Source organism: Cupressus sempervirens, chromosome 9 (assembly GCF_028749045.1).
Source record: "Cupressus sempervirens isolate cs-2001-9-10 chromosome 9, ASM2874904v1, whole genome shotgun sequence".
Taxonomy (NCBI): Eukaryota; Viridiplantae; Streptophyta; class Pinopsida; order Cupressales; family Cupressaceae; genus Cupressus; species Cupressus sempervirens.
This window is the reverse complement of record NC_143126.1, coordinates 582,575,326-582,647,414: the sequence shown is the minus strand read 5'-3', so window position 1 is coordinate 582,647,414 and position 72,089 is coordinate 582,575,326. Positions and strand designations below refer to the sequence as shown.

Below are 72,089 nucleotides of genomic sequence, written 5' to 3'. Positions count from 1 at the left end.
CATATTATTGTTGTCACTTTTTTTTGCAAAACCAATTTTCACCAAGTATGCATGTAATTTCTCATACCACACTCTAGTAGCTTGTTCCAAACCATACAAAAATTCCATATTTTTCTTGCTAAGCTCAAAAAAACCTTTAGGTTGCTCAATATAGACTTCCTCTTTAAGTATACCATTTAGAAATGAAGACTTCACATCCATTTGATAAACTTTGAAACCTTTGTAAGCAACATATGCAAGAAAAAATCTTACACCTTCCAACCTTGCAATTGGAGAAAAAGTTTCTCCATAATCAATTTCTTCTTCTTATGCATATCCTTTACAAACTAATCTTGCCTTGTTCCTTGTGACTTCACCTTTCTCATTTAGCTTGTTTATGTTAGTGTAGTTTTTAAATTTCCTAGTGGGTTATTTATTTTTCCCTATATTGCTAGGTTTTTCCTACACTTTTAATAATCTTTCTTAGGTTAATAAAGCATGTCTTATTTAGAAAGTGGTTGCGAGGTGTCACCTTCCTACATGTGAGCATCCATTAGCTATCTTAGGAAGATACTTTGCTACCTTTAGTCTGATAGATGGTTGCTCCTCATTGGTCAGTGTTCCCACCTCCTCCCTCTTCGTAGTCTATATAAGCATGCTACCTGGCTTGTATTTGTGGTTGATTTCTTTTGCATCCTCTTAATGCTATTTTTCTTCTAGCATTTGCATTACTCTCTTGCATACTAACTCTATGTTGCTATTTTGATTTTGTATCATTTGCATTCATAGTTTAGATATCTATTCTTTTCACTAGTTTTTTGGGTTATCAATCTTTTCAGATTCTAATAGTTTATGAATACCCACTTTGTTCCAATTAAATTCTTGTCCTTCAATCTGGGTACTAGAGTCCATGTCTTGTTCTTTTAAATTTTTTTAATCTATTCATTCATGGCTGCAATCCTATCATCATTCTCAAGTGCATCCTTGAATGATCTTAGCTTATACTCAAATAGTAAGCATGTATCACTCCTTAGTTTTTTTCTTGTCATAACTCCTAAATATTTTTCTCCAATGATTTGGTTTGATGCATGATTTCTTCTCACATACTTTTCTAGGATATATTATTTTCTTCTTTGTTCTTGTTGATGTTCACTAGGTTCACCTAGTTCAACATGTTCAATCACTTTAGGTTCCTTTGGCTATATTTTTGTCTATATCATAGGCTCATCATTCTGATGATCAACATTCATTACATGTTGCTTAGTTTCTATGGTCTAATGCTTGGTAGGTTGTTGCTTCTTAGTAGGGCCTTTCTATTGTGACTCAGTAGTGCTCACATTTTGTATTTCTTCAACTAATTTCTCAGGTTCAGGAATGTGTTAGGTTATCCTTCATAAATATACACAAATTTTTTTAGCCTTTAGGTTCTTTCTTGCATTCCACCTCATTCTTCTCTATAAATTCATCAACTCTAACATTTTCACTTTCCACAACCTTTTTAGTGTTAAAATTCAAACATTTGTATGCCTTACTCTTTGTGGAATAACCTAGGAATATACCTTCATCACTTTTACCATCAAGCTTTCCATTCTTCAAATCTTTTAGAATATAACATTTGCTTCCAAAGACTTTGAAATAATTTACATTAGGTGCATGACCTATTAGAAATATATGATAGACTAGGTTACTGAGAGGGGAGAGGTGAATCAGGAACCAATAAAACTTCAACTTATTTCACCAATTAATCCTTCGTAAATATTCTGATCTAATTGCATGAAAGACTGAAAGTAATAAAACATTCATAACATATTGACACAAGATATGGTGACCCATAAACCTTCCAAATAGAAAGTAAAACTAGGGTGGGGATGATACCCACAAGCTTTAGTACTGCAATATAAAGTTGGTTGGTTGAGGCTTACAATTGATCACTTCTAATGATTTTCCCTATTAAGAGCAATAAGGATTGATAGGTCCACCTTGTGAAAGGATTTACACGACATAAAATGAAGTATGCACTCGGTAAAGAGATTTGTAAAAGATTATTAAGTCTACCCTACCAAAGGATTTAACTATTCCAACTGTTAAGATGAATCAGTGACTGATCTCTAATTTACAACTTTGATTTGTTGGTTGAGATTACTTTGAAATGCAAAGATCACCTTGTTGTGATAGATAAATCTTTTTTTCTCCTTATACTACTTGTAGCCTTTTTACTTCACACTTATGCTCCTTATATTGACATCATACATCTTATATTTCTATTTTGGATGTGATACAATACATTGCATATATATCAATCCAAAACACAATTCATCAAAGTTGGCTACAACATAGATTACCGATAAGAATCACAAAGTCAGCCAAACTGTTGGTACTCAAGTTCTGAAGACAGGCTCGGTGAAGTTCTAATACTCAACAACCATTGTCAACACTCAGCATCATCATGCTCTCGGTAGACATAGAAGCTTGGTTCATACTAATCACTTCAAAGTATTCTAAACTCAATTAGCACTAGTGACTCAGTGAACACTGTGAAACTTAACATATAAATTGAATCACTTGGTTGACACTTGGTAGCTCGATCAACACTAACACTATGAGCTTGGTATAAGTTGAATCACTTGGTTAATGCTTTGGTAACTTGGTCCACACTAGATTCACATCATTGACACTGTGAACTCGATAGGTATTAGAGAACATGGTTGACACTGTGCAACTTGATTAACATTGTGAGGCTCAGTTTGCACTACCACTAATCAACTCGGTAGATACTGCTCGACATGAACTAAATATTAATTTTGGAACTCAGGAGCAATTGTAGAGTTTGGTAGAACCTAGATTACTCGGTAGTAACTGTATGGTTGGTTAACACAATGAACGGCAAGATAAACTCGATAGTTGCTTAACCAATTGACTAAGTGTGAGTCACTAATAAAAAAACTTGACCTTTATGTCAACAATCTCCCACTTTGGCATTAGTGAAAAAAACACTTATCAATCCAAAATTGAATTCTCAAAATTTCAAGTCCAAAACATTCTTTTTTCTCCATCCTATGTCTTCAACTCGGTAACATACTCTATTTTTTAGATTTTTCAAAATTGCTTTTGTAAAAGATATTTTCTATTATTTGTACATGTATTTGTATAATAATATGTTGCTCCCCCATACATATATATTATACTTCTCCTCAATATATACTTCTCCCCTATTCATATTATACTTTACTTCTCCCCATTTTTGACATAAATGCCAAAGGTGTATACTACATGTTAATGCCAAAATGTGACAAGATTTTAGAATGTACCTTCAAAATTAATGCCAATAACTTGTCCCAATTTTCCTGTAACACCTTACTTGCATGACATGCAATCTGCACTTCTATTGATAACTCCATCATGTGATCAGCTATGGAGAAGTTATTTTCATGGATGAGAATTTTGGCATGTGCAATGTGTTTCGACAATGCATCCATGTTCAGAAGAATCATGCCTTGGATGTCTACAAGTGTGGCCCTAATCTTGGCTTCTTCTCTTAGTAGTTTTACATGCAAATTTGTTAGATATCTGATCTTTGAATAGTGAGCAGAACTGTAACTCGGGTCAAGTGACATTTGATGTGCACTTGCTTTCAAGTCTTCATCTATCTTAGATAGTTTATCTTTGATTTCTTGGGTGAAGATAGATGTATCACATAACTTTTTGAACAATGAAGTTACATTATTTGTAGAGGTTTCCAATGAATTAAGAATAGTAGACAATTCTACTTGATTTATTGCAATATTTTGTGCTACCTGCTCCAATACTTTATTCTCAAATTTCCTCTCTACCCTTTGTAACAACTTTTCTTGTCCATTCAAATCTTCATTGAATTTTTGGACAACTTCTACCAACTTATCCATAATAGCTTGTGTATTATCAACCTCAATACTTAGTGCATCCATAAGTATGTTATTTGCATCTTCAAGCACTTGGATTTCTTTGCTCTTCTCTTCTCTAAGCTTTTGTTGCCTAGCTATCTTTTGCAAGAGTTCACCCATTAAGTTGATTTGATCAAGATTTAGAGTAGAGATATCCCAATTCGAGATAACTATATCCTCATCTAGATCAATTTCTTCTTCTTTACCTTTAACCTTATTTGAAACTTTAGTACTCGGTTGAGACTTGATCTCAACTATCCTTGTACTTTCTATTTGTACACTTGGGACTGTAACAATAGTAGAATTAGAAGGGTAGAAACAAAAGTAGATATTGCACCGACAATGGGAATACCTATTTTTTGTGCAACCAAATCTGATGATGTTGGTACTTGTTGCTCGGTAGATGAAGCGTTGATCACTTCAGTCAATCTGATACATAGCTGAACAAGTGTAGAGTCTAGTTGAATGCTTGGTATTGTAGTGGTTGTCACAAACAACTTAGTAGAAGCTTTCTCTGAGCTTGATGACTTTAAATTTTTTCTTAGAGAATGAGGAAATGAGACCATTATTGCTACTGTAATCTTCTTTGGGTCAGTTTCCTCAATACTTTGAATCTCGGGGAGATTCTCTTCTATAGGTTCTCGTTCTTTTTATTCATCATCCAAATCTTCATTATCATCTTCATTATCATCTTCATCATCTTCCTTGATGTCTTCCCCATCTTCCTTATCACTAACCTTAACAACAAAATCACCTAGTTGATGAAATTGGTAAATGTTCTTCCATGTGGTAGTAGCTATCTTCATCACAGATTTTGTGTCTTTCATCAACACAAGACATGTATTAAACTTTAGAGTGAGATTTTCTTCATTTTTCTTCATGGAGTCTTTCACTTCTTTGTCACTAAGACTTGGCATAAGTTGCCTCAAAGTTTGTTCATATATATCTTTTGCAGCCTTCTTAGCATTTTCCCATCTTGGCTTGATTATTTGCATAAGTTCATTTGGAATTTGTTGTACAAGATGATAAGGGGAATATTTCTATTTACCTAGTTTTATCATCATCATGCCTTCAACTTGCTTTTTCTCATCTGCATTCCTGGTTTCATATTTGAGAGATTTGAAATTTTCCATTCCAACTCCTTCTTCAATTTCCTTTAATTTTTCTTGAAATGTAGGTGGAGGTTTCTTGAAAATGATTTCCTCGGCATCCTCCTCACCTAATTTCAATTTCTTCCTATATTTTGATGCTCTTCTTGTGAATACAGTACTAGATGACTTAGGGGGTTAGGTTATGATAACCTTACCCTTCTTCTTTACAGGTTCTTCTTCTTCAGACTTTGTTTCTTCTACTTCCACATCATCTATTTTTCCTTCAGTCAATAGAAGAGTATAACTTGCTTGCTTTAATTTTGCTATACTTTTTCTTCCTTTGTTTACTACTTGAGGAGGCTTAATTTCAAGTTCTATTCTCACCTTCACTTCTTCATAAGCACAAAAATATGTGGCCTTGTGATCCATAGGTTCATTCAGCAGTGCTTCAATGATATCTTTGATGTCATCAATGTTAACCTCGTAGTTTAGAGGCTTAACCCACACCACTCTAGGTATAACTGCTTGAATGTATACCTTATCAAAGTCTAACATGAAACAAATATCATCCTTGTAGTCTTCCACAAGTTTCATTGGTATCCTATATTTGTTGTTCATCTTTTATTTGAATGAATCAAAATAGTTATCCATGATACTAACAAAGTTCTCACCTATCTTTGCTATGTATTCATTAATCTGATATAATACGGGTATATCTTTTCTCCATATTATTGAACCTTTAGAAGGGAAAAAATTTTGCACATAAAAAAATAAACAAGTCAAGAGTGAACAAAACTTACACATATTGTTCTTTGAAGTTCTGATGCTCTCCATGTTTTTGTCGAATTGATTCAGCTTAGCTCGGCAAGGTCAAAGGACAAGTTATTCTTCACTGCCTTGAGAGCCAAATCAACTGCCTCACATGACATGCTGTTGAGATGATTGGAGCTATAGATCTTTATGGGCTATCACATGAATTCAAAATTTTAGCTCCATGTCAGTCAGTCTACTGATCTTCATTCCTTTTCCATCTCATTCGGCAAGAGTTTTATTTTCCAGTTCTACCTGACTTAGGGTTTTGGTAGTCTTTTCTTTGTTTAACATTGGGAGCCCTGATATCCTGTGAATCATTTTCTTTGTGATTTGAATAGGTTGCTCCAACCATAACCACCCATTATGCACACAATTGAGAATAAACCTCATCCATTTAATCTAAAAATCTCGGAGCATATGTGGAATGTGTGTCAAACCCTTGGTCTCCAAATGTTGATGCTTAGGTTTCAACACACCATTAACACATTATCCTTTCAAAGCTTCATCCATTTCTAGGGTTCTAAGTTCTTGTATCAAACAATGAAAATATTAACAAATTTCATGAATAAGTAATACCTTGGGTGGAATTTACGATTGTGCAGCTATTGGGTCAAGCACTTCTGCAATTGTTGGACTCAATTTGAAGACTGGTGCCTTGCAATCTACTCCTCGAACTATCATCTTAGTCCCTTTCCTAGTTTTGCTACTAGAAGATGCCATGCTCGGTAGGGTTTAGGAAAACATGAAAATCTTTCAACAACAAATACACTAGATCACTTGGAAGCACAAAATTCACTCTTCGCAAGTAGCTCTTAAAAATTTACAGTGGAAAAATGAATTTGATTTCCTTCCTTTTAAAAAATTTCACCTTTCAATCGCCATAAATTCTTAGTACAATCATTCACTTGGTGATAGATTATCTTTCACTCGGTTCAACCTTAATGCTTAGCAGCCCCATCATAACTCGGTGTCCACATAACTCTTTAGTGTATCTCGACCTTTCTTGATAAGGTCTTGTGACCCGACTTAGCTCATTAAGGTCTTGACTTTTTGTAATCACTCAGTGATCCCTTTACATCTTAAATGTTGATATGGATCTTTTCTTCTAGCTAGTTGGAGCTGATGTAAGACGTCTTCTTCAAAGTCTCAGTTCTAGTCATTCCACAAGGAATTCAAGTTGAGATGCTCAAGTCACCCAAATCTTGAGTGACATTTGCTTCATGACTTGGACTTGCATTCTCAGAAGATTTTGGAATCCATTGCTACCTCAACTGCTTTCTAATATTGTCAACTCTAGCTTTCTTTTCATCTTCAATACTTCCAGTGATCATATACTTCTTGGCAAGATGTCCAAGTTTTGTACAAATAAAACATCTTCTGGTGGTGTCTCTTGTCCTCTTGTGATGTTTTACACAATTTGCTCTAATATGCCCAAATTCTCCATAATAGTGGCATCTACACCAAGTGTTGTAGTCCCATCCAAATATAGCTTTCACAATCTATTTTGCTGGGTTGAATATCTTAGTTTTGCATTCAAAAGATTTGTGTCCCTTTTTATTGCACTTGTGACATTTACCTTCAAACTTAGATTTCTCTTTACATTCATTTGCTCTATGACCATGCTTATTGCAATTGTAACATTTTCTATTGAATTTTGTTTTACCATTACTCCAACATTTTTTTGATGTATGATTTAACTTACCACAGTGATTACAAGTAGGCCTTTGATTCTTTTGAGTTCCTTGCTTAGATGATTCACCTTCTTCTATGTATCCTATTCCTGCTTTGCCTTTTTGTCTATACTAACTTTGCTCATTTAGTTGATTCATGTCTGCTTGAGATTTCATCAGCCTCTCATTGGTTTACTTTTTAGTGCTTAGATAATTTTGCAATCTTTCATTCTCTGATCTTAGATTCATGATTTCTTCATTTGCATTAGTGAGTTGATCAATGAAGTCTATTTTTTGAAGGGATAAATGTTGAATTTCATTGTCCCTTTCTTCTATCTCTTCTTTGTCTTTGTCTTTTTCTTCCATGACTTCACATAATCTTACTAACTAGATTTTTTATTCTCTTTTTAGCTTTCTAACTTCTTGAAGATTGGAATTCTTTTCAAGTAGATCTTTTATTCCTTCATCAACTTCATTTGAGTTTCTTTCAGGACATATATCTTCAATTGTGTCTTTAGTGTAGAGAATGTCATTCATCTATACTACAAGCTCTTTCCTTCTTTTCAATGATTGAGAGAGTTGCTCCTTTTCTTTCTTCAGTTGTGTAATAGCCAATTCCAAATCATGATTTTCATTGTCAATAGCCTTATCTAGCTTGTATACCTCCATTGCCTTTGATCTTTGCTCAAGCTATTAAACTTCTTTTCTGAGAACCACAACAAAATTGTTGGAAATATATGATAAACTAGGTTACTGAGAGGGGAGGGATGATTCAGGAACCAATAAAACTTCAACTTATTTCACCAGTTAATCCTTCACAAATATTTTGATCTAATTGCATGAAAGACTAAAAGCAATAAAATATTCATAACATATTAACACAAGATATGGTGACCCAAAAAATTTCCAATAGAAAGTAAAATTGGGGTGGGGATTATGCCACAAGCTTTAGTACTGTAGTATAAAGTTGGCTAGTTAAGGCTTACAATTGATCACTTCTAATGATCTGTCCTATTAGGAGCAATAAGGATTGCTAGGTCCACGTTGTGAAAGGATTTATAAAACATACAATGAGGTATGCACTAGGTAAAGATATTTGCAAAAGATTGTTAAGTCTACCCTATTAAAGGATTTAACTGTTCCACTTGTTAGGATGAACCAATGGCTAATCTCTGATCTGTAACTTTGATTTGCTAATCAAGATTCCTTTGAAATGTAACGATCACCTTGCTATGATAGATAAATCTTTTTTTCTCCTTATATTACTTGTAGCCTTTTTACTTCACACTTCTACTCCTTATAGTCACATCATACATCTTATATTTCTATTTTGGATGTGATACAATAAATTACATATATATTAATCCATAACAAAATTCATCAAATTCGGGTACAACATAGATTACCAATAAGAATCACAAAGTTAGCTCAAATGTTGGTACTCAAGTTCTGAACATAGACTCGGTGAGGTTCTGATACTCGGTAACCATTGTCAAAACTCAACATTGTCATGCTCTCGGTAGATGTAGAAGCTTGGTTCATACTAATCACTTCAAAGTAGTTAGAACTCGGTCAACACTATGAAACTTAGCATATAAACTAAATCACTTGGTTAACACTTGGTATCTCGGTCAACACTAACACTCAAGCTCAGTAGAAACTAAATCACTTGGTTGTCACTTGGTAACTTGATCGACACTAGACTCACATGATTGACACTGCGAGCTTGATAGATAGTAGAGAACACAGTTGACACATTACAACTCAGTTAACACTGTGAAGCTCAGTTTGCATTATCATTGATCGACTCAGTAAATACTGCTCAACATGAACTGAATACTGATTTTGGAACTTGGTAGCTATTGTAGAAGTCAGTAGAACCTAGATTACTCAATAGTAACTATATGGCTTGATTAACACATCAAACTACAAGATGATCTTGGTAGCTACTTAACCAATTGACTAAGTGTGAGTCACTAATAAACAAACTTGACCTTTATGTCAACATGACCATACCATAACTCAAAAGGTGTTTTGTTTGTACCTTTCTTGACTTGTACTTAGTTTAGTGTTTAGACTACAGTGCTGATGACTTCTCTCCAATACTTTGATGAGATATTCTTCTTTGTCATCAATGTTCTTGCACATTCCATTATGGATCTATCCCTTCTTTCGGCTATACCATTTTATGGACTTCTAGATACAGAGATCTACCTTTTGATTCCTTTATCATTGCAGAATATGTTAAACTCTCTAGATATTAACTCTCCACCTCTCTTTGATCTCAAGCATTTTAGAATCTTAGTTGTTTTCTTCTTCGCTCCAGCCAAATACCATGTAAACAATTGAAAAGCATCAGATTTTTCTTTAAGAAACATTATAGTCATCATTCTAGAGAAGTCATCAAAAAATAAGATATAGTACTTATCTCCATAGTAACTTTGCACTCCAGTAGGACCACATAAATCAATATGAACTAATTCCAAAATATCATCAAAAGAATTTATTTTTCTCTTGAAACTAGACTTTAGTCATTTTTCCCAATTGACATTATTTGCACATCACCTTATCTCGTTTACTCAATCTTGGCATCATCTTACTCTTCTTTTCTTTCTAATCTCAACCACATTATCAAAATTCTCATGACACGACCTCTTATGCCATAGCCAAGCATCTTCATATTTTGCAAATAAGCATGAATCTTCATATAGGTGTAGATAGAACAAATCACCTCTTGTTTTCTCTCCACTTTCTATTAGTCTACTAGTAGCATCATAGATCTTTGCCTTCTTATTTAAAAATTCAATCCTATAACCAAAACTAATCAACTATGCCACACTCAACAAGTTATATTTAACACCATCAAACCAATATGCATTATCACATTTGATCTTTTCATTTAGAATAATTGATCCTTTTTCTTTCATATAACATGGTGTGTCATTTCCAAATTCAATTCTATTACCATTATACTGACTCAATCTTTCAAACTTACTTGTATCACTAGTCATATGATGTGAACATCCACTATCAATTATCCATTTGTCGTTTTTTCTTATATATGAAATCAGAGCATTCTTTTCACATCTCTCACCTTCATTGGAATAATCTTACATAGAAACATACACAACTTCTTCATCATTTTCATTAGCACCAATACCAGAACTTTCTTTAACAATGTAACAAGATTTCTCACCTCTGCCTTAGTAGTTTTTGTTACCTTTATCATCTTTGTTACCTTTCCTGTCTTGATACCTATTATCCTTCCTCTCATCCTTATCTTCTCTCTCAGGAAACCTTGCAACAATATGACCAACTTTGTAGCATGTGAAATAGATAATAGGAAGTTCACCTTTATATTTACCTTTTCCTCTAGGTAGCCTCTTAGCTAGTAACACCTCAAGTTCATCAAGTTCTTCAGTTGAGCCATTGAAATATTCACATGTCTTCTTTTATTCTCATTTCTTGAACCATCAAGAGTTAGTTTTTCTTTGAATGCACTTTCAACATTAGTAAGGGAATAATTATAAAAATTAGCCAGCTCAAATGTTGTAAGTCTACCAACTAGACTATCTAATTTGAGATCATTAACAGGTGTGCATCTCAACTCTCATATTTCAGACACTTTAATAGAACAAATAGGAAGTAGAGCTCTCAATACCTTGATAATCACTGACTCCTTAGATATTTCACCTCCAGAACTCCTTTTAGAATTCACAACTTCTTTAATTCATGCAACATATTATGTTATATTCTCACCATCATTCATTCTCATGTCATCAGACTTTCCTCTTAGACTTTTTGCCTTAACTCTCATCAGATTTGAGTCTCCTCCATTAATTAGTGTCATATTGTCCCATATTTTCTTTGCATTATAGTATTTTACTTCATCAAATTCAAAAGAGCTCAAGGAAGATGTAAGTTCAATCATCATTTGATTATGCTCCTACATCTCTTTCATCAACTCAATAGTCATAGGTCTGGGAAATTGAATGAACTCATTTTCAAGATAGTAAAATGAAAAATCTCCAATACCTAATAGGTATAATTTCGTCAACCTTTTCCACACAAGAAAAATCTCCTTTCTTAGCTTAGGTATCTCTTTCTTATACATCTTGATCTTTAGCTTTAAGTCCTTCAAACTTTCACACAATCAACAATAGCTCTAATATCAATAGTTAGAATATTTGGAATAAATGAGAGGGGAGGTGAATTATTTATCCCTAGGTCCTGATATATAAATCAAACACTTAAACTTCGACAAACGTAACTTAATAACTCATTGATCAAAATTATTCACTATAATCCAACTTATTCATTCCACTCTAGCTTTTGTTCTATATGTGTCAGATTGCAAAAAATTATCATAGTCAATAACAAACTTAAACTTAAAAATACTAAGTAGCATCAACACACAACAAATATCAACACAATGTTTGACAGTAGGATTTAATGTGGAAACCCACTTTGGAAAAAATCACCAATAACATGGCACCACTTTTTCACTCTCCTGAAGTGAGCTACGTTAGGAGAAAAACTTGTTAAAGGTTACAAAATACATTGTTAGGTTTGACCCTATTAAAGAATTTAATCACCCTATTAGGAGTGGCCTTATTAGAGAACTTAAGAACATTCCATTATAATGTCATATTGATTGAAGGATTTACAAATGACCATTAGGTTAAACTTATCAAAAGGATTTTACAACTACCATAATGGTTAGAAAACAACAACAAAACATTGACATGATAACATATAACTCACTTTGCAAATTCAAACCTCTGTCCAGTTCAACTGTGATTCATTGACTGGAGTCCATTGTTCTCATAATATCAAATCTCCTTTGAACTTCTTGCAATTCTATCATCACTTGTCTTCATAAGTTTCTAATCCAACAAAAAAAAAAATTAGATACCTCCTTAAATAGGTATCTTTGTCTTTTTGCTACTTAATCAGAATCATAGATCTTAGGGTTTATAATTAGATCCAAAACATTCAATGAATTTATCCACCTTCTTGTTTTTCTTCTCTTCTCGACACTTCTAAAAACATCTTCTCAAATCTTAGCTTTTGATTTCTCAACTAATCCTTTCTTTGCATTAAATAATACAACTCATCAATCCTTATTGTCACACATTTTTCTTATTCCAAGATTTCAACTACATCGGCTACAAATCTCAATTCATTCACAAATTGTTTTTTTGTTGTCACTTGGTCATCATTATGTCTTCTTGCTCAGTCTTCACTAGATCGCTTCATCGATATTGAACTATCTCACTTGGTCATCACTGTACAACTTGGTCAACATTGTTGTTGGAATTCTTTAAAATAACTAAGAGGTGGGGTGAATCAGTTATCCAAGGTCCAGATGTACAATTTAAACTTTTCATAGCTTAGTGAACCCATATCCATAAAAAAAATTCATCATGCATGCATCCATTAGATTATGCAATCACTTAAACTTGTAGGTTACTACCAACTCAATTTGCAAAAATGTAAACATGAAACATAACAGATTCAATAACACATTTGACACAATGATTTAATGTGGAAACCCAATTTGCAAAAAACTGCCAGTAACATGCTACTCATTCTCACTCTTTTGAAGTGATGCCCTATGAAAGGTCAACCCTGTTAAAGGTTACAATGCACACTGTTAAATGTGACCTTGTTAAAGGATTTCAATCATCCTATTAGGAGTGAGCTTTGTTAGAGGACTTTAGATCATTCACTTGGAATGTCACCTAGTTTAAGGATTTACAAATGACTGTTAGGTCAACCTTAATCCAAAGGATTTACTCTAGACTGATACAATGATTATAGAGTAATAGTAAGGATTAATTTGATAACAACTTACAACTTCATTTGCAGATTCTAGATCTTTGTTTTAGTCCTCCATTATGCTTGGCTTTCACACTCTTCAGCTCTTTTTTCTTGTTCACCCTTCAAGCATCCATACCCTTAGCCTTCTTGCTTTGTTTTCCAATGCAGACTCTTCTCTTAGGTCACTAAATGAAGCAAATACCCTAGATCACACATCAATTCTTGCTTTTGACCAACCATCTCTATAAATAGAGAATTAAGATATTTTGTCATTCATCCTCCATAATCCATTTTAGGGTTAGGTTAGATTAGGTAGGATTCAATGAATCTACCCCTCATTCATTTCATTCCTTTCTAGAAACTTCTCCTTCAATCCTCTTTGAATTTACTTCAAAATGATTTATCTAGAATTATGTGCCACTAGCTCTTCAATCTTATCTTCCACACAATTCGCACAATCCAAGAAATCAAATTTGTCGGCTTAGATTCATCAAATTCTTGATCTTTTTCATAGTTCTGACACTTGGAATTAACTGGCTTCTAATGCTTGGCACATACTATGTTGCTCGGCATCCACTGTCAAAAAACTCAGCACAAACTAAAGTTTACTAGTGCTCAACATCAACTAAACTTTACTCGGCTTACATTTTTTCACTCGGCTTACAGTGAAATTGACTTTGCTCGACTCCAATTGATTTTTTGCTTAGCTTGCACTAACTTTGCTTGGCACCTACTGTCCACGTGGTCAAGCTTGGCAGACAAAATTTGTTTAACTTGTTCTTCTAAACTTACTGAGTGTAACCAACCTTTGCAATCTTAAGTAAATTATCAATGTACTATAATAACACTGTCTTAATTGATTCTTGTACACCTTTTCATATCATAACTCAACCTTTCCTCTAGGTGCTATTGTTACCCCATTTGATCAAATCCTCTTCATCAATCAAATAAATGATAGTACTTAAATCAAAATTGTCTTACCAGCAAGTAGCATGTTTGACATTAGTGACAAAACAATGATTGAAACACATTTGTTATACTTGTTTCAATCTATTTTCAACAATCTCCCTCTTTAGCATTGATGGAAAACCAAATTTACCAAACTTAATTAGTATGACCAATCAGAATACCAAAAATAAAATAATTCCTTATATTGAAATCTCCCCCTCTATCAACAACTTTCATCTTCTGAATAGGCTAAAAAAATTCTATTCTGATCAACAAACAATAAACTCATCCTTATGACTCCCTCTTGATCACTTATTATATCTCCCTCAACATCATCTCCCTCTTACTAGGTAGATGTAATCAGCAGGTACACTTGAACACTTTCTCCTTCTAAGTAGATATTCCATAGTTCTATAACTTTTATATCTAGATTTCTTCCTCTGTGATTTCCTAAACTTAGTACACTTTTCTTGTCAACAATTCCTTTATCTCCCTCTTTGACAACAATGCCAAAGGCATGTCATCTTAATATGCAAATATGAATATTTTTAGTTTCTCCCTCTGTCACCTTGCTTATGACTGATTTGTAGTTTCAGCTCTTTGATTACTTTAGGTAGCTCCTAAAGTAAGATATACTGCATCAATGTGTAACATATGTCAATCAATTTATTTGATGTTGGGAACTCCTCATGCTTCTTAGATAGCCTTTGATAGGGGTATCACCCCTAGTTTACCTCTTAGATACTCATGAGCATCCTTAGGTAATGCTTTTGTGAAGATATCAACAATTTGTTCTTTGGTGTTGATATATTCCATCTTTACCTCTTTATCTTGAACTAATTCTCTCAAGAAATGATACTTGATTGCAATGTGCTTAGTCTTTGTATGCATCACAAGATTCTTTGATATATGTATAACACTTGTATTATCACAATAAAGTATCATAGGTTCAGTGATTTCCTCCTTCATACCTTTGAGTAGTTGTTTGATCCATACAATGTTTGTACAATTTACTACAACAACAACATATTCTGCTTTAGCAGTAGATTGAGAAATGCAATTTTGTTTCTTGCTAGTCCAACCAGCCTTTTGCCTGAGAAAAATGATCCTCCACTGGTGCTCTTTCTTTCGTCAATATTTCCAGCCCAATCGACATCAGTATAGGCTCTCAATTCAAATTTCTCATTTTTCTTGTAGTATAAACCATACTCCTTTGTTCCTTTCATATATCTCATTATTCTATTTACTGCCATCAAGTGATTCTCTCTGGGGTTAGCAAAGAATCTTGCAACTATCCCTACAGATAATGCAATATTAGGTCTACTATGTACCACATATTGTAATTTACCAATCATAGACCTGTATAATGTTTGATTCACCTCAACTGAATCATCATTCTTTGATAATTTATGTCCTAACACCATAGGTGTACTTACTCGTTTGGAATCTTCCAATCCAAAAGTTGTTAGTATCTCCTTGACATATTTTTACTGAGTGATGTATATACTGTATTTGATCTGATATACTTGTAAACCCATAAAGAACTTGATCTCTCCAAACATAGTCATCTCAAATTCTTGTTTCATTTCATTTGCAAAAGCATTACATAAAGTATCTTTACCTCCAAATATGATATCATCAACAAAAATTTTAGATAACAAAATACCTTTTCCTTTCTTTGTCTTGAAGTACAGATTGTTGTTATCACCAGTCCTCTCAAAACCAATCTTTACAAGATAAATGTGTAGTCTCTCATACCATGCTCTTGGTGTTTGCTTCAAACCATAAAGAGCTTTTGGTAGTTTGCATACCATGTTTTTGTTATTAGCATCAACAAATCCTTTTGGTTGTTCTATATAAACCTCTTCCTCCAATATACCATTCATAAATGTAGACTTAACGTCCATTTGATAAACTCTGAAACCTTTGTATGTAGAGTAAGCAAGTAGAGTTCTTACTCCTTCCAATCTTACAATAGGAGTGGACGTTTCTCCATAGTCTATCCCTTCTTCTTGTGCATATCCTTTACAGACTAATCTTTCCTTGTTCCTTGTGACTTCACCATTTTCATCTAACTTGTTTCTGTATGCTCACTTGGTACCAATCACATTTTTATCTTCTAGTCTAGGAACTAGAGTCCATGTCTTATTTTTCTCAATTTGTTCAATCTCTTCTTCCATGGCTCTACTCTAGTCCACATCTTCTAAGACATCTTTCACTGTTTTGGGTTCTTGCATGCTCAACAAACATGTATCATTTCTCAATTTTTTCCTTGTCATTGGTCTAGCATCTTTATCACCAATGATTTGTGCATCAAGATAATATCTCTTGACATATTTAGACAATCTTGGTTCAGCTCCAACTTCTACATTTTGTCTCTCAACTTCTGAGTCATTATGTACCTCTCTGTGAGGTAGTTCAACATCTCTTTCATGTACACTAATCTCAGAATCAGAATGTGCCTCAACTTCATTTTGTAATTTGGCACTTGAATGCAACTCGGTTCCTAAATGCAACTCGACATTCATAGTATGTGATTCGATAGTCATTGAAACTTGTTGTTGATTTGGAACATGATTTACAACATCTTCTTCAGCAGGCATACCTTTATAAAAAGTATACAAATGATTTGTATTCTTTTGGTTCCTTCATAGGTTCAGCCTCATATACTTCTGTATATTCATCAAATTTCACATTTGCACTTTCCACAACTTTGTTAGTGTTAATATTTAAACACTTATAAGCTTTACTTCTTGTGGAATAACCAAGAAATATACCTTCTTCACTTTTTGCATCGAGTTTACTATTCCTAAAATCGTTAAGAATATAACACTTGCTTCCAAATACCTTAAAATATTTTACATTTGGTGAGTATCCATACCATAGTTGAAAAGGTGTTGAATGAGTACCTTTCTTTATTTGTACACGGTTTAAGGTATAGACAACTGTACTTACAACTTCTCTCCAATATTTCAAAGCAACATTTTTCTCCATCATGAGTGTCATAGCACAATCCATTACAAACTTGTTCCTCCTTTTAGAAATTCCATTTTGTGGAGGGGTTCTAGGAGTAGATGTTTGTCTTTTGATTCCTCTGTCATTACAAAACATCTCAAACTCATTTGATGTAAATTCTCCTCCTCTGTTAGATCTCAAACATTTTAGACTTTTACCTATTTCTTTCTCAACTCTTGCTAAGCACCACTTAAAAATTTGGAAAGCATCAAATTTCTATTTCAAAAAACATAACTATCATCATTCTAGAATAATCATCAACAAGCAACATAATGTACTTATCTCCTTTATAGCTTTGCACTTCAATTGGTCCACACAATTCAATATGAACAATCTCTAATATTACTTTAGAGGTATGTGTCTTACTCTTAAAACTTAACTTTGTCATTTTTCCTAATTAACATTGTTTGCAAATTATATTGTCAGGCTTTTTCAACTTAGGCAAACCTCTGACTCTTCTCATGTCATTGATACTAACCAAGTTATCAAAATTAACATGACATAACCTCTTGTGCCATAGCCACACATCATCAAATTCTACAACTAAACAAGTAGCATCCTTTATAGCAAGGTAGAATAGATTACCTCTAGTTTGATCACCTTTTCCAATAAGTTTTCCATTAGTATCATATATTTTAGCAATTTTGTTCTCAAACTCAACCTTGCATCCCAAATTATTTAGTTGTGACACACTCAACAAGTTATAGTTAAGTCCTTCAACATAATAAGCATTGTCATATAAAATCTTTTATGTGAGCTTGATAGAACCTTTTCCTTTTATCAGACATGGTGCATCATTACCAAACCTTACACTATCAATGATCCATATGTCATTCTTGTTCACACAAGACACTAGTACAATTGCCTCATATTCATTAGATTCATCTTTCATTTCAACATACACCACTTCATCATCATGATCTTCAAATCCATCTTTTGTTTCCTCTTCAACAATGTATCAAGACTTTTTGCTTTTGTCTTTGTATTCTTTGTTGTCTTCATCTCTTCTACTTTTGTACTTGTCACCACCTCTATAATTCTTCTTCTCTAGGCATCTAGCAGCAATATGTCCAACCTTATTGCAATTGAAACACATGATAGGTAACTTACCATTACTTCTGTGGAATCTCTTTGCCAATAGTGCTTCAAGTTGATCTACATATTCCTCATCTATATCACTATCACTGGACACATATTTTGTCTTTCTTCTTCTTCTTCTTCTTCTTCTTCTTGTCAACTTCCTTCAATGACAACTTAGCTTTGAAAGAAGATTCAACATTTTCATATTTGTATTTATCAAACTTAGATAGTTCAAAAGTAGTGAGCCCACCTACTAGACCTTCAAGAGTCAGATCATTCTTTAGTATACATCTTAATTCTTGTACAACATAAACTCTAATAGCATAGATGGGCAACAATGTTGTCAAAACTTTGCTTAGTATAGTATCATCATATACTTTACTAGTAGCTCCTCTTATTGCATTAACGACATCTTTTATCCTGGAGCAATATTGAGCAATATTCTCACCTTCTTGCATTCTCATATCATCGAACTTACCTCTAAGACTTTCAGCTTTGGCTCTTAGAACATTTTTGTCACCTCCATAGATAATGTGTAGCATCCCACATTTTCTTTGCACTATCACAACCCTTGATATCATCAAACTTGGAATAGCTTAGGGTAGAGGCAATCTCCAAAATTGCCTAGTTGTGTTCTTTCTTCTTTTTCAAATCTTCAGTAGTTAGGGCTCCAACAAGATCAATATGCTCAATAGTAATGGTAGATTGTGCATGATCTCCAAGACCTCCTAGGTGTAGCTTCATCAGACTTTGCCATGCATGAAAGTTATCTCTATTAAGCTTGGGTACTTTTTTTGATATCTTGATCTTTGTGCTTCTAGTACCTTCAAACTAGTCCTCTTAAGTAGATGGCTTTGATATCAATTGTTGGAATTATTTAGAATAATTGAGAGGGGGTGTGTGAATTAGTTATCCAAGGTCCAAGTGTACAATTAAAACTTTTCACAACTTAGTGAACCCATATCCATAAAACATTTTCATCATGCATACATCCATTAGATTATGCAATTACTTAAACTTGTAGGTTACTGCCAAATCAATTAGCAGAAATGTAAACATGAAACATAATAGATTCAATAACACATTTGACATAATGATTTAACATGGAAATCCAATTTGGGAAAAAACCACCAGTAACATGCTACTCTTTCTTACTCTTCTAAAGTGATGCCCTGTAAAAGGCCAACCCTATTAAAGGTTACAATGCACGCTGTTAAATGTGACCCAGTTAGAGAATTTCAATCACCCTTTTAGGAGTGAGCCTTGTTAAAAGAATTTAGATCATTCACTTGGAATGTCATCTAGTTAAAGGATTTACAAATGACGGTTAGGTCAACCTTAATCCAAAGGATTTACCATAGACTGATACAATTATTAGAGAGTAATAGTAAGGCTTGATCTGATAACAACTTACAACTTCATTTATAGATTACATATCTTTATTTTGGTCCTCCATTATGCTTGGCTTTCACACTCTTCAGCTTTGATAGGTTGTTCACCCTTCAAGCATCCATACCCTTAAGCCTTCTTTCTTTTTTTGCCAATGCAGACTCTTCTCTTAGGTCACTAAATGAAGCAAATACCCTAGACTCCTTATCTTCCTTAGGTTCTCGCACATCAACTTTTTCTTCTGATGAACCATCTTTACAAATAAAAAATTTAGATATTTTGTCGTTCATCCTCCATTGTCTATTTTAGGGTTAGGTTAGATTAGGTAGGATTCAATGAATCTACCTCTCATTTTATTTCATTCCCTTCTAGAAACTTCTCCTTCAGTCCTCTTCGAATTCACCTCAAAATGATTTATCTTGAAATTTGTGCCACCAGGTCATCAATCTTATCTTCCACATGGTTCACACAATCCAAGAAATCAAACTTGTCAGCTTAGATTCATCAAATTCTTGATCTTTTTCATAATGCTACCACTCAACATTAACTGGCTTATGATGCTTGGCACATATTTCATTGCTTGACATACATTGTCAAAACACTCAGCACGAACTAAAGTTTACTAGTGCTCGGCATCAACTAAATTTACTCGGCTTACAGTGAAATTGACTGTGCTCAGCTCCAATTGATTTTTTGCTCAGCTTGCACTAACTTTTCTCGGCAACTATTGTCCACTCGGTCAAGCTTGGTAGACAAACTTCATTTAACTTGTTCTTCTAAACTTGCTCAATGTAACCAACCTTTGCAACCTTAAGTAGATTATCAATGTACTATAATAACACTGTCTTAACTGATTCTTGTACACCTTTTCATATCATAGCTCAACCTTTCCTCTAGGTGCTATTGTTACATTATTTGATCAAATCCTCTTTATCAATAAAACAAATGATAGTACTTAAATCATATAAGCAATTATCTTACCAGTAAGTAATAGATTTGACATCAGTGACAAAATAATGATTGAAACACATTTATCATACTTGTATCAATTTGTTTTCAACAACTATCACTCAGGAATCACTATCACTCAACCAACATAGATACTCGACCAACACTGTTATGCCTGACAATGCTTAAGTTTCTTAATCTTCTGCTTTAACTCCTTCATTGACTGTGCAACACTGATACCCAGTCAAGCTTATCATTATGACTTGTTTAAACTTTGAACTTCATCCAACTATCACCTTCACTTCATATATCGATTAAACAATAAATTATCTTGTCAAGTGCCCATTATAATTCCATCTCACTTACATATTTCAACCCAACTTTCATTAGGTCATCTCATGATCTCTTCTTTTCAAATCCTCTTCATTAGTCAAATGATACAACACTCTACACTACACTATTGGTGAATGTCTCTCCAATAGGTTTGACAATTGTCTTACCAATAGGTTTGACATCAATGGTAATATAACAATTGTTCCAATTAAGCTCTCAACAATTGTAGCATCAACATTAATTACCATCCAATACAAGTTACACAAAGAGGGAAAAGATGAGAATCTAAAGATGTGTGAGGAAGAAGTATGTCAAGTTACAATCATAGAGATACATCAAAGAGGGAGTCATTACAATTGGTATTACAATGAAGAATCTACAATTGGTATCATAGAGAGAGAAGTGTAAAGAAGCAAAGATAGAGCATATATGAGATTGCATGGATAAGAATTAGAATAAAACTAAGGATATTAATGAAGCTATGATACAAAACACAAAGGGAGCTGATAGTGAATATCACGAGAAAACCTTTTGCATTTGCATGGTAATTAAAAGTGTTGCTATCAATGCCAAAGAGAGAGATTATTGGAAACTACAATTGGAATAATTATATGTTGTCATTGATGTCAAACCTTACTGGTAAGACATTTGCTAACAATGTAGAGTGCTATATCAGTTGATTGATGAAGAGGATTTGAAAAGAAGAGATAACAAGGTGAGCTAGTAGAGGTGTTGAGTAAAGACGAGTAAGTATGATAGAATTACAATGAGAACCTGATTAGTTAGTCTTCGACAAGGTAATGTGTTTTTTGATTATATGAAGTGAAGAAGATAATTGAGTTGAAATGTAGAAGAGATGATTGATGAAAAACAAGGAGTTGAGTAAAACACTAAGTTTGATTGAGTGACAACTTACTAGGTCAATGAAGAAGTTGGAGTAGAAGATTAAGGAACTTAAGAGATAGCCAAGAAAATAGTATTAGCTGAGTAATTATTATAGCCGAGAAAGAAGAAGAAGATAATTGAAGAAGCGACCGAGTGTAGAGAAGGTCGAGTGAGCTACTGTAATCCAAGCAAACCATAATAGTAGAGACCAAGCTACCCAACGATGACCAAGATGAAGAACATAGTGATGACTATGTGTCAACATTTTAATAGTTTGTGAAAGAACTGAGCTTTAAGGTTGACACAGTTGAATTTACGAATGAGTCAAAACACACAAATGACAAGGATTGATGAATTGGTGTATTTAATGCATGAATTAAGTTGGTTAAGAAATCTAAGGCAATGATTTAATGAGAAGTTTCAAGAAAGGAGAAGAAGGACAATATGATGGATAGATTCAATGAATCTGATCAAACCATAAGATCTATGGTGATGTTTAAGTGACAAAAGATCAAATCTACCTATTCAAGGAGGCACAAGAGATGTTTTATGGTTGTTGATTAGCGAATTTGTGGAGAACTTGTGAAGAATAGAGTAGAAGAGGAAAAGTGAGAAGTTTATGAAGAGTGATTTCTTGAAGGGTTGCCAAGCATTTCAAAGATGGAGAATATGATAAAGTCTAATGAATGAACTGGGAGTGAGCCGAATGGAGATCTGAATTTGCAAAGTGAGTTGTACTTTATTAGATCAAACCTAGTTGTTACTTTCTAACCATTGCGGTAGTAAAATCCTTTAACCAAGGTTGAACTAATAGTCATATTGTAAATCTTTTAATCAAAGTGACATTTTAATAGAATGATCTAAAGACCTCTAACTAGGACAATCCTAATAGGGTAATTAAATCCTTTAACAAGGTCACACCTAACAATGTATTTTGTAACCTTTAATAGGGTTGGCTCTTAACTGAACTCACTTTAGAAGAGTGAAAAGTGGTAGAATATTACTTTGTGATTTTTCCCAATTTGGGTTTCCATGTTAAATCTTACTGTCATAATTGTGTGAATGTTGTTTTCATGATTCAAGCTATTTATTGTTGTTTATTTCTATTATTCGACATATACTAGACATAGAGCTAAGTGCTGGAATGAATAAGTTGGATTACTGATAGTTGCTATATTGGCCGAGTGAGTTTATGAGATTGTCTAAGTTGTTTGAAGTTGTTAAAAGTTGAATTGACACATCTAGACTCAAGGATAAGTGATTCACCCCCCTCTCAGTTATTCTAATCATTCTAACAATACATGTTGAAGTATGAATGCTTTTGGAGGCTAGGATTTTTCCTTATGAGGGTTTTCTTAGGGTATTTCTTCTATTATATTAAGTCATGTCTATTTGATCTATGTATAATGGTTATTCTATAAGCTTGCACGCAATGTGCATGCTTTTCACTAATGGGTTATGTAGGAAATGGTACAAATGTAACTAGGTATATTGAACCATTATTTCTTAATAAGTGGTATCAAAGGTTTCTTTATTATATATAAAGTTATAAACCTCACTTTAGTGGATAAGGTGCAAAGTGTAAGCTATGGTTATATAAGAAAGATTTGAGACATCACAAGGTGTGAAACACGTTTGTAAATTATTTTATTGCCGGTCTAAGGGTTTTGGGATTGTTGTTATGATGAGTTGTTTGTAGATTTAGGGTTTATAAAATACTAAGTCAAATGATTTTCTTGGATGTGCATTTGAATGAGGGTAATGAAAGTGAGTTTCCATAAATGACCTCCTTGACAAAAGTAAACCTCACCATTGGATCCAAGTTTGCTGCGAGACAAAATTTGATAATAATTTGAACTATTTTGGCAAAAGTTTGAAAAAAATGCAATTTATTTTAGTTTGAGCACAATTATAACAATTATATCTAGTCCATGACAATATAAATCAATATGAATTCTAATAATGTCTTTAATGAGGTCCATTTTTATAAAATAACATTATTGAATTTCAAATTATCAATTTATACTAAAAAATATGTAAATTGAATATAGATATGCATTATATATTCTTAATAATATGTTTACAAAAATTGATTCAAATGTATTGGAATAATAGAATTATAATGTTTATTTTTTTGTTGCATTTTTTTTTGTTACAAAAAAAGATTGTAGCAAATTTAGGTCATTGTGGTCAATAATTGGTCTATAATAGTGCATTATTTATGCAATCTAATCTTTAACTATAATATCAATTATCAATACGCATATTGTTGATCCAACAATTAAGCTCTATAAAATATGAATTGGAAGTATTAAGTTCACAATAGACAAAAATGTTTTGATTGACAAAACTAAATACTATTTCACCACCATTATTCATTAAATACACAATTTAATTAGCAACAAATTTTAAATCTAATGTTCTCACACAATTTTTTATTAAATACACAATCTAATCAACAATTAATTTTTAAATCTACACTTATTCATTCATAAACACATTTTATCAATTAATTTCCATTAAATATACAATATAATCAAACACCAATAAATTCTTAATCCAAAAAGTAATTTTTCTTTTTAATAAAATCAATATTCCATAGAGGCATTCATGGCATTCAAGAAGGGGTTTACTCTCATTCCCAATTAAAGCCTTACTTTCCGTTCTTATCCGGAGTTTCCATAGAAGCAAATTCATGTCCCATGGTTTTCTTTTCACCTCCCGTTTAGGTATATACTTCATCACCACGAGTCCGGTGGTAAATTTTCCTAATAAAACCAAATATTCTATAATTTATTAGTCGACCCGTTCACCTTCCTCTGCCTGATTGGCGTCATTTCAATTTGCAAATAAAAAGAAGGGTTTCAATCTGGAAGGAGAAATATAGCTCTGGTTTAAAAACGCATTGACAGGGGCAGCCACGTATCTGTTAATTGTGAGTGATTTCTTTTCTTCTATGCTTGTTTTTATCAGTGCTCTCTATAATGTCTCTTGTTTGAAACGCCATGCTTTTGTTCTTGAATACTATAACGAATTTTAGTTTATGAATTTTGATGTCAGCAGTGTGGCTAATAAGCGACATGTCTAATAAATCCAAGCTGAATTTTGATTCTGCGTTGTGGAAAATTCAAAATTTAAAAGGGATCTAGGGATATGTTTACTGGGCAGCCACCAATTCAATTGATGTCTTCGTGGTTTGTAACCTTAAGCTACATGCTATAGTGGGTACTGGTAATTTTGAAGTTTTATTCTTTAACGTATTGGGTGGTTAATGAATGAATAAGATTCGTACAATTTGAAGTGGGTTTTTTCTTGAAGGAATCCGATGATCAAGAAATCCCCTACATGGAGAATGAATTGTGCTCTCTATGTAGTCTTTGATGCTCAATGGTTTCTTTGTTTTTAGCAGCTTGTTTACGCTTACTATTGTTTCATTTTCCTGTAGCCAGTTTTTAGTCTGCAAAATGTTAGGCATACTTTAGAATTTTACAACTAGCTCGGGTTTCCAGCCTCGGTTTTCAATGTCAAATCTCAAAGGGAGAAAAGGTTTCCTTACTTGGTCTTCTGTTCCCACGATGATGTGTTCTGCAAGTAATTCATGTAATCACTGGAGCACAATGACCAGTGAACCTTTGTGAATAGTGCTTATCTTCTGCGAGATAGTTTATCTGCATGAGTGTTAAAGTTTGTCATCCTAGAAAGTAAGTACCAGCCTTTGAGAGCCATGCCTTACCAGCTCAATTAAAACACCAATAAATTCAAGCAATAGTATTTCTTTGAATTTGTTTAAATGGTTTGTTCATTTCAATTTTTTTGAGAAGGTATTTGTTATTTTCATTTCATGACGGTCCAGAGAGGCTTATATTCAAACTAATATTTTAAGAAATGATATTATTTATAATTATGGGAGGAGTTAGCATGGCATATTCAAAAGAATCTTAACCCTTTCCAGGTGCATCTTGTTTGCTAGCTCTTTGGTTGAGTGCAAGGCCCCTGCCCTCGTTGGGAAATATTAAAAAATCCCACTGGATACTAGATAAAAAAGAGGGAGGTTCAGCTCTTTTAAAAATCCTTGAGAGGATTGGTTTGCTATATAAAAAATTGTTTATTTAGGTCACTTATTGTTGATTTTTCTTATTTCCTTCCTGGAAGACAGCCTTTTCGATAAAAAAACTAGACAATGATTTTGAACTGAATAAGTAATTGATCTTTCTAACAACATGACATTTGTGCACCCACAAATATATGGATGTATATATGAGTGCACACCTGAGTATAACAAAACTATTGATCTGTCATCCTTGATGATCATAATTTTTTCACCATCAAAAGCTCATTTGTAAGTCTAATATTGTCTGTAGTTACCTTCTTTAAATATATTCCTGGATTATTTTGTCTGAGATTATATACATACCTCTTGTCTCTCTGGAGTTGACCTTTTGACAACTTTATTTGTCAAGTCCATAAGGAATTGTGGTTGCCATCAGGTAGAATATGTCCTCCTTTTTTCACTTCTGTCACTTTTGCACTGTCCTTGATGTACTTTCTTTCCACTTGATGATCTGTGATCTGCATTATTTATTCTACAGAAAAATTATCCATTTTCATAATGGCAACATGACCATGCTACTGAAGTTCAACATAAAAGTTGAATAACTGGTAATATATTGATAGGTGTTTTAATAGACTTTACTCTAGGTTGTCATGATGAATGGAAAGGAATTGGAGAACACTAAAGAGGATGACATACATATTACTTTGGATTACCATATTACTTCTGCTTAGTAGCATACATTCATGACCGATAACATATTTGTCCATTAGCATCTGTCTTTATAACATGAAACTATTCAAATAGATTGGAGTTACAACAAGTGTAGAAGCACATTGCTAAGTTAGTAATCAGTTACCCCTTGTGAACCATGATACTATACGTCTTACAACTGCCAATATAATCCCAAGGAGTGCAATTTTCCTTGTATATGTTGTGGGTGAATAGTGCAAGTTGCACTTGTGGTGTTTGTGGCTGAAGTTTTTGACACCGAGGCCCAGAAAGCATATCTGCTACCTTCTTTGTTGTGGACATCTTGAATGTTATTATGAATTGTTTTTTCCCAAGAAGCCCCTCTGTTTGAAGTTTATCACTAGCTGCAGTTTATTTTGTGCACACAACTGTTGAAATGGATACTGATGGGTATGGCCTATTATTTCCTTCTGTGTTTAGTAATGCTTTGAGATAAACACTTCTAAGTAGACTTATTACTAATAGTGCCTTTGTTGCATCACATGATGCATCTTTCTCATTCCCTGATGTTAGCTGGAAGGTAATGCCCAACCCAGTGTATTGTCAATTTATACTTTGATTCACCAAAACTACGCTGTTAATTGTTTACTTTGAATAAAAAACTTAACACTTGACCCCACAGTATTTATTTAGCTGCAATTTTTGAGAAAGATACAATGAGACAATTAACTTTAAAATATGTTAGCATCTGTGAAGCTCCTCCTTCTGTTATAGTGGAAGGTTTAGGCCACTTGATTGAAGTCTCAATTTTTTGTTTGAAACTCTTTAAATTCTCCAACCACATAAGACCATTTGATCAATCCAAAGAAAAATGTTGTAGACTGTTGAAATAAATAATGTTTTTATAAGCTTACATCATATTAATCTTTGTTAGCATTAACTAGTGATGTAACTACTTGAGATTCAGTTTTTGGCCATTGTTAATTGCAACCCCTGAGATTCAAATAGCAAGTTTCATGTCAGGCGAGGTGCACAGATCTTTAAGTCCTCCCTAAATTGAACAGTTGTATCCAACATTACACACACACATAGAAGTTCTGATTATTCCATTTTCACTATGTTATATAGTTGTGGTATCATTTCAGTTGCTATTATTTGGTAGTGTGGAATTGGAAAATGTCAGCATATAAACTCAACGATAAAGAGTTTTCTAGATTATAGTCAGATATATAAACTGAATTTACAAACCTAGTGCAAGGGTAAAACTAAATAGCAATATTGATATAAATTGAAATATACTTTATGAACTCAGATTTTATTTGACCATTTCATACTTAAAGCTTCTGCATTGTTTAAGTTCTCTATCCTGTGATTTTGGATTGATAGTAATAGTGGCTCACTAACAATCAGTGGCTTGACCCTGAACACCTGATAACTTCAGTTGTAGTCTTGTGTGCCTTTTGGGTGTTGCCTCCATTTAAGAAGTGAATTTATGATCTGAAGGAAATTGCCCAATGTCTGTACTTGTATCTGCCTTTCTTTCGTGAAGAGCAGTACACTTCAAGGGTGGGATTTGGCAAATAAAAGCGATTAAATGAAGCTGAATAATGATAGGGATTCTATCCTACCAAGGAAGAGCTTTCAGGTTGTGTCTGGTGAACCCGTTTCTGCATTGTCTAATGCAAGGTTAGATAAATACACTGATGCCCTTCACTCCAGCCTGGACCTTATAAATACATAGTCTTTCGATGTTTGTCTCAAGTGAACAACTGGTTCAAGGATTTAATTGATCCAAGCCAGACAAAGTCAGCTGAAAACATTATTTTAAAACATTTATATAATTTCATTTATTAATTATTTGGGCTGGCTGATCGGTGGCAATTGGGAACATTACACGATTTCTGTAGCAAACATTTTGACATTGTTGCCTTTTTAAATTAATTACCTATTGATGATTATGCTGAAAAGATGGCAACATAAACGGTCGGGTGATTGAAGTTTAGGTATCTATCCAATTTATCTCTACCAAAGCATGCTGAAGAAGGCTGTAAAAGAAAACTAGTACTGTAGAGCATTTTTTTAACAATTGGGCAGCAATAAAGTTTGATGCAGTTTTAATCGCTGGCGTTGATTCATTGCTCATTATTATAGAATATTGAAAGATCTTTGTGTTTAAATGTGGCGATGAAACGCAATGAAATGAAATCGTACAATTGGATGAGGAAAGATGTCAATATGAGCAAGATGAAATAATAGAGCATTATTGCTGAATAGGAAGGAACTTAATGCCATTGATCTTGAATAATAGAAGGAAAGTAGTTGTCTTGGTGGGATTGGTTTGAACCATTCAATGATCTATTTGGTTATTAGAATTATAGAAGAATAAGATGGAAGACAAGAACTATGAGAGGTGAACTGCATTAGGAAATTAAGGCCACTAGCGTATACAATGTTAGTGGAAGTGAATGCTAAAGTAGAAATTGAGTAAGGGTCCAATTGGTATCAGAAAGTAGTATACCACCGACAAATGCTGCATGGGTGGAGATTATGCAGTAAGTGCTTGTTGATCCTATCAGTAGGGCTGGCAAGCCTTAGAAATTATATGTGCTCCCCTCCTGTTTAGAGAAAAGTTATGAATTTAGAGTTGAATTTGACTTTGGTTTCTTCCCAAAGGATTAATACATTGCAAATGAAACAATAAGGGATAAAGGAATTGTAAATTAAAGATACACAGCCACTAATGCTAGTGTAGTGTAGAACTAGTAGGAGGGAGTAACACCAGTAGGAAACTTGAAGTTCACCAAGACTATTATATGTCTCGTTGCATATAGGCCAGTAACATTGGTTAAGATGCTTGATTGTTGCACTTTGAGGGTAATTGGTTAGTATGTTGACATTCTAGTTCCTAATAAAGTTACATGTTTGTTGCCTCAGTTTTCAGAAACCAAATTTTGAATTTGTGTTTGTCTGGCTTTTCTAGAGTTCTTAGGATGAGTGAAATTGTCAATATGTGTCTAATTTTTGCCAGGCTTTTGAATTCAATATGAGCACCGAAGTTTAAATGATTAGTACATATGATAATGTCAAGCTCAATCCTCTGTCCTCAATCAGGAAATGCTTTATGTATTATTCTGGTTATCCTCCAAACTGATTTTTTGTATAAATCAAAACACAATTTTTTTTTTTTTTTTTTTTTTGAAAATTTTAAAATGTCAAGAAATTATTAATGCTTTCCTCAAAAAAAGCTCATATTTGGAAAATGGTAAAATCTTGTTCTGGAAACTTTGTCACGAGTAAACTATTTTGGGTTGTGGTCACCTCATCCCCCTTAATAATTGGTCAAAGTTTTATTGCAAAATATCTTGCCAGGCAAAAATTATATTTGTTTATATAAACCAGATTACTAGGTTATCATGGGAAATATAATTTATTTTCAAGTAGTTTTAATATTTTTCAAAATTAATAATATTTATCTCCTATTTAATCTTCATTTTAGTAATTTGGGAGGGAAATAATTAAAAATCTATTTTTCTTTTGCTGTCCCTTGTTATGCTGGGATGCCCCAAAATTCTAAAGTTTGAAGTCAGTAAGCTCCATAGCTATTCTCAAGTTACTAAAATGCTCCCTTGCTCCAAATTTCTGAAATCTTTAAAAATATATTTTTCTTTTCCTGTCCCTTGTTATGCTGGGATGCCCAAAAATTCTAAATTTTGAAGTCGATATGCTCCATTGCTACTCTCAAGTCACTAAAATGATCCCTTGCTCAAAATTTCTAACTTTTGTGCTCCAAAAAGGTTGCTAATGGTCCATTGCTTGTGCAATCCTTACTTTTGTACTCCAAAAGTGTTCCAAATGCTCCAATACTAGTGCAACCTGAGCAAAGTTTTGCAAATGGCCCGATGCTCACTTTCCCACGCAAAATGAAAACTTCGAAAATATTTGGGACAACCATTAGAGCAATGAACTAAGGAAATTTGTGTTGGATTTTATAGTTGGAAATGCATACGTAGGATGTGGAATCATGAAACACACACATGGAATGGTTACAAAACTACTTTTCGGAATAACGTTGGCAGTGTGCTTTACTCAACGTTGGCAGTGTGCTTTACTCTTTAATGGAGCAGCATAGTTATGTGCCCAAATTTTTTGATAGATTGCCTTGAAGTCTGCTAACCATGGAATCATTGATCATGCACATGAACTGTATGACTGAATGATGGGAAGAGATATCATCATATAGAGGATAGTGATTTCAGGAGATGCACAGTATGGATTTTTTGAAAAGGTTTTATAAACTTACGAGCAAATGCATCTGTCAAGTGTAAAGAGAGATTCCATAACCTCTGCTCATGTCCTCTATATCTTCTGGGCACACAGCAAGAGTGCGTGAACAGTTTGGTAAAATGCTAAATGTTGACTCATGGCACACAAAGAGTTTATTGTTGAAAGGAATTTAGAAACATCCAAGCAAATGCAATTTATAGGTGCAAAGAGAAATTCAACAAACTTTAATGGCACCCTCCAATCTGTGCCAAAAATGGCATGATGGAACCATACATAAATGCAGAATTTTGATGAAGATTTCGGCAACCTTCAAAACTTAAAAGCCAAAGTCAAGAACACAGCCTTTGCCAATGACTGAGAACTAGTTACAAGCACGTATTATTGCTTTCTAGAAACAAAAGCTGAAGTCAAGAAATTGAGGACCAATTACACACACATTCAAGTTCCTTGTGGACATTGATGTGAGCATGGAGCATAAAATTAGGACCTAAATAATTTAACAGAACTTATGCAAGAGAATGCATTAGCTCAATTTCTGAACACACAACAGATATTTTATTTTGAAAATGTTTTAGAAACTTCAAGCAAATACAAATGAGATGCGTAAAGATGAATTCAACAAACCTTAGGAGTGCCTTCCCTACATGTATGAAGGGAAAACCTTGGAATAGGTTATGTACATGCACCAAAGTATTATAGATCATAGACCAATAAGTTTTGTCAAATGTTGTAATTGCAAAAGCCCAAATATGTGAATGTGAGAGTATAGACAAGAATGCCTTAGAGAGGCATGTTCTTTAAGAATGCAATGACTGTGACATATATGCACAAAATGATTTTGTTGGAAAGGCATTAGAAGTTTTGAAGAAAATATCAGCGACATTAATCAAAACCAAGCTCCAAACCTTCAGCCAACATTCTCCCTACTTGAGGAAAATGCTTTGGTATAAAGGTGATGGCGATGTGTTTCTGGCATGGGTATGGTTTGAAGCCAAATTTTAGGGGACAATTGGGGACGTCTATTAAAAAAATAGGGGAATTTTAATTTTTCTTATATATAGAGAGGATTTCAAATATGCATATCAGAACATTTATAAACCATTCACCTTAGACATTTTAGAAGCTCAATACGATGAATGCATAGCAAATTAACAACATTCAAACACTTTCATTGTAAAAACTGTGGTGTATATATAGCAAAATTTCCCAAAGGCTCCAAGTTTCATTCATGAGATCAATTTGACATAAAGAGAATTCCAACTAAAATACTAAACAATAGAACTGTAAAACTAAACATTAACATAGATGTTCAACTCCATTAATATTCAAAATCGATAATGTATCTGTAAATGATATGTGCCAAAATATATGGTTGCCCTCTAGAATCTAAATCAAGATTATTATCAAAGCCAAGGTTTGAGTCATAGGTAGGGGTAGGCTGAGGGGTAGCTTTGCTGCGGCTACTCTTTCTTCTTCTTCTTGCCAAGAATGAATGAAATGAAGAAAAGAAAGAGAGGTAGCCTTTTTAGCATCTAAAATAGGGCTTACAATTTTTATTCGATATTAGACACCACGTGGGGCTCATTCATAACACAAAAAAAATCTTTTCCATGTTAGCAGATGTTTCTAAATTTTTGGGAACTAGAGGGTATCTGTATTAGGGAAGGTCAGGACGCCCCTTGATTGTCCCTCATACCTAGATTAGTCCTCGAGTTTTCAAAACTTTGTGTTTTTGGCAAAAGGAAATGTCCGTTTTTTTGGGTCAAAACTGGCATGGATTAGGGATGTTGAAAAAACGTCTTTGCGTCCCCACTATGTATAAGGATGGGAACGAGGGTTCCAGGCCAGTTGACAAGTCCCAATGGAACATAAATTTGAATTTTTTCAAGCAATGCCTCAAATTGATGCGATCTCATGGAATGCTTTGTTCGATGTACATTCAATTTGTGGAAGCATAGCCAAATAAGCGGATAGGCATGGTGTAGTTCAACTAATGAGTAGATTGATAAAATGTGGAGGCAAACAAATAGTTTGATAATTGTTTGACAATGTTGCCTTAGAGAAAATTTGCTTTTATTGATTATAATGATGCTTGATTTGCACAAGGTGCATTTGATGAAATGGTTTTAGAAACTTCTATATGAATGTGCTTAGCAAGGTGAAAAGCTTAAATCTACAACCTACATAGCGCCCTCTTTGCTTGTGCATCAGAATGAGAGCACTGGAACAGGTGTAGGAAACTAGATCAAGCTAATGTGCCTTTTATAATGATAAAGGAAAAAGGCAATTGAAATTGTTTTAGAAAGGCTTGCACTTGTGTTCTTAGGATCAAGAAGACCAACTTGCACTATTAAGTGCACACTTAATCATGGAGAAGATTATTCATGTTCAAGTTAAAATTTTGCATTTCAAATTGCAAAGTGTATATGTGAAGCAAAAGTTGGTACTTGGATAAGGGCAATGTGAAGTGTAAAATTTGAAATTCTAAAACCCATTTACAAGGGCATATCTAAAGGTAGGTGACATTATATACAAGTGTGCTTCAACATAAAAGGAAAATCAAATTGGAGATTTCCATTTGAAAATGTGTGCCATACTAAAGAAGACATGTGAATTGAGATCAAGTAAAATATAATGTTAAGGGGCAAGCCTTTTGTAGAGATTTTGAGATTAAACCAAAATTTAATTTTCATTTATCAAGGATGCATCTAACTATGGGAGAAATAGAGTTGTGCATGTCAATAAGGTAATGGAAAGTGAAAGGTCTATTATTTTAAATATGGTTTAATTCCTCCACATTAGTGTTTGGATATGCATCATAATGCAAAAAAATTTGATCATTTTGATATTGTATCTCTCTTTCATGAAGCATAGAAAAATAATATGCGTTTCTTGTGGAAGAAAACCTAGTTTCTATTGTTCCAAAATTGAATTATCTTTTGAACTTGTTAATCATAACAATGTAATTGATATATACAATAATGAGCAATTTGATATGTTGGAGTTTATATACAATTATGGCATCAAAGTTTCCTATTTCATTAGACCATTCAAGTATATTGTATGTTAGAGACAAAGTTAGTAGTGAATGTGCCCACTTTTAATAGAGACATGATGATTTTGTATTTGAAACTGTATTTATTAAGCAACTTCTAGTTCAATTGAAAATTACGTTGCATGTATTCCTACAAGGCTTAACAAGCTTGATGGATTACAATACATTATTTAAGGGTGTCCGTGTGTGAAATTTGGTCTATGGTAGTCAGAGGCTATCCCGATATAAGTCATATCATGATGCAACATCTAGTGTATTAGAACTCCAATTCATAACTCAATTCTTTCAAGAAAAGAATGAGACATGCACACTAAAAATTGCTTGAACTTACAATTTAATTGGAAGTTGAGATAACTGAGTATTTGGGAGATTGTGTTGGCAAGATCAATTAAAGGCATGATTAGATCCATAGCTCTAGTGATAAGCAAGTATGATTGAAGTTCTTAAAGATCGAGAAGTGCCTCAACAAAGTTCATAAATCAAGAGTAATGAGTTTTTAATTGCCTCTTTGCAAAAGTGACGTATGTCACTTCATGTAACTAAAATCTAGAAAAATGAACCTTATTTATGCAAAAGTAATGAAAATCCTAACCAAATAATCTTTAAAACCAATGATATACAATCATGCCCTAGTGTCTTGGTTTGAATATGATAACATGTATCTCTGCATGTTCGGATTTGTTATTCTTTTTTCATCATTGCATATCAAAAATAATTTCATGATTAAATCCCCTTCGTAGTCATTATTTGTGGTGGGTCTCAAATGGTATTTGTTTGTCTATTGTTTGGTTTTCATTAGTCATTTTTTGTTCTCCTTGTACTTTTAGGTTAGAACTACACGATTCCTAAAACCCTTATCGTTTGGAATGGGTGTCATGATGCTTCAAGCAAAATGTGTTAGATTTTGAGAAATGATCGCCCAAATCTGTTCACCAACAATGTGAAAAACATAGAAAGGCATTTTAGAACAAAAGAAATGTCATAGCAAGATCATCTGTTTGAAGTGAATATTTTTTGTAAGCTACCAAGTTGTAGATTACATAGTCAAGGATAGCCTACACTGTCTTTAGGATATAGTGCTCAAGCACCTTTCACTTGCTCAAAGACATCAACACCGCTTACCACCCTAGTAAATGCATCAAAAAAATGTCTATAGGTGTGATGAGTACTAAAACCAAAGATATAATAGATTTTTGAACATGGGTGGGAGTGGGATATAGATCTATGTGGTGGCCAAGGTTGATCAATTGTGCAATGCTAGAAGTGTAAGAATTAGGGTCATTTCTCAATAACTTGCCCAATTTAATCAAAGTAATGCAAGGCTTATGTTGACGGTGTGGACTTGGGGACCATGGTAATTGGAATTGTCCAAAACATGCCAATGAAAATATGGTTGATGTGGTTGTGAAGGATCAAAGTATTTTGTGATTGAAGAATGCTATAACTATTAATGTGCAAGACTTTGGCTAAGAGATGGAGCAAACACTTAGTGTTAAATGACATATTGCTCGATGAGAGGGGAATATAGTGCAAACCAAAGAACCCCTAGTGGAGCCTATTGGTTCCCAAAACCGTAGATTGGAAATCCAAGAGCCTGCCACTTCTCTGATAGGATTCCACAACCAGTTCTGGCCAACGAACAGGAATACTTCTCGATTCCCTTGCACTTCAGGCTCCGCTACACCTAGGCAGGTAGACCTCCTCGAACTTGATTACTTGGTTTAGAGTTTTTCTAAAGCGAATTTAAGCTTTGGAGTTCTCCGGCTGGCAAGGTCCTCAAACTCAATTAAAATGAATATTGGATGCTGAGTGTGTGAAATAATTGAAGAATGTTTTGTATAACGTTTTAATGATGGATTTGATGCTTGTAGGAAGGAAGTTATAGATTTTCTGACTTCAATAATAAAAAGACCATTGCCTTTACTCATTCGGGCAATAGAGTCAACTACAGTGAATTTTCACGTACAACTTTATAATGTTTTACACACTTTACTGCCAACAATTAAATAATCAAGATGCGACAGATCAAATGTATATGCAATCTTAAATTAGTTCAGATTGAACTTTAACTTCTTTGGTAGGGAGACAAACTGGACACAGATACGGAAACAATTTAATATTTCACAATATCTGTAATGATTGAATTTGAAATGCTAAATGACCATGTCCGATTATCCGACATTTAAATTGTATGTAAAATTTCAAAAAATAATTACAAAGGACAATTCATCTGCAGTTTAAATCTCCATGCCATTTAGAAATAAACAAAGGACCTTTTATTTTATTATTAAAATAAAATAATAGAATTCATATTACAAAGCCATAATGTTGCTCCTTATTCTTTCGTACAATAAATGTGTTTTTTGTTCTTATAAAAGATGTCAAATATCTCTTGTATTTATTTCTGAATCTCTTTTTATATCCTATAACTTAAAAGGATATGACTTTTCAAAAGGTCTATATCTTATTTAAAATAAAAAAGCACCTCCTTTTAATCCATAATCGCACCTATTCATAATTAAATCACCAATGGGTTAATTGTTTATTTCCGAAACTTTTAATATCTTCATAGTTGCTTTATTAAAATGAAGGCTCTCGAAACATCATCCATCTTATTCCTGCATCCGATCCGCCATTGTGTATTTAATTTTCTGGCTCTGAATACACTCATTTCTCCTGATCTATTTGATGTGAGGTATGACTTTTGGCTTCGGTTCCATCCTTCAAATTTATGCTTCCATAATCTGAAACACGTTTCTGACTTTTACGGCACATGGTGGCTCTGGATACACACAGGATATTTGATTGTTTTAGGTATCTAACAGTGTATAGTCCAATCAATTTTTTGCCCTGACTTCTGCAAATTTCTGAATATCACAATTGCACCTGGAGATGTGTATATCCTTTATTTCATTCCTTACTCCACCACTCAGGCCTTCACGTGTCCAGGCTTTGACTTTGTTTTAACATGATTTATTTCTTAGATGTGAAACGGCTTTTCTATCAACTCTTGATGATATCATGCTTTATGTCTATGTTACTGATAATGCCATGGAGACTTCAATATCTTGCTATTTATATTTGTTTCAATTTATTCAAATGTATTTAGTAGAAAACTTCGTCACAACACTACTATGAAATTCTGGGTTTACGATGCAACTGAAAGGTCTCTCTATTTATCACTGATTTGGAATGAATCAGAATATTTTGATTAATTTTTTAGTATGCAAGATTGGTTTTTTCATTCGACTAGTGACTCCAATACCTTCTCCTTATCAATAGTGTCAATTAATTATTGGACTTCATCGAATTCTTAGTCTCCAATGATCCTATTTCAAACTCCTTGAATATATGAAGAATCGATATGTAGTTTTTGCTGTATCATATATCACTGAATATTTTGTTACTGGCAGAATCATCATATATATCCACAGTCCAAATTTGCTTAAAACATTCAGGAATAAATGTTCCTATTTTTTCTTTAGTGTATGGAGTTGCTGTTAATTTTTTTTTTTTTGTCAAATGGATGCAAAAGAATTTTGAGCTCCATCAGAGCCTTCTTGTTAGGTGATTAGGTGATTCACCCAGTGCTCCTATGATGAATCTAGATTAATTAGTGGCTTATAGTTAAGCATATGGAGATGCTAGGGAGGGACCTAAAAATACCATGTGTGATGATGGATCTTGCATAAATGTGTTTCCAAATAAAACTTGCAGAAGACTTGGAAGTATACTATTTTGCACACCAACCTTTCAATTGATAAGAGTATATCAGTACAAGATGAATGTGTTTGGAGTTCTTGTGGTATCAAAGGTTATTTTTGGCACTCAACCCTTCATTTTCAATGTTTAGTCATTCTGTAAACAAGAACGCCTATAATGTATTATTGTGTCAGGGTTGACAGATAACAACCAAAAGCAATCATAAATGGTAAAAGAATTTGTTGTTTTTGCTAAATAAAGGCTTGAAGTATATAGATGCAATCAGTGAGCATACGTGTAGCTTAATCTAATGAGCAAAAATGAGGTAACATTCAATTATGACAGAGTTTGGAGTAACAATATTTGCTCCAAGGACAAAACTAAATCCGTTAAAGGTCTTTTTGATTGCAGAATGGAAAATTCTGAAGTGTTTCAACTTGGTTTTAACTTTGTGGAAATCTTGAAAATTGAAGAAGGCAAAGGTGAAAAAATGAGATGAGGAAGATTTGCCTTGTCAAACCTAGCAAGACCATCGACTACTCATCTAGCTTATCCTCTAGAGCAAATAGAGTACCAACTAGGGGATAATGAGCTAGATGAAGAGCTCATGCATCAATTTGGTAGTGTCAAGGATATAGAGTACAAGGAGTCTCTCACGTTGAGGGTAAATTTTTGATTGTGAGGAGATATCAAAATGATTGAAGATGTTTAGGATTCGGTATTGAAAGCTGCAACATTTAGAATATTTATGAACTACAAGGATGCATTAACTTGGACATGTTGTGGGGTCTTTTCACCATCGCTCCATTGCAAATGGGGAACCCCTCCTTTTGCTTTAGCAAGTAGGAGTTATTGTCTTAGGGGGTTTTTGTTGGCAACATTTTAAAGGCTCTAAGTCTGAGGGTGACTTTGAGCAATTTTGGCTTGTTGGGAAGTAATATTTTCCAGGGCTTGTGTGAGGGTTTTGATGTCCTTTTGAGGTATGTTCATAGCCTAAGTCCTAGTGGAAGGGTATAGTTTTAGTTCAATGAGAAAGGTTTATATGCTTGGAAAGCGAGCAAATTAGGAAAGTGTGGAAATCCTCAAAATCTCAAGATTTTGCCTTGGGACAAAGCGATGTGCAACTTGGTTGTGAGGTGTATGTAGTAAGGCAACAAATTGATTGGTGCAATGTTAAAATGATGAAGAGAAGGAAAATGGCAATTTTACTAAGCATAATTGTTGAAAATGACAATTTTACCAAGGATAATTGTCGTAGTCATGTCTGGTGCAAATCCTCTGATGAAAGGATTCCAACTATGGAAATCCCTTGACTAGAGGATTCCCACCATAGAAATCCTCTCTCCTAAGGATTTTTGCCCTTCTCATAAACTTAAAATTGATGCAAAAATCGTGCTAAGACATAGCAACTTGAAAATAAGTGAAAGAATTAGCATAAGGGTACGAAATAGCAAGTTTTGGAAGTCTAAGTGGCAAGATCATATTTGGTGGAAATCTTCTTACTAGAGGATTCCCGCTGTGGCAAAATCATATTTGATGGAAATCTTCTTACTAGAGGATTCCTGCTGTGGAAATCCTCCCAAGTGCAAAATTCCACCACCTTTTAAGGCATTCAAAATTCAGTCTAAGGCATGAATCCAACATCAAGAGTAAAAAAAGGAGCAAGAAATTATGAAGGAGAGGTTGAAATGGAACAAGTTTTGGTAATAACATTTCAAGGATAATTATGTTTGGTCTATATCCCCTCTTCGGAGGATTCTCACTGCGGAAATCCTCTCTCTAGAAGATTTCCACCATATTAATCCTCTCAAACGCAAATCTCCCTTGTTTCACTTTGCAACAAAATGGATTAAAAGCAAGTGTTAGAGATGAGGGATGTTGAGTTGAAGTGAAATTAATTGGCAACAAAGAAGTTTTGGAACATTTCAAGGCAAAGAAGTGCTCTGTAAATTTGGTGGAAATCCTCTCTCCGAGACGATTATCATTGTGGAAATTCTCTCTCTAGACAATTTCCAATTGTGGAAATCCTCTCTCTAGAATATTTCCACCACATTAATCCTCTCAAACCCAAATTTCCCCCTTTTCACTTTCCAACAAAATGGATTTCAAGCAAGTGTTAGAGATGAGGGATGTTGAGTTGAAGTGAAATTAATTAACAACGAAGAAGTTTTGGAAAGTTTCTCAAACCCAAATCTCCCCCTTTTCACTTTCCAACAAAATGAATTTCAAGCAAGTGTTAGAGGTAAAAGATGTTGTGTTGAAGTGGAATTGATGAGAAACAATGAAGTTTCAGAAGGATGGAAGCAAATGAAGTGTTAAGTAAATTTGGTGAAAATCCCTTGGCCAGAGGATTTCCATTGTGGAAATCCTCCGGGATCAAGAATTCCACCAATGCAATCCTCCTGCGTCAAGAATTCCACCACTCTATAATTTTAAAATCTAAACAAAAGTTGAAGATGAGGATCCCCACCGTGAAAATCCTCTCTTCAAGGGATTCCCACCACAATAATCCTCCCAATTTTGAATTTCCCCTTTCCCTTTAGCCTTATATTCCTCATGCTAAAAAATGAAAGACAAATCAAATGAGCAGAGTTGTGAGAGAAATGAATTTTAATGCCGAGTGATTGAAATTTGGATGAATTTTTTAGTATTTGTGGAAATCCTCTCTCCAAAGGATTCCCACCATGGAAATCCTCTCTCTAGAGGATTCCTGTCATTGAAATCCTCTTGCCTCTAAAAATACTAGAAACATTGATCATTTCAGCAAGAGAAAAAGGCTTATTCTTGAATAAGAGAAATCCATTTAGTTCATTATTTATGTGATTTTATTTTCGGATTTCTTTTGCAAACTTGATGCTTTTCTCCTTAGTTTTGCAAGCTGATTTTTAGAGGAGAAAAATGTAGATGCTACAAGAAGATGGCTTAAGCTCAAGGTCTCAAATGAGAAGGAAAGATTCATGTTAAAACTATCATCCCACAAATTCAGATTGAAATCAAGTGGAAATTCAAGAAAGCAGAGAAGATCTAGCTACATGAGGACACATTTAGGAGAACCAAGTAAGATCAAGAACCAAGTAAGATCAAGATCACGGGTTTACAAAGATGTAAGTGATTCAAGTCAACTGGTTGTCTCCTACAATAAGAAAATTGAAAATCCAAACACAATCAAATAAATCGTGCCAAGTGTCCTATTTTCTCATTGGTTGGAAAAATCATTGTAATGTTCTTATTGGACCATGAATTGGTGCCTTCATGTAATTGGTTGTAAATTTAGCAACCCTAACTAGGGTTTGTGGGAAGAAATCTTTACCCCTTGATCTTGAATTGGTCTGGCCCTTCGTTGTAATGGAACTACTATAAAAGGCCAAGGCCTTCACATTTGTAATTCATTAGCGTAGAGATTGGGGGCAGTAAAGAGCTAGGAGATTGGGATAGGCTAGCTAAGGGAGAGACTTGATGAAGGTGTTACTATAATGCTTGTCAAAGTAATTGATAATTCATTGTTGTTTTTTCATGGTGGGTTACTTGATATTGCTTTGTAGTATTGCATGGTTTCCTCATTTTTTCACTTGGAATGGATTTTTTTTTTCCTTCATTTTGAAGTAGTTTAGTTGAATGGAAGTTGTTGTGGATGTTTATTTGCTTGACTCGAACAAATCTGGGCCACTAGCCTCTTGCTGATGGTAGGAGTGCCTTGTGTGGTAAAGCCTATGTTTGAATGCACTTAACTTCAATTGATGTTGAATCTTTAGTTTGCATTGGTTTGATGGGATTGGAGAGGAGACATTGATTTGAAAACCATTCGAGTGTTCCTTAGAAGCTTGCACTAGGTGGGTGGAGCCGCTGGTGAGATTACATCTAGTAGTGTTCAAGTATTCACAATTAGGAATAGATGTCAGCCAATTTAAGTTAAGGTTGAAGCGGAAGGGTTTGAGGATCAAAACTATATTTTCGCTGCATGTTGTAAAGCCAAATATCTGAGAGAAAGAGTTGATATCCATTGAATGAATAGCGTCTCTTTGTGATAACCACAATATCACATCATAAAACTGAGTGAAGTCCACAATTAAGAAGGAAGATTGAAGTCATTTCATGATCTTACTTTGTAAGCTTAGCATGAGAGATGACCTTTCAAGAGAGGATTGAGTGTTTGTTGTTTCTCCTTGAAACATTAAGTATTTGATTCTGCATTTTGTAGTGGAACAAAAATCACATCAACAGGTTACATAATTAAAGGTTGTTTGGCCCAAAATATATGTATAGAGAATCCCTTTAATGCTAGGAAAATGACTGGTTAAAGGGTGTCACCAATAACAGTCAGCCTGAAGAGACACTCACACCATATATTAATATGCAATGGTTTATAAGTCTTATTGCAATCTCCTACTGACCCATTTATAGACTTCATCCTAGAGGTAGTTGTTAGGCACAATAAGTTGTTGGAGAAGTGGCTGGGCACAAAATTATTCCTTTATATATGAATAGTAACTGGGTTGGTGTAGCCAAAGAAAATATGATGAAGGCCACCTGTGTGGTGGAAAATGAGGTATATGCATGCAATCTAATGCTATTTGGATTGCAGAATGCTCTGACCACCTTTTAGCAGATTGTCTTGTTTGGAATCTTTGGTAAGATGCCAATAAAAAACTTCAACACACTTTTGATGACTGGTCCATTTACAACAGTCAAGAAACGCATAAACAAGCTTACATAGAACATATGCAGTGCTGTGAGTGGCAAAGCTGGTTTTCAATCCTAACCAAGTGTAGGTTTATGGTACCTTAGTGTTCCACTGCACATTTAGGATGATGGGATGTGTTTCAGGGACGTGGGCACAAAGGGCCTATGTTCAGGTATAGTGGGGGGTTGGTGCTGATATACATATAGTACTTGAGAAACTAGTTATGGAAAGATGTATTAGAATTACATTTCAAATGGAACTTTAGCAAGTTAGTAAAATTTCTAAATTGCAAATACAAATTAGTAAATACTAAGATATGAATTGTATTTGCCAATGTCAAATATGATTGTTGATTATGACTTATATTTCATAGATATATAATATCTGATTTGCTTCCAAATATAAAACAAAGAAATTTAAAAAGAACACTTTTGACACGTCTGCAGACAGCTTACTTGTAGAAGTCCCCAAGATACTCAAGGGACTCCAAAGTGTCCCCTAGATTTCTTGGAGACTCTTTTCCATCTTCGGTGTCTCCGAATGTCTTGGTGGTAGTGGTGGAATGTCAGGGAGATATCCCATGTTTGTCCCCACATCCTGGAGACATTCCCATCTTGGAAACATGGGGCTTCAAGGTGCAGGGTAGGGATGGCAGTGGGGGAACATGTCCTGTTTTTCACTGTGGCATCTCAAGGGGCAGTCGTAGGCTAAATTGTGTGTAAGGTAGATTGAATTTGAACATGGACAAAATATGAGTTATATTTGACGTGGAAGCACTAGGTGAGGTGATTGATATAAAATTCTTAGGCCATGTCTGATACTACAAATGTTTTATAAACAGCTATTTTATCCTATAGATGCCCCTACAAGGAAATGGACTGCATTCGTTTAGGTCTACAGATAGGGGCAACCTTGGAAAGAACTAAAGATACATCGATCAATTCACCAATACTTCTATATTGAGATTGGGACAAGGAATTTCATGTTGATGTAGATTCTTCGAACTTTGCCATTTGAGCTACCTTGGCAGAGGAAGGAGCTCAATAGGCCTATGATTTTTTTGCAAACTAATTGTCATCCAATGCCAAGAAGAATTAAGCACTATCAAATGAGGGGACCTCAGCATGGTATATGCCATTCAAAGTTTCTATACTACCTGCTTAGAACACTGTTTGCATGTTTATGTGGACCAACAGGCATTGTTGTACTCGTTAAATAAACTCATTATCTGAGGTTGGATAAGTATACATGGTATGTTATGTAAGAGTTTGCCTTCAAGATTATGGTTGAGTCAGGGAAGAGCCATGTGATAATGACTTGTCGCAGGTAAAATTGGGAGGACCTCATGAAAGAGTGAATTGGGATTTTCTTGATGCATATTTTCGATTAGGTTCTTTCCAGGGGACATGCAACCTGCCAAATGGAAAAAGTTAGCATTGAATGCATGTGCATTTCAGTTGGTAAGCAGTCTGATAAACAAGATGGGTCCTGATCAAGTGTTACATTGATGCGTTATTAAAGAAGAAATTTGTGGTGTAATCAAGGAAGTACATGGAGTTCCAGCGAATGGTCACATGGGACTTAAGGATTCAACAATGAAATTCCTTCAAGAGTCTTGTGGAGGCTGGCACGATACTGTGATGTGGAAGAATGGTTGTCAGATTTGGCACTTGCCAGTGGATGGGGAAGTTACTAAAAGGGGCTTTACGCATGTATTGGAACATGTGTGTACTTCATTACGAGTTTCTATTCCTTAACGCTTAGTGACCTAAATGAAAATTAGTCTAGCATCAGGTATACAACTAAAGTAGAGTTGACAATGAAGTTATTAATTATTTTGGCCTTTTCCATGTTCAGAATGTTCTGCCATATTGTTCCTTTTTACATTCATGGCATATTTTATCATCTTATGGTTCAATTTTGGGTCCAGGATCTTATGATCTGTTCATTTCCCTCTACTACTTATCATGGTAAATGAGGAAGAAGCTTAGATGGAGGTCCCTTTAGTTTCAAGACCAAGCTTCACCTAATCAGATATGATATGAGTGCAAAGAAAGAGAGAGAATGCCTAGAAGTGATGAGAAAAGAGAGATTTGTGCTTTGTCTAACCTGAGCTCAATGGTGATTGGGGAACAATGAGCTTATGATGGTTAAATTTCAAATGTCTCTTGAGCAAAATTAGTTTTATATAACTGAATAGTTATCTTAGAAATATGTCAGAGATCAAGCTTAGACTATCATTAGATAATTTATAAAACCAAATGCTTGAGAAGTTGTAGAGATGTAACAAACATCTCTAGAACTATCTTGTCAATGAATTCATATAACGATGAATTATATTTTTTTAAATTTGCAAGTTTTGTCACCGAGCTTGGTACGGTTTGCAAAACTAGACTTCTTTCTCTAAATTGTAGACCTTCTCAATGAACGATGATGGTAAAAATGAATATGTGTGTTGAAGATGAGGAGGACTTTGAACTGTTGCAAGATGAGCAACCATTCCTAGTCTTTTGGGCTTCGTCATCTTGTGCCAGCAATCTGAATTGAGTTAAGCCAGAACGAGAATTAAATTTTGTAGTGGTTGAGAATGGGAAGTTGAGGATGTTAGGAAGCTGTTGGTGGATTGCACACATCATTTGGTTAAGTCATGGCTTCATACAGCATGATGAGACTCCTAATCCCCCTAGAACAGGGACCAAGTCAACAGTAATGCTAGTGTTGAAATTTTAAATTATGTCTTTAGCCATATATTTGTAAATATGATGACACACCTATCGTCTCAGGTTAATTTGATTGAGTAGTTCTCTAGTCCACAACAAATTCCCTGAGAACAAATAGTGTCATTAGCTTCCTTGTGTATGGTGGAGCAATGCCAGTGGCAGCAATAGGTGCTGAAAAGGAGAACTGATGCTTTCTGGTAGAGAGATTGCTTATCAGTTTAACTGTTATTATTTTTAACACTAGTGTTTCAGATTACATTTCATGATCCAAAAGAGGAAGAATACTGGATACAAATCCAGAAGCAGTTTTTTACTATCAAAGAATGGAAATATTTTATCTTCAGATGTTTTTTTGTTTATGCACAACATTTAATTGGTGATCTGGTAGCGCAATTGAAATTACAATATAACAAAGGCTTCTTGTCCCATTAACTTTCTTGTCTATATAGGGTTGCAATTTTATGTCTACAGATGGATGCTGCAAATAAAAACCCATCCTTCTGTTCACACACATCATTTGTGGGCAATTCTGTAGTCCAAGTTGATTGCAATAGAACAAAGTTTTCTTTTCTAAGCTTCTCATATTCTGAAAGTTGAGACATGCAATAGAATACATAATATGGATCCAAAAGCTTGCTACAACAGTGGATTCCATTGTTCATGCAAAACTTCTAGACATGTTTATTGAGGGATTTAAGGACATCTGGCATGAACTCAGATTTCACAAGCTGGAGGATTTCTGGGGAGAGGAAAATATTCTTTAGAGACAAAAATAGGAGTTTCCATGGATTTACATGTGGAGCATCTATGGATATTCACTTGAACTACTAGGGGCAAAGAGAAGACTAGGAATTATCATCAAGGTCTATTTGGACATCCTTGTCTCTGGAGGATGGCTAATTTGATCTTCTGCTTCAATATTCTTTAAATTTAGTGGAAAAAATAACCCCTGGAAGAGAGTTCAACAAAAATGCAGATGGCACACATAGAGAGAGATTCAATTTTGCTTATGTGCTGAGTAGTGGAAGACAAATCAATTTTCTAGTAAGATGGTCCAACAGATAGCGTGGTAAAATAAGGAAATAAAGTTTAAGTATGCAAATTGTTTTCTACATTATGTGGGTTTTCAATAAATGATGTGATTTGCTTTACTGATCTTCATTTTTTTACAATCCTTGAACCTTGAAAATTGAATATTTATGTGGAAATATTTTGCGTAAAAAGTCACCTTTGTGCTATTATGACTGATTCTAATGTTATACAAGAAGAAATGACCAATTAATGTCATGTTGTCTTCAGAAAATTGAAGCTCATCATCAAAACTGTGGGCTGTCTAAATTCTCAACATTGAAATCAATATCAGGCATAATTTTTTATTGCAATTGGATTTTCCATGTCCTCTGTGACATTGACTTCAACCTCGATAAACAATGGATCCAAGAAAAGATGTTACAGTCAGTAAGCGCTCAGTTTTAAATGCCAATGCCCCAGAATTTATTCCAGCATTTAGATCTGCAAATGCAAGGGCAAACAGTTCAGGTGTGCAGAATTCTGTATCAGCCAAAGATTCCAGTGTAAATTCTATGGCTGCAAATGTCTCTTCAAATCCAAGCTCTTTCAATGATCAGAACAAACACTACTGGGAACCTCTGCTTCCAGATGATATTACACCAGACTTCGATAATTTAGAAGATGATCTAATGGGTTTGCAATCTCAGGAAGAAGAGAATAAAGTGCATTCCATTGAGCTTCTTGCAAAATGTTTTCCTAATTTATCGGAAGAGAGTGTCAAAAGTATGTACGAAGCATGCGGATGTGATTTGGATTTTACTATGGAGTCCCTTAGTGAACTTGAGGTATGGATGTTTAACTGCTACAAATTTTCTTCAACACTTTAATTACTAATTGAAGTTTATGTTATATCTCTTCATACTTACGTTTTGCACATATAAGAACTATTTTTTATAATGGGCTTCTTGCACAATCAATTGAATGTGACCCTTTTTAGCTTAGGATGTAGAGCCTTATACCATTTGCTTCTTTTGTTGCAGTATCAAAAGAAAAATGATTCATATACTCATTGGGAAAGTAATACGAATCCTGAATATGGTCATACACTTGATTATAGTATGGGGATTTGCAGAAGCATAGTTTCACCCAATTTTGCACTGCCTAAAGCGCGGGCCAATGGAAATCAGCTACAGACATCCTCTATTCCTCAAAGGATGCCTCAGCAGACTTCACAAGTTGCAATAAATGCTGGAGAAAGTCTGGGTGAGTTCTAGAATGGTTTTTGAGTTCATAAACTTCGTAGTTTTTGTCTCATTTCATTCCATCTGCTCAATACACTTGAAATTGCAATTTGGTATTTTCTTATGGCACAGTTGAGAAAATTGTATGGCTTATGTAGGGACAGCAGGTGTATATTCTAATTTAGGAGAACCAAGTGTTGATATTTCTGCCCGGAATGCATATTTTGATCAGGTATTGAACTAGAATATGTTGAAATATGATCTATTAAACATGTAAAACGATTAATTTGAACAGTCTACAGAATTTGTCAACTCCTGAATTACAAGTTAGTGCTACCATGATTTTTGAAAATATTTGTTATTAATTCATATAATACTACTCAGACTAACTCCTGTTATGCTTTTTCAAGCACATATTTTAGTCATTTTCTTGGATTTCTGACTAGAGAGTAATTTCTTGTTGGATCTTGAAGGCACATCATGTAGCTTTGTTTCCATTTTCTATGTCGTGTAGAATCCAAAAGCAGTTAGATTTATCCTATCTCTATACCTTTCTGGGTGTGTAGGTTTGAGTAATAGAAAATCCATGGAAGAATGATGAGATATATTATTTCTTATGTTGCAGACATTGTCTTGTTGTAAGTTGCAGTCTTTTATTCTGCTTCATGAATTTGTGAATGAATGGTTATCATGAAACAGGCTAGTAAAACTAACTTACCAGCAGTGAAGGGGCAATGGCATGATGCCGAAGGGAGATTTGATCCTTGCAGAGAAGAATTGCTCTATGCAATAAGGTTAGACATGGACAATTTACTTACAATTTATAGTTGACAAGTGAACTTTTCATGGATATGTTAGTCTACTTCTTACAGCATTAATTTGGAGACGTATTTTGGAATCACTCTTGAAGTTGTGATTTCTGTTTGCAGGAATGTCGCCATTTCTCAGCTGCAAAATACCAACTCAGAACATGCAAATAAAATTAAGTTGCAAGTGTGTGATGTTAAGGAAGCCATCAGGGTATTAAGGCCCATAATTGCTGAGCGACGACTTACGTCCTGCAAAACAGGTCAGCAGCAACTGCTTTTCATTGATATGGAATCATGTCTACCTATCTATGAATCTTCTGCAGAAGCTGGATTGCTCCTTGGTGTACAACAGTATCTAGAGGAGCAGGAGAATCTTCCATGTTCTCAAGAAAAATCTGGTGAGTTGAGGGTTTTGATAAGCAGTCAAATTTGAGGCTGGAAATGGGGTTTTGTCTCACGATTAAAGTACCATTTGGGCAGGTCGCTGTAATATGATTCATTAACATTTTTTACCTGTTATTCACATCATGAGCTGTATCTTTATTGTAACATTTGCTGCTTATACTGAAATGTCAAGGGTTGATTGTGGTTATTAATTTGAAGCCGATAATAGATAATGTGCTGAAGAAACATACCTGTATGAAATGTCTTACGTTTTTCCCAAGTCTGGTGGTCGTCCAAGGGATTTTCAAAATTTTGTTTCCCAGAATTTGATAAGGACAGAAGTCCATTAGGAAGGCACCAAATTACATTACAGAGATCCGTTCATCTTACACATCTTCATATTCTGATTCAATTCAAGTTGGTATTATGCCCAATTTCTGATTTCAGATTAAATTATCATGAGTATATAGTTTATGGTTGTGATTCTTACGGATCAGGTATATTGCCTTAGCACCCACAACTTGAAATCATTGCTATAAGTGTTATCATCTATTCATAACTTGTTTTCTTGTGCCTCCAAGATTTTAACTAATGACTTTGAAATCTTAGTTACAAATAATGGATACACTAGCTCTTGTACTTTTTAGAATGTGTATCAACTTCCAATGATCTGTTGGGTTTGATTGCATTGGTTGATTTGGTTCAGATGCCTGGAGTCTTCTGTTCAAATTACAAATAATGGATACACTAGCTCTTGTACTTTTTAGAATGTGTATCAACTTCCAATGATCTGTTGGGTTTGATTGCATTGGTTGATTTGGTTCAGATGTCTGGAGTCTTCTGTTCAAACCATCATCAAAGAAAATGATTAAAGCCAATGATTATGATTATCTGGCATGTAAATGGCTTGCCTCAGAAACTCAGGAAATTGGAATTTTAAGAATTGAAGACAGCTTATTTTTATTATTGCATCAAGTTCTAGGTTTGTTTAACATCTTAATTCAGGGTATTTCTTTTAACATTTAACTGGGTAAATAGTGCTTGATGGCCATTGCTATATTGTTTGGTTGAATGAGGTCATCTGGGATCTTGCATCACAGAAGCGTCAAATTTGAAGGTTTAAAAATTGAACAGGTGAATATAATGTATCTTGATGAGTGCATCAAGTTCTAGGTTTGATGATTATGATAATTAGGGCTTGTTGGTTAGGGTCGTTTGTTCAATTGCCCATTTCCCATTCACCAAGTAAAGGCTTCACATCCAGTAATACTTCAATTTATGGCCGCCTTTGTATAACATTTATAACTGGGTTGGTAGTGTAGTTATTTTGCATGATCGCTCTATTACTGGGTTGAACGAGATAAAAGTTGCATGGAATTGGAAAGAAACAATGGGTAAATTTCGCAAAGATTTTCAGCCAACTATTCCTTAAATCCTAAAAATCTTTCTTTCCCCCCTTCGAATAATATAGGCTGCAAACTTCGTCATGTTATATGTTGTGTAATGTCTGTCCCCTTTCTGGTTTGCCTTATATCTCACCTAAATTTACAAGTTCAATTTAAGAAAATATAATATAATAGACCTAGTTATAAAAAAGATAAATCCTGGTTTAGGTCTTGCAATCATGTTAGAAATATAATTCATGAGACCAATTATTTCTAAAAGGGTTAATGATCAAATAGGTGCATCTATAAATATAAACAATCATCTTAATCCATTTAGATAAATAAATAATATAAATATAAACAATCATCTGAATCTATTTAGATAAATAAATAATACAAATACAAACAATAATCTTAATCCATTTAGATAAATAAATAATGTAATATCTCTAGTTCATTTTAAAAATTCAACTATGAGGTGGATTAAATGAGAGAAATGCTATTGGATTTCTACGTAGTGGGGGAGCTTGACTTCCCAATTTGTGTCACCTCATTCACATGCCTATGACTGTAATAATAGGGTTTGTCGAAGTAAAATAATAAATGAAACTACTTGAAAGTTTAGGATATATTGTTATTATTGAACAATGTCTCATTTTGGCTTACCATTTGTTGTGCCTACAAAAACGATAGGTAGTAAAATGCATAACATATCATTAAAAATAAGTTTTCACAAGTATAAAAATAATAAGATTTCTTGGCCACCAAAAATAAGACAATGTGGAGATCTGAACGTGAGAAGTGAATGTGTTGCGTAAGCCTTTATAAACATTGGGTGGGAAATGAAATCATGATGCATAAGGCCCAAAAAAAGAAAAAAGAAAAAGCTTGGGACAAAAAATTGGCCCTATGACACACACATAAAATGAGATAACAATTATATGCTTATCCTCCAATTGAGTGTACACCATTAATGGGGTTCAATTTATAGATAGGGTAACATGTAACGGTTAAATTTGGCATATAGAAGACAGATATGTATGGTCGAATTGAGTGTACAATTTTGTTGGGTTTCAATTTGTAGAGGAGAAATTATGTATGATGGTGAATTATACGATGATTCAATTATAGTGTGTGCTTGGCCATTTCTTGATGGCCTTAGATATGAATTGTATGATGACTGATCATAGAGTATGTGTGCATGGGCATTTCTTATACCAAATGACAATACATGGTAATGAACCCAATGCGATTATGTACAAAGAAGATTAATATTGAGGGTTACGATCATGTGAGCAACAATATACTAGTCATGGTATGTATTGAGTGTCCAAATATACATGAAATAAGAAATTTGTTGTAAGATGTCATAAAAATGCACTAAGTTAAATGCCATATAAATAGAATAATATAAGAGCAAGATAAATGTCATATAAATGGAATAATATAGAAGTAATTTCAATGCATACCATTTAAAATATAGGGTAGTAATGGATTATGTGAGATGTAACAAGAGGTAGCTCTCCTCCAAGGGGAGATGAAAAACTTGGTTGGTATGCTAATATTCATAGAATTGCCCCTAGATGGGAAAGCCAAGTATTATAATGGAGGTGACAAATGACACAAGGAAAGAAACAAAGAGCAAAATAAGGATGAATGCAAGGATAGATTATTGAAGAATGGAATTGCGTGGTTGGTATGCTAATATTCATAGAATTGCCCCTAGATGGGAAAGCCAAGTATTATAATGGAGGTGACAAATGACACAAGGAAAGAAACAAAGAGCAAAATAAGGATGAATGCAAGGATCAATTATTGAAGAATGGAATTGTAAATAAGGAGAAATATGATAAATAAAGTATAACAAGTAAATATCTTGACAAGACATGAGAAGATTGATGGGAGAAGTACAAATATGGTGCAATAAAAAACAATAGCTACGAACTAAAATACAAGGTATTGTATTTTTCGTTAACATTAATGAAGTGTAATGAAGATATTTGCATTGGATCTTGTGCTTCTCGATTCTGATTGTGTAAGGATTTTTTTTATGTCAATGTTCCAAATCATACTATGTGATCCATCATCTACACGAGAAATTAAAGAGATTAAAAAAATAGTAGGTTGGAGATCAAGACTCAATGAAAAGAGAGAAGAAATGGGGGAGGAGGCACAAGGCATGAAATTAAAAGGAGTCACTAGTCAACTATTAAAATCATGCTAAAATAACTAAGAATAAAAGAACAAACATTTGTGAACTCTTATTTACACTTGCATTCTTTTGTACCATATCAATTTCACAATAGAGAAACACAAATGTAAATAAAAACAAAGAACGATATGAAATGGGGTAAATGCATTGTGAAATGATGTCAACATACATTTGAAAGATAACTTTGTTTCATCTACATGACTTAAATGAACACAAGAATCAATTTAGTCCAAGAAACAAAGTACAAAAGAAATAATTTGTGTGAATTTAATTCATTTTACGAATGACTTTGAAGAATGGGTCTATCAATATAGAATGCTAGAATCTAGAGGACACATGTAGAGCAAATAGATCAATCACATAGAAGACAAATATATGAATTCATAATACAAACATTTTATTGTGTCAAAAAAACTTATATTATACATCCACCTTTATGTAAGATGAGAAATTCAATCATTATGGACAATTTGAAGAATAGAGAACACAGATGTTATAACGAGAATATATCAATCAAATAGTGGACAAATATATGAGCTCATGAATATTGTACTTTGTGTGGAAAACCTACATTATAAATCAACCTTTATGTAAGGTGTTATCTTTTAATTTCTTCAAACACTTTTTGTGAGAATTTAACCATGTTTCACTTAAATAATAGTATAAAGATTCCAATATAATAGACTAACCAACACATTATACATAATAATACTAGCATATACAATATGTACCTTTGGAGTGCATTAACCACAAAAATTGACACCTTATATTTATCCAATTCCAAATACACATTTTAATTGCTCTTGATTACTAACAAGAAAATGCACTTTGGATGGCCTCATATCATCATATAAAGTTGATCCTTTGTTGGTGCCTTCATTGGTTGGTAGCTCACAGGCTTCCTACCTCGCTGGACTGTCTCATAGGTTTGAACCCTCCATCAAAAAAAAATAAATTTTTTGAAGTGTAGCTTGCTTTAAGCTTTATAATTCACAAGCTTTCACTTTTCATTATTTCTTTGTAACAATGTTTTAGATTAAGGTAAAAACAAGTTTTAAGGGACCCGAAACTCTTTACAATAAACTATAGATAAACATTAAGCACCACCAAGTTTTACAAGGACCTGAAACCCGAAGAAAAGACTAAACCAACTCAAAGAAACCAGGTTTTACAAGGACCTGAAACCACAAGTTTAAACCAAATAAAAGCACCCAAGTTTTATAAGGATCTGGAGCCTAGAGTTTTAAACAAGCTAGAAAACAAAAAGCAAAACCAGTAAAACCACACGGACCAACAACCAACACACTAGCACCCACGACCAACACCTACAACAACTCTTTGATGATATTCACCACCTCTTTACCTGCTTCTGCAGTTTATTCGTAACAATGTTGATTATTAGCCATTTGTTGAAATAAGGTATGTTTCTTTATTGCTAAATTGTTTGATAAAAAAAATCTTTTGAAATATTCTAATATAGTTAAGATCTTCTTATCTTCTTTGTATAGCACATTGATTAATCCTTTTTTTTTTGGACTTGTTGCTCCTCATTATTAGGAGGGGTTGATATCAATGCCTTGAAATTGTACGACTTTCCCCTTGTGAATTCATTTTGCAAATTTATGTAATATTGAGGGAAGGAGTATACTATTCTACTTAAAGTTTATAAAAGAGTATACTAAAAATAGTGAATCTTGAAAATGTAAAACAAATGTTCATTCCTTCCTTTGATCAAACTATAAATTTAAGATAATGTATTCAATTGTATCTTGAATTTGATCATAGAACATTAGAGTGCAATTTGAAGATATGAATGCAATTTTCTTTGTGAGTGATGATTGAATATAAATTCTAGCAAACAAAACTTTAAATGAAAATTTTGATCACTGCGATCTCATTAATGAGCTTATATTTAATGGTTCTTTCAATTGGAAATTGTTCATACCAACTATTATTGGGATCAACTAGTATGAAAATAAAATGACTACATAGTTAATTAATTATAAATAAAATTGAAATAATGTATAGAAATATCATTACTCATATTATTAATATTTTTCAAAAGTCTCTACATTAACTTTATTATGTTTCCTGAAGGGAGGGATACACTCTAGTTGATTTTTACTAGGAGTTGCTATAAACTTGTCTCCCTTTTATTTATACCTTAATCATATTTTTGTCAATAATATATTGGATTCTAATTTTTTAAAAGAGGTATTATTAGATTGTACAAAAATTAAATTTAATATTCACAATAAAAATGTGAACCAAAGCCATTAAGAACATAATTAGATATATCTAATGGTTCAATGAGTGAAAAATACATCATGCAAATTCTTAATTATTTTTAATTAGTGAAAAAATAAGCTTGAAGGGATCAAACCCCTTTACAACCATAAGCCAATTAAGAATTTCTTTTAGTCCTATTCTTTTGGGAACAAAGCCTCATTTGAAAAGAGGCCAATAATGACTTTAATTTTTAACCTTTATCTATAACCCTGGCCTCTTCCACCTTAGTAGTTGCATTTTGCTACACCAACAATTATAGTGCTAGAATTGCAACATCTTGAGGAGGAAAGTAAATGATATCTACAGATGCACTAGAGATAGGGTCAACAACACCCTAAGAAACATGCCAAATAAGGTAATCTTTAAGAACCCCCCTCCAAAAAAAGATATAATAGATTGACAAATCTTTTATTATTTTGAAATTTTTTTCTATTCATGAATCTTTCAATTTTTTTAATTTTAAATATTATTAATATTGGCAATTATTTTGGAATCATAAATTTTGTATAGAAATTTTATTAATCACCATAGAATATTGCAAATGGAAAATTGAGTATTTTTTAACTCATGGAATATTATGAGGATCATTACATTATATTTTAAATCAATAGTGAAAACTAAATATTGATGATATATCCCTAAACTAACTAATAATTATGATAATTATTGGTAAATTAGTTTTAATTTCTCCCATAATGTATAATATTTAGGTGAATCAAATCTAATCATATATTGAATATTATGGAAAATCTTTGAATATATTATTTTTAATAAAATAAATTTTATCGAGTGATTTAAAATATTTTAGAGCTAAAATTTATAAAAATATGGCGATTTAGGTTGTGTTAAATCTTAAATTATTAGCCAAATTACCAGACAAAAATTTCTAAAATTAGCCAATTGACGAATATTAGCCATTAAAAAATACCCTGCCCAACAATAGACAAAGGGGCAACAACATCATGAGGCGAAAAATTGACAACACCCATAAATGAACTAGAGATAGAGTTAACAACACCCTAAGAAATAGGGCCAACAATAGCTAGAGGGGCAACAACACTCTAAGGAGGACAACCAACAACATCCACTTATGAACCAGAGATAGGGTCAACAACATCCTAAGAAACATGACCAAACAACCAGAGGGGTGATGACAACTCCTTGAGGAGGAAAACCAACAATAGATGAACTAGAGATAGGGTCAACAACATCCTAAAAGGTAGGGCCAACAATAGCCAGATGGGCACCAACAACATCACTCTCAACAAGTAAGGCACAACCAATAACTAAAGCCATATCATAGGCAACAAAATTCTTAGCTGCAATAGGTGCAAAACCAACAACCTTAACCATTCTAGTGACACCATCACTAACCTAAAATACTCTAACTCAATCCATCCACTATATGATGCCCGAGCATCAAGAGAAGAACACACATGGTTATCCTGTGCAACCATCGGGGAGAAACTCTTCTAAGAAGAAATATTCTCAACTATTTATCCTACGTCAAAACATCTTTCCACCATGAAGCAAACTTGATTATTTTCTCAAATTCAATTTAAGCTGCCACATGACCAGTATTAAAACAACTATTGCACTTTAAGGGAATCCTCTCATAGTCCAAAGGTTGGATCCAAAAACCTTTAGAGGATTCAAGTTTACTTTTCGAAGGAAGCTCCTTGGAGATATTCAAATAAACTAGAGTTGAGAAAAGATGGAATGAAAGATATAAGAAGATTCCTCATCTACCATTAGGAAATCCCCAAGTGCATTCTCAACCTCCTCAAGAAAAGAATCAACCCAAAAGTAAAGAAAGAGATAAGGTAACCACACCCAAACCAAAATCTTTGTTTCAATAAAAAGGTTTAAGTCCACATGCTAACACTTTACTGTAAGCATAAATCTATTTTCTCAGCTAAGAAATGATCACACAATATTTTATTTTTGCCCTCATCAAATTCAAATTCTAAAAAACAAACCCCTAGCCATAGGATAAATGTGCATAGTACCAGTTAGAAAGGGCTCCAAATGATGTGAGATACAAACATGTAGCCCCATGAGACTAACATAGACAAAGAAAATAGAGATGTTATGATCTATTTCCTCCTCCATCTCCTATTGGATAAGGGCTTAGAAATTGGGATATGTCCATGCTCAATAAGAATTATCTTCATGTTTGAAACCCTAGCATCAACAACAAAATCCACCATCACTACACAAGGACTCATGGTATGAATGCAAACGAAGCCCACCAATGACCCATTTGTTAGTTGAGTTAGCTTGGACAAATGTTTGTCCACATGTAATTATTTAGTCAATAATTATTTTACTAACTAATTAGTTAGAGTAGGGAATTATTTGTTAATTAATTGACCACTTTTAGAAGCAACTAGAAACTGATTTTTTAATTGGTTGTTGGGTTATTTTAATCTCAACCGTTGATTGAGAATCAATCTTGGCCATTGGTTTTCCAATAGGAGTAGTATAAAAGAGGGTCAAGGGGGCATTTGAAGAACACAAGTTTGAGAAGTATTTGTAGTGATAGCAAATAATCTTGTAGTGTGAGCAAGAGAAATTGGGACATTGTCGAAGCTTGGATAGTAAGAGGCAAGTGGTTTATGAATATCTTGATTTTTAAGTAACATGGATCAGTTTCTACAAATGTAATTATATTTCCATTGTTATAAATATTTTCCAAAAGTAGATTTGAGGACTCATTAATATGAGAGGAGAAGATGAGACATGTCTCTATAGTTAATCATCATTAGTTAGTATATTAATAATATAAATAATCATATGTATAATATATAAATAATTATATATATAAATAAAATAAAATATAATATATTAATATAATATAATATAATATATGTAATATATGTAATATAATAATAATAATAATAATAATAATAATAATAATAATAATAATAATAATAATCTAATGATGATTTACCACCAATTATGAATCTTATGATCATATCAATTTGACAGTAACTACAAACTTAACACTCCCTCTTAGTTAGGAAGGATTGATATAGAACATATTGTGTTCTTGCGTATACAAAGAGATATCATCTCAGTATGATATTCCTAGAATGACATATTTAAGGATAACAACATAAATCTATCAACACACACACACACACACACACACACACACACACACACACACACACACACACACACACACACACACACACACGCGCGCGCGCGCGCGCGCACACACACACACACAATATATATATATGGAATTGGCTTCGATTCACAATGAGGCTAAATTTCTCAATACTTTTTTTTTTTTTAGAAAAGAGGGAATTTAAGCAATTTCTATAACTTTAATATAAGTTTAAAAACCACCTTAAGTGTGGTCTATAATAAATTTAAGTTATGGTGTTTGACAAGATCCAGCCCAAGGAACCATAACAACTTTCATGGTGTCTGACATAACCCATCCGGAAGAGCCCTGATAAGTTGGTTATCAAGGTGTCTGACAAAATCCAACCCAAAGAACCATGATAACACTTGCTCTGACATATTTTGGTGTTATGAGATAGGTCTACTCGTGATAAGATCACCTCCTTCCAATAGTTACCTTCTATTTGTTAGATCATAACTTTTGGCACTCCGGGACAACAACTTAATGTAGTTTATTATGATAATAGGTCCAACTATTGATATGATCATCACCTTTCAATAGCTCCCCTCTAAACATATACATCAATGAAAAATAATCACATTTCATAACATAATCACAACATCATGTAGTAACTCACATGATATCCACCATGAACCAAGTCAAAGGGTGGACCCATCATAGCTGCTACTAGAGGGTGGAACAAGGATTTTCACCTCAAACTTCTCTCTCATAGAGGAGAGTGCATTGGAAATAATTTCTCTTAGAAATTCTCATAGAGAAGATATCATCCACAAAGGATTGCATCTCAAAAATTTCTCTTCGAACATCGATCTTGGGAAGTCAGGTCGTCTAGTTACTTCCTCAAAAACTCTTTTCACCCAAGGATGCCTGTCAAACTCACTCTGAATCAATTTTCTGATTTTCTGGTGATAAGTCATCACTTCTTCATGATATACACAGGAGTAGGCCCATGAACATCATGTAGTCACCCACATATACTTCTAGACTTCCTCTAAGTACCAATCTTCTAAGCTCCTGCGTTGCCTTAGAAGAAGTGTCATACTCCCTCTTAATATCGAAGGATCTCATAATTTTAATCATCAAAGATGTTTTCTTCAAGAGCCTCACTTCATCCATCTTGATCACCGAGGTCTTTGGAGCTACTATCATTAGATTGAGTCTACATAATACCAACCTTCTTTTCCTGTAAGAACATCCTCAAACATAAAGGAAAAGAAGGCAAATAACCCTTATAGTATGTATAAAATTACAAATAAAAGAGAGACTATAATGAGTGGATAAATATAAAAATAAGGAAAATTATTTGCACATGAGTGTCCCTAGATATTTGAGAATGGAACATCTCCTTTCAAGTGGGAATGAAACATTGGTTATGGTTAATCCCTAGACAATGTAAACTTTCCACTCTTATATTTCAATTACGACCAATTCTAATAAGCCAATCATGCATGAGAGATATCAACCTCTAATAATGTTATCTGAGGAGAGCTCACATTGATATCATGTCCATAACCATCTCCAATAGAAGCTATGATAATCATGAGAAATGGAAGTTCCTCATTCATATAAATGAAATATAGCTCCCAAATCTTCAACACCAATTTTTATGCCTCACAACAATACAGTGAGGGGTAAAAAGCTATAGTTGTAGTCCATAGAAAAGATGCAACAAAAGAAATGCGTTTTGTATCCTTTCGCATACCAAAAAATATTCTTCCATTAAGTGTGTTTAAAATGGCTTCTCTCATGTAATAAAATCATTGTCATTGGATTTTCCCCTAATCATTGCATCAAACAATGTATATCATTATTCTAAAAATCTCAATCAATATTGAGTATGATTTCAAGTAGTAGGCAAGGCATAATACACTAGGATTTATCTGGTTATCTATGTATGGAAATAGAGTCTTCTATAGTTTCTTCCCCCAATGATCATCACATAATATAGTGATAGATAGGCTCCCATGGATCTTCTTCAGTAATCACATAGGATGCCAACAAGGAACTTGCGATTTCCAGTTTGTACAGTCTCTTCACATGGGTGCCCACCTTGCAAATTCTTGTGTTAACTTTTTCCAAGGTTATATTGCATGTCATTCCTACTTGCACCATCTTCTCCACGCAAGTCATGTCATAAGGTGATATTTTGTATTTTTGCGAGCCTCCTCACTTGGCTCCCTTCTAAGGATGCAAAATTTTGCTTCTTCCCATGCCTCCTAGACAAGCTTCCCTGATATAGCGAGGATATGGTTTTCTTGGCATGAAATATAATAATAGAATTGAATATTTGAATTTGATAACTCATAGTGAAATGCCAGTGCTTGGGCTCGATGGCACATGTACATATCAAATAAAATGATTATCATTGACATTATTCAATGACCTGCTCCTCTCATCCAAATGTATCGAATGGAAAAAACTAGGCTCAATATGATTCAAATGGGCATGCTTGATATCAAAGCATAACTCTAAAATGAACAAGAAACATGATGGCATTTACATGACACATCTATTACAATGAGTTATAAATACAACACAAATGTCAGCCTTTGATGCAATATCTGTACTATTATATTTCCTATTTTACCTTGATTGTTTATGAATGATTTGAATCCTTGATGCTTTGGTGATCATGTTGTGATCATATCTTCAAAGAATACATAGTTGAGCATTGAGTGCATTATGCTATAATACTATTCTCATTATTTCCATTAATGTGAATGCTAGAAGATTCTTATGATAATTTATTTGCTACATATCATGGTGAATAATAGAGCCTAATGGAGGTACACCAATTTTTTTTTACAATCATGAATATTGTTCTTGTATGTGTGATTTTATCTGGGAGGAGATGAATTCATGTTTGAATCAAAGAACCTTGCATACAGTGTGCATCTCAAAGACGAAGTTGAATTCATGGGTTTTGAAAAATGCTTGCTCAAGATACTTTCACCAATTTGAGAGCCCAAATGAGTGGCATTAGAAGATGGAAATGATCATCTCTATTTCATTGTCTACTAAAATGGCCTCGCAATGTAGTGATATTTCATGGATGATAATGCTTCTATCGAAGCTCTTGATGTAGAATGTTGGCAGGAGTGCATGCATTGTAGTCTTCTCAAGCCACATACAGTTGTTTGATTGCACCTAAGAATATTTATGGTCCACCATTGTGCATTTATTATTGTTTATCCTTTTAAACTAATACACTCATATTTGATGTTGCTTGCATAATGTGAGCGACACTAAGATGTCCAGGGGGCATGCTCATCTGTGTTCCTTCTTGGTTATCAGCCAGTCTTCTATCTAGCATGTCTTTCCCTTTTAATCGTTCTAAAGTCCTTATATTATTCTCCTCCATTCAAATTCAGGTGTTTTTCATTTTTAAAAATTTTTCATTCTTTATTCCTTATCTTACATTTGCAACTTGGCTCTGATACAATGCTAAGTAACATGGATCAACTTCTACAAATGTAATTATATTGCAATTATTATATATATTTTCCAAATGCAGATTTGAGGATTCATAAATATGAGAGGAGAGGACATGTCTCATGAAGAGACATGTCTCTATAGTTAATCATCATTAGTTAGTATATCAATAATATAAATAATCATATGTATAATATATAAATAATTATATATATAAATATAATATAGTAAATGTAATATATATATTTTATACATACACACACACAAGAATATTTATCTAATGATGATTTCCATCAATAATGAATCTTATGATCATATCAATCTGATAGTAATTACAAACTTAACTTTGATTTGCTGAAGTTTAATATAATTGTGCATCTATAGAACTAGTTTTCCCTTAAGGGTTTTTCTAGGGACAATTTGTCTGAAAATACAGTGTCATATTTATTTATGTATTTTTTTATTGGTGAAGTTGCAGTTGCGTTATTTTTTGATATTAGCTCTGAATTAATATTTTCCAGTTAAATAATCATTTAAGATAGGTGATTAATAATCAATGACTACAATAGGGAATTTCACATGGTATCAGAGCATTGTTGAGGGTAGAAATTTTTTCCCTAGGAAAGAAATTGAGGGTTTTATAAAACCTAGGTTGATCTCTTTAGATTTATTATTGCTTTTATCCCTTGAGATGGCTTCAATCAGTTTGAGAGATCATGATAGATTGGATGGTGCCTCAAATTCTGGTGTTTGGAAGGCCAAAATTTCTTTATTGTTGGAAGAGAATGGTACCAAGGATTATGTTACCACTATTGTAGCTACATCTACAAATGCAACACATCTTGTACTATACAAGAAGGACGATTTCAAATCGAGGAGGATAATCTTTGACAGTTTCAAGGATCATATTGTTTCACATATCTTGGAACTAGATACAAGGAATAAAATGTGAGGTGCCATTTTGAATATGTACCAAAATGCTACCACCAACAAGAAGATTCTCATAGAAAAGTAGAAGAATACCCAGATGAATCAGGAAGAAAACATCACAAGTTACCTCACTAGGCTTAGACTTGTCAAGGATGAGTTAGCAACTATTGGAGATAGTCCTCGTGATGGTGACCTAGTTCAAATAGCCCTCAATGGGTACTTTAGTAAGATGTGGGGTGTATTTGTTCAAGTTGTTAGTGAATGAGATACCTTACCAAGTTAGGATAGACTATGGAGTGATTTCACTCAAGAGGCATTTAGACTAAGTTGCATCAATGGGGCCAACAAGTGTAAAAAATGTGAGGTGGAACACAAGAACACTGCCCTAGCGAGAAAAGGGAAAACAAAGAAGGGGTCTAGAAAAGGATTGAATTCACAAAGTAAGAAGAAGAAGAAGGACCTTTATAAGATTAAGTGCTTTGGTTTTCATGAGTATGGCCACTATTTCTATGATTTCCTATAAAGGAAGAAGGGAAGGAAGTAGGTGACAAATTGAAAAAGTGCATAAGAACTCTCTAGTAGAATGGAAGATGAGTTTGCACTCATAGCTTGTATGGTTAGCTTAACCTCATAGTGTATTTGGTATATAGATAACAAGGCATTATTTTAGATGAAAGGAGTTAGAGTACTTCTCCAGTTATAAGGAGGAGAACACCAATATCCAAATTTCTATGGGAAATTTGTCCAAATTCAACCTAGTTGGAAAAGGGATTGTTCAATTTCAGAGGGAGAATGGAAAGATAATTCCAATTTATGATGTGTTGCATGTACCAAGCTTAGTTATGAATCTAGATTCCATATTTGTCCTTTAGTATAAGGGGTATAATGTACACTTTAGAGGGGCACATGTTTTGATCAAGCATAAGGATTGGAAATCACCCATAACTATTGGAGTTAGGAGTGGTCACCTTTATAGGTTACGGTTTGATACTCCTAAGGAACTCATGAGAAATGGTAATCCTAGATATCTTGGAGAGCTACGACATAGGAGGATGGGCCATATTCACCATGGAGCACTTAAATTGCTTCGTGAGATAACGACAAGTTTTCTAGAGGTGAGCACAAAGCATGATGATGTATGCAAAGGATGTGTGTTGAGAAAGTTTGTAAAAACATCTTTTCCAAGGAGTGACAGTAGATTTGAGGGTGTTATTGATCTAGTATATTCAGATGTATGTGAACCAATGTCGACAAAATCTCTTAGAGGATATGAGTACTATGTTACTTTATTGGTGATTTATCTAGGAAGACCTAGATATACTACTTGAAGACCAAGGATGAGGTTTTTAGTCATTTCTAAGAGTTCAAGGCTCTTGTGGAGAACTTTAAAGGAAGGAATATAAAGGTTCTTCAGTTAGACAATGGAGGCGAGGACAAAAGAAATGTCTTCTAGGAGTTTTGTACTAGAGAAGGAATCAAGAGAGAGTGGACTGTTCCTTACAATCCATAGAGAAATAAATTAGCTAAGAGGAAGAACTGTTCTATATCAGAGGCAACAAGGGCTATGCTACATGATTAGGACATGCCCCACTACTTATGGGCAGAAGCATGTAGTACAACAATTTATATTTTGAACAGGGTTCCACACAAGGTACTAGGAAAGATGACACTAGAAGAAACTTTCATAGGGAAAAAGCCAAATGTTGGTCACTTCAAGATATTTGGGAGTTTGGCATATTTTTATATTCCAAAAAATACCTATATAAATTTAGATCAGACTGGAGAGAGAGAGGGTACTTTGTTGGGTAAAGTGAAACCTCAAAGGAATATAGGATTTTTATTCCAGGGACCAAAAAATTATTGTCATATGTGATGTCAAGTTCATGGAGGACAAGGCATTTAGAAGGTCCAAATATTTTCTAGTAGATGACTAGAGTAAGAAGCTAGTAGAAGCTTCAAGGCCAAGTCAAGGCCAACAAAGTTTAAGTACAGTTACCAGTACAAGTGTAGGTTTAGGTGGTGAAGATTCATAGAATATGGAGCAACCAATGCAAGAGGAAATGCATGAAGAAGACATAGAGGTTGATACTTCATCCTCTGTAGTTGGCATCAAGAATCATGAGGTTCAAGCTACATGAAGGGATACTCAGGAGTTTATGGAAGCTCCTTAGAAGAGTACTAGATAGAGAAGACATCTAACCAATTTCAATGACTATGTGGCATTAGTTATTCAGTTGGTAGATATTGAGCCTTCCATCTATCAAAAGGATACAAAGCATCATGTATGATGAGATGCTATGGTTGATGAATATTCCTCAATAATACAAAATGATGCATGTGAGGTAGTACCTAGACCAAAAAATAAGGAATTAGTTGGATCACATTGGATCTATAAGAAAAAGCATAATGCAGATGGTAGTATTGAGAAATACAAGGTGAGGTTTGTGGCATAGGGGTTCTCTATGAATGAGGATATAGAATATGAGGAGATATTTTCTCTCATGAATATGTATACTTCTATATGAGTTGTGATCTCATTTGCAACACATATGAGATGGAAAATCCATCAAATGGATGGCAAGAAAACATTCCTTAATGAAGAGTTGAAGGAACAAGTGTACACAAAGAAACCATAAGGCTTTGCAAGACACATCAAAGAGACCCACATGTACAGATTGAAGAGAGGCTTGACTCAAGAAGGCTCCTAGAGCGTGGCATGAATGCATTGATACATACTTTTAGGAAATGTGATTTTTGAAGAGTGAAGAAAACTCTACTACTTGGTGGTTGGGGGTGAGGTTCTCATTATTATTTTTTATGTGGAAAACTTATTTCTTATAGGTTCACTAGGGGTCATTTAGGAATACAAGAGGGACCTTGCTAAAGAGTTTGAGATGAAGGATTTGGGACTTATGCACTACTTTCTAGGAATGAAGTTGTGGTAGAGAAATGGAGATAGTTTCCTTGGTCAAGGGAAATATTGCATTAAAATCTTGAAGAGATTTGGGATGGATGATTGCAAAGCCATGTCTACACCCATGATTACGAACTAGAGGAAGGTAGATATATCGTGAGAGAAGGATGTAGATCCCTCCTTATATAGGAAGTTGATTGGTTTGCTTATGTATTTGGTCAACACTAGGCCATATATAACATTTGCAATAAACTCTCTTAATTAGTTCATGGTTAAACCAAAGAGAGTGCATTAGATAGTGGCTAAGAAAGTGATGTATTACTTATGTGGTAAAATTAAGTATTGAATTAGATATGTTTGAGGTGAAGGAATCAAGTTGATAGGCTATACTAATGCTGATTGGGCAAGAAGTACAAAAAATGAAAGGATAACTTCAAGGCATTATTTCATTGTGGGATCAAGAGTTGTATCTTGGTTCAACATGAAGAATAAGTCTGGGGCCCTGAGTTCAATATAAGCTAAAAACATAAGAGCTATCATGGTGACATGTGAAGCTATATGACTTCAGAAGTTTCTAGTATCCTTGTTTGTTCAAAGAGTTGAGACTATTGTGGTACACTACGACAATCAGAGTTGCATCAAGCTATTTGAGAATCCATTGTCTCATGATAGGTCTAAACATATAAACATTAGATATCACTTCATTGGAGATTTTGTACAATGTGGGATTGTTTAGCTACAATACCAAAAGAGAGTAGGTAGTAGACATTTTGACTAAGGCATTGGGGAAGGAAAAATTTATCTTCTTCAAAGATAAGTCGAGTGTCATGAGAAAAAATTCCTCACTAAGAGGGAGTGTTAGTTGAGTTAGTTTGGACAACTATTTGTCCACATGTAATTATTTAGTAAATAATTATTTTTGTAACTGATTAACAGAGTAGGGATAATTATTTGTAAAATAATTTACTGCTTTTAGAAGCAACTAGAAACCAATTTTATTATTGGGTGTTGGATTGTTTTAATCTCAATTGTTGATTGAGAATGAATCTCGACCGTTGGTTTTCTAACATGAGTAGTATAAAAGGGGGTTAAGGGAGCATTTGGAGAACATAAGTTTGAGAAGTGTTTGTAGTGATAGTAAACAATCTTGCAGTGTGAGAAAGGGAAAAGTGATAGTGTTGGGGATAGTAGTGGGGGAATATCAAAGGGAGAAATTGTGAGATTGTTGGAGCTCTACTAGTAAGAGGTTAGCGATTTATGTATCTCTTGATTTGCTAAAGTCCAATATAATTTCTCATCTATAGAACTAGCTAGTTTTCACTTTGGGGTTTTTCCAGGTACTATTTGTCTGAAAATATTGTGTCATATTTCTTTCCATTTTTTTTATTGGTGAATTTTTAGTTGTGTTATTTTTCAATATTAGTCGTGAATGAATTTTTGGTAGTTAAATAACCATTTAAGATAGGAGATTAATAATCAATGTCTGCAATAGGATTTTCACACTATTTCAACCAATTTCCAAAGAAGTTGAGCATCGCAAGGGGGTCCTATAATTGTCAAGACAAGAGATATTACAAGGATGGAAGATTAACCCCTAGAAGAGTTGATGCTATAGGAAGTTATAGTCAGAGACAATTAATTTTTTTAATTAATGTTCAATAGCCCTTGATAGTTTTTGCAACATGAAATCAATGGTGATGATATGTACAACCTCTTTGGTTTTATTGATAGAACTAATATTAAGTTTTGGTTCTTATTTTTGAAAATTTCCTTCATATATAAGGGGAAGAGATTCAATAATCAAGGGGTATAATAATCATGATAGTTTTTTCATAGATACCCTCTAATAATAAAAGAACCCCCAAAATAAAAAATACATGTACTCTGGTTGATGATTAACCAATTTATGGACATATCATAAAGACTACTAGGACATTTAATCACAAGTACTATTTTTTTTTGAGTGAGTGACTATTGGTGCATGAACATAGTAGGTATCAGAGGAACATTTTGAAGTATCACTTTTTGACCACTTTGCATTCCATGGTCCCTACAAAGAGATATGTGAATATCCAAAAGCTTAAATATTAACTCTAAGCTCTTCACTCACCTACAGAGGTGCATCAAAAAATTGGCAAATTTTATGATTTAGAAGTGCTAGGTGTGTAAAGTTAGCTTGGGTGATTACTAGGACTTCCCCCCTACTATAAGGTAAATTTTTTGAGTGAAACTTGGAAGGATAAAATGGTGGTGTACATGTAATATATTTTAAAAGATAAGCATATAATAACTCATGTTCATAGTTTAAAAATTATTAAGAAAATTTGATGGTGCTAAAGTAGGAGTATAATGCAAAGGAGGTGGATGAATAGGGAAGACATAGTGGAAGAGTCATATTTCTCAAGATGGATGGAAAAGGTGGAAGGAAAAATGTAGGAAACAAGGAGATAACAACTTTGAGAATAATAAACAAATAGTCCACACTTTCTTTGAAACAACTTATGGATTTGATTGTGTTACATTTTTTTTGATGCAAAAAAAACTCAACAGAATCAAATCTCGAACATATTGCAAAAAATTATCATTAGTTGTGGAAATTTATTCTTTTTATTCCACACTTTTCCATAGACGAAAATAAAGTCCTTCTACATGGAAGAAAAATGAATAAAGATTTCATGGGTGGAGGACACAAAAACAATCATTTATAGAAGAAAAGATAAAATTACTTTATGGAAAACCCTAGACATGGTAAGCCATAAAGTCAATCCAAGGGATGTCTAACATCTCTATCAAGTAGAGTAGAATGAGTAACCCATTTTATAAATTTTTTCGCTGGTGGATAGAGTATTTCAATGGATTGGTAAGTGCTAGATTTATCCCTAAAGGCTTTCTATCTCATTTAATGTGTTAATAAGTTTTTGTAACGAGATTTTTTTTTGAAAAACCTCTCTTTTTCAAATGATTTATTTTTTATTGCTTATATTGGAAACTAAATTTGATCCATCAAGACATTTTTTAGGAGATTTCCAAGATGGATTAGATTGGAAAACCTTTTACTGAATATTGAAGTCTAGAAGTCCTTAACAAAATCAAGGATGCCCAAGTCCCTTCATAGGAGTCGAAGAAGAAGTTTTCTTTGGAAAACTAGGATGAGATGCAAAACTCTTGGTATATATGGAGTTATATTTGAAATATCTAGAGAATCTTGAAATCACCACCGAGAAAAGAAGATGATTACAAAAGGTTCAAGTAGATATTGGGAGGCTTGGAGGAAAATGAATTGTAGGATAAGGTTTTTCCAGAAGTTTCTTTTATAGAGAGGAAAATAGTGTTGTGGAAAGATGGAGCTTAAGGTATCACAAACACCTGTGGAAAACTCCAAAAAATTGCAAAAAGACAAATAGAAGAAATTGCATATTAGATGGCTTAGAAAAGTGAGAAGTTAAGGTCTTGATTGAAAAAGATAGAAGAGAATCAGAGGATAATATTCCCCTCCAATTTGAGTGGGGACTTAATTTTCATTGATAAGAATCTAAAGGAGGTGTCTATAATAGAGATAAAATTTATACCTCAAATAGGGGAACATTGAAAAAGATATCCAAATAGAGATAGGGTTAAAAAATAAGAGAAGTTGAGCCAACTCTTCGAAGAAATAACAACCTTGCAAAGATATATAAATTTTCAATCAGTGGAAATATATTTTATTGAGATTCTATTAGATAAATTGAATAAAATAGAGGAGAGATGTATAGGGGAAAATAATAATTTTATGAGCATTTTGGACTATGGGATAATTTAAAATATATTATAATCTTAGGCGACAGTGAGACTACTAGAAAACTAAAAAAGAAATAAAAAAAATTACCCCAATAGAGGCGAGTTTCATTTTAAAATATAAGCTTGATACCCTTGATAATTATTTTTCAAAAGAAAACCTTAAATATGGAGACAACAAAGAATCCCAATGAGGGAAGGGAAGGGGAAATAGAGTTAGGAATAAAAGACAATATTATATCACTAGAACTAGAAGCAATTTTTGAATTTTTGGGTTTAACATAAGTCCAAAGGGTAGAATCAAATTGGTTATTGGAAAATGAACAAAATGCTAAGTAATAAGCAATATCACATGGAAAAATAAATATTGAAGAAATAGAGGTTGAGGAAAATGAACCCCTATTTAGAGGGCTAGAAAACCAATGATTATAATGTTAGCATGAATGCTAATGATATTCCTATGGGGGAGTATGTTAACATTGCTAGAGACATGATTTAGTATTATGTGTTACATTAATAATAGAGTTTATCATTGATGTCAACACATGTGTCATTCTATGAAGATTATTAGAGTTGTAGAGGAAGGTTCGTTTGGCACAGTCAATGATTAGTGAGTTGGAGTATATTTAGTGTGTATAAATATGTTATAGTTATGAGTGTAGACAAAAATATGAAGATTGTTGAAAACAAATTGATACAAGTATGATAAATGTATTTCAATCGTTGTTTTGTCATTGATGTCAAACCTACTATTTGTTGGTAAGACAATTGCTTATATGATTCAAGTAATATCATTTATTTGATTGATGAAGAGGATTTGATCAAAATGATGTAACAATAGCACTTAGAGGAAAGGTTGAGTTATGATATGGAAAAGGAGTACAAGAATCAACTAAGATGGTGATATTATAGTGCATTGATAATTCACTTATGGTTGCAAAGGTTGGTTACACTAAGAAAGTTCAGAAGAACAACTTAAACAAAGTAAGCTGCCAAGCTTGACAATTTGCATAGTAGGTGCCAGGCAATGTTAGTGCAAGTCGAGTAGAAAATCAGTTGGAGCTGAGAAAAAGTCTATTTAAGTGTAAGCCGAGTAAAGTTTAGTTGATGTCGAGCACCAGTAAACTTTAGTTTGTGCCAAGTGATTTTCCAATGGATGCTAAACAATGTAGTATGTGCCGAGCATCATAAGCTAGTTAATGCCAAGTGTCAACATTATTAGAAAGATCGTGAATTTGATGGATCTGAGTTGTAAAAGTTGATTTCTTGGATTATGTGAACCATGTAGAAGATAAGAATGATGATCTGGTGACACAAAATTCATGGTAAACCATTTTGAGGTGAATTCAAAAAGGATCGAAGGAGAAGTTTCTAAAAGGGAATGAAATGAAATAACGGGTAGATTCATTGAATCCTACCTAATCTATCATAACCCTAAATTGGATGATGGATAATAACAACAAAATATCTTAATTCTCTATTTATAGAGATGGCTAGTTAAAAGCAAAGGTTGTCATGTGCAAGAACGTAATGAAGACAAGGAGTCTAGGGTATTGCTTCATTTAGTGACCTAAGAGAAGAGTCTACATTAGAAAGCAAAGCAAGAAGGCTTAAGGGTATGGATGCTTGAAGGGTGAAAAAGCTATCAAAGTTGAAGTGTGTGAAAGCCAAGCAGAATGGATGACTAAAATAGAGATCTATAATCTACAAATAGAGTTGTAAGTTGTTATCAGATCAAGCCTTACTATTACTCTCTAATAATTGTATCAGTCTAGGGTAAATCCTTTGGATTAAGGTTGACCTAACAATCATTTGTAAATCCTTTAACTTGGTGATATTCCATGTGAATGATCTAAAGTCCTCTAAGAAGGCTCACTCCTAATAGGGTGATTGAAATTCTTTAACATGGTTACATTTAATAGTGTGTATTGTAATATTTAATAGGGTTGGCCTTTCATAGGGCATCACTTTAGAAGAGTGAGAAAGAGTAGCATGTTACTGGTGGCTTTTCCCAAATTGGGTTTCCACATAAATCATTGTGTCAAGTGTGTTATTGAATCTATTATATTTCATATTTACATTTCTACAAATTGATTTGACAATAACCTACAAGTTTTCAGTGATTGCAGAATCTTATGGATGCATGCATGGTGATAAATGTTTTATGGGTTCACTAAGCTATGAAATTTTTTAATAGTACATATAGACCTTGGATAACTATTTTACCCCCCTCTCAGTTATTCTAAAGAATTCCAACAATTAGTATTAGAGCCATCTGCTTAAGAGGACTAGTTTGAAGGTACAGAAGCACAAAAAATTAAGATGTCAAAAAGAGAAGTACCCAAGCTTAATAGAGATAACTTTCCTACATGGAAAAGCTTGATAAAGCTACACCTTAGAGGACTTGGAGATCATGCACAATCTACCATTTTTGTTGCACATGCTGATCCTGCTGGAGTCTTAATTGCTGAAGATTTGAAAAAGAAGAAAGAACACGACTAGGCAATGTTGGAGATTGCCTCTGCCCTAAGCTATGTTGAGTTTGATGATATCAAAGGATGTGACAGTGTAAAGAAAATGTGAGATGCTGTACACACCATCTATGTAGGTGACAAGAATGTTCTAAGAGCCAAAGCTAAAAGTCTCAGATGTAAGTTTGATGATATGAGAATGCAAGAATGTGAAAATATTGCTCAGTATTGCTCTAGGATAAAAGATGTTGTTAATTCAATAAGACGAGCTACTAGTAAAATAGGTGATGATACTGTATAAGAAAAGTTTTAAGAACACTGCTACCCATCTATGCTATTAGAGTTTCTACGATACAAGAACTAAGATGTATACTAGGGAATAATCTAACTCTTGAAGGTCTAGAAGGTAGGCTCACTACTTTTGAGCTATCTAAATTTAATAGTTACAAACCTAAAAATATTAAATCTTCTTTCAAAGCTAAGCTATCATTAAAGGAACCTAATGAGAAGAAGAAGAAGAAGACAAAATATGTGTCTAGTGACAGTGACACAGAGGAGGAGGATGTAGATAAACTTGAAGCACTACTGGCAAGGAGATTTCATAAAGGTAAAGGCAAGTTTAAAAGTAAACTATCTATCATTTGCTTCAATTGCAATGAGGTTTTTCATATTGCTGCAAGATGTCCAATGAAGAAGAACTACATAGGTGGTGACAAGTACAAAAGTTGGAATCTCCTAAAAAGGACTCAAAGTCTCCTAATAGGGACTCTATGTATTGATTGTATTTCATTGATTCCTAATAGGGTCTATCCTTTTACAAGGAACTTTTATATTAGTACATCATCTTATGGACATCATTCCCACTAGGGTTTTCCCTCTAATCAAGGATTTCCCTAGTTAACATTTCTAGTGTTATTGTGCATGGTTATCTTTTTATGGTTGTTGCATTTACTATTTAAGTGTTTCAAATTTATTAAAGATACTGAAAATTGTTTTAAGT

General features: G+C 33.7%; 1 protein-coding gene across 3 annotated transcripts; it reads left to right on the top strand.

The window, feature by feature from the left end:
- Positions 1 to 24,696: 24,696 nt before the first annotated feature.
- Positions 24,697 to 48,959, top strand: LOC149540018 (polyadenylate-binding protein-interacting protein 7-like). 3 transcript variants are annotated; one of them, XM_089801200.1, is made up of 6 exons: positions 24,697 to 24,829; positions 46,380 to 46,936; positions 47,132 to 47,354; positions 47,500 to 47,564; positions 48,032 to 48,126; positions 48,262 to 48,959. In XM_089801200.1, the coding sequence occupies exons 2-6, from the start codon at positions 46,511 to 46,513 to the stop codon at positions 48,572 to 48,574; spliced, it is 1,122 nt and encodes a 373-aa protein (XP_089657326.1). In that variant the 5' UTR covers positions 24,697 to 24,829; positions 46,380 to 46,510; the 3' UTR covers positions 48,575 to 48,959. The 3 variants fall into 3 exon arrangements, with proteins under 3 accessions (XP_089657326.1, XP_089657325.1, XP_089657324.1); XM_089801199.1 differs by having other exon boundaries at positions 47,497 to 47,564; XM_089801198.1 differs by having other exon boundaries at positions 47,491 to 47,564.
- The last annotated feature ends 23,130 nt before the right edge of the window (positions 48,960 to 72,089 follow it).

What these genes read in the sequence shown, in the direction of transcription:
- LOC149540018 (XM_089801198.1), top strand. Translation starts at nt 46,511, where the DNA reads ATGGATCCAAGAAAAGATGTTACAGTCAGTAAGCGCTCAGTTTTAAAT. An exon ending in AGTCCCTTAGTGAACTTGAG is followed by an intron (nt 46,937 to 47,131) that starts GTATGGATGTTT and finishes CTTTTGTTGCAG; the next exon opens with TATCAAAAGAAAAATGATTC. An exon ending in GGAATGCATATTTTGATCAG is followed by an intron (nt 47,565 to 48,031) that starts GTATTGAACTAG and finishes ATCATGAAACAG; the next exon opens with GCTAGTAAAACTAACTTACC.